The sequence below is a fragment of the Sciurus carolinensis genome, chromosome 5 (assembly GCF_902686445.1).
Source record: "Sciurus carolinensis chromosome 5, mSciCar1.2, whole genome shotgun sequence".
Classification (NCBI taxonomy): Eukaryota; Metazoa; Chordata; class Mammalia; order Rodentia; family Sciuridae; genus Sciurus; species Sciurus carolinensis.
In genome coordinates this window covers 79,787,181-79,859,269 of record NC_062217.1, presented here as the reverse complement: position 1 = coordinate 79,859,269, position 72,089 = coordinate 79,787,181, and the positions used below count along the sequence as shown (strand labels likewise).

Genomic DNA, 72,089 nt, shown 5'->3' with positions numbered 1-72,089 from the left:
ATGTTGTTTCTTAGTGACTGCAGCTCTCTGCTTTCCTCTGCCATATCCTTCTATCATGGTGTTCTAAATCATTTTGGACCCTTAACAATGGATTCAGTCAACTTGTAGACTGAACCTCTGAAACATGAGTCAAAATAAATTTTGCCTCTTCTATATTGTTCTTGTCAGACATTTTAGGTCACAGCAACAAAAAGCTGAGTGTAACAGTTTCAGTGTTTCTGATCTAATTCTGGTTCTTTGATCCACTGGAGTTGTTTTTTGTGCACAGTGAGAGATAGGAGTCTAGTTTTGTTCTGTATATGGATATCCATTTTTCACAGCACCATTTATTAAAAAGCTATCTTTACACCAACATATATATTTGGCACCTTTGTCAGAAGCAGATAAGTTTATCTATGTGGATTTGTGTCAGTGTCTCTTATTCTATTCCACTAGTCTTCATGTCTGTTTTATGCCAATACCATACTGTGTTTACTTACTATAACTCTGTAGTATAATTTGAGATCAGCTATCCTGATATCTCTAGTATTTCTTTTATTGCTCAGGATTACTTTGGGTATTCTGAGTAGTTTATTCTCCATATGAATTTTAGTACATTATTTTCTGGTTCTTTGGAAGATGTCATTGGTATTTCAATGGGAATTTCTTTGAAGCTGTATATTGGTTTTGGTAGTATATCCATTTTTGGCACTAACATTTCTGCATATCCATGAACATGAGAGGTCTTTCAATATTCTAAGGTCTTTATTTTTTCTTCAGCATTCTATAAATTTCATTAAAAATTTCTTTCACCTCCTTAATTAAATTTATTACAAATTATTTTATATATTTTTTAGTTATTCTGAATGGAATTATTTTCTCTATTCTTTCTCTGAAAATTCATTATTGGATTATAGGCAAAGTATTGATATTTGTATGTTGATCTTATTTCTTGATAGTTGTCTTAATGTTTATCAGTTCTAGAGGATCTTCTTCTGGAGGTTTTTGGACAGTATAAACATAGAATCATAACTTCTGCAGAGATAGTTTGAATTCTTTTCATATTTGTATTCCTTTAATTTCTTCTTCTTGTGTGTTTTCTCTGATTAGAATTTAAAGAACTATCTTATAGAAGTGCTGAGAGAAGACATTGTTATATTCTTGATTTGAGAAGAAATGCTTTTAGTTTTTCTCCAGTCACTATGATGTTGACTTAGATGGCAAGGATATGGGTGAGGAAGTATACTTATACATTTTTTCTGGGAATACAAATTAGTTCAACCACTTTGGAAGGCAGTATGGAGATTCCTCAAAAGACTAGGAATGAAACCACCCTATGACCTAGCTATCCCACTCCTTGGTATTTATCCAAATGATCTAAAATCACCATGCTCTAGTGATACATGCATGCCAATGTTTATAGCAGTGCAGTTTACAATAGATGGGTTTTAAAACCAAGGTACCTCAACAGATGATTGGATAAATAGAATGTGGTACATATTTCCAATGGCGTTTTGCTCAGACATAAAGAAGAATGAAATCATGTCCTTTTTGGATAAATGCTTGGAACTGGAGAACATAAAATAAAATTAAGTCAAACCTGGAAAGTCAGGTGTCAAATGTTTTCTCTCTTATGTTGAAACTAGAGAGAGATGGGAAAAAATTAGTAAAAAAGGGGGAGTGTATTAGTCAGAATTCTCTAGAGGAACAGAACCAACAGGAGGTATGATTATAAAAAGGGGAGTTATGAGACTGATTTACACAACCAGAAGCTGGATAGTCCACAATGGTCACCTGCAGGCTAAAGAGCTGAAGGAACCAGAATCTGTGTACTCCAAGGTACAAAAGCCTCAGAACAAAAGGAATCAACAGCGATGCCCCATCCTATATGAAAGCAGAGTCCTCTTTGGAAAAGTAAAAGTTGGAGAGTTTAATATTCTCAGGTAGTCTCAGCAGCAATCAAAAACCCATTCAAGAGAATCAAGCTTGAATCTGCTGCAGCCTTACTGTTTCTTCTAATTTTTATTCCTATCCAAGCCTCCAACCTATTGGATGGTGCTGCCCATGCTTTGGGAGGGTATCCACTTCAATTTGCTATCCTACATGCCAGTCATTCCTTGACACACCCTCATCTAACACACCAGAAACGTCTTAATCTTTGGCATATCTTAACCCAATCAAGTTGACAATTCAAATTCACCATTACAGGGGGGTTTCATAAAACTAGAAATAAAATCTAGAGTAGAGAAAGATTAAGAGGCAGGGAGAAAGAGAGACCATGGGTATAGGGGAAATACTAGGGAATGAAATCTACCAAGTGGTGATATGTCCAAATATATGATATATGTACAAATATATCATAATTAATCATATATATAAATTTTAACTTTATATATAATTTTAATAGTAATAATAGTGATATCAGTAGAGTAGAACAAGCAGATCAGAGGAGAGGGGGAGTAGGAAAAGGAGCATTACAGGGGGATGAGTCTGATTAAATTATGTGGATATAGGAATATGGCATAATGAATCTTACTGCTGTATGATTATAATGCACCGAATAAAAATAAATGAGAAGATAAATTACAGCTTAATTTCATAAGGGAATTGTACAGCTATTTCTATGAATGGTGAATGTTGTCCCAGTTTAACATCTGCTTCCATTGTACCAACTTGGCTGCTGAAGATGGCACAGGAGAGCAGTGAGGATGACATAGGCTGCTCATTGTATAGTCAGCAATCCATTGTATTCTGCACCTCCACAATGGTATTTGACCATTCTGCAAATGGATGAGCTTGAAGGATAAATTGTGATCAGTGTTAAAACTGGCAAATCTTGATTATTCAATAAAACATAAATAATAAGATCATTCTGAGTGAGAATAGGACCATTCTGTGGCCCATCCCTAGGTTTATAATACCATAATTTCTTACCCCAGTGGTTACTTGATTTTGGTGTTACAGATCTTATTGAAGTGACAGATTGTCCCTCGATGATTAAAAGACAGGCCTTAGTAATATTTTTTTCTCAATTTCTATGTCTAGTTCTAATGTCTTTGCCCATGGGCCTAGGAAACCACAGCATCAAGGACCCTATTTGCCATTTCTATGGCAAGTGGACCATATGGGTCCCCTGTGGCAGGTCTGTGGCAGCAGTAGAGGTAAGCAGCAGCAGCAAGCGTGTTACCATTTGTGGAGTGAAGGTGTCCTTCTTAATTAAAATCATCATTTAATCTAGATGGATTTATCAGGTACTTATATCAATACCATGCATGTTCTGGTGGCAGTTCTATATTCAGAGATTAATGTCTTTTCCTGGAAGCCACCTCAGAAGTAAGAAAAACTGTGATGGAATTGGAGAATATCTTGCTAAGTGAAATAAGCCAAGCCCAAAAAACCAAAGGTCCAAATGTTTTCCCTGATAAATGGAGAATGATAATAATGGAGAAGGGGGTGGGGAGTGAGAGAATAGTGGGGGACTCTAGAATATGTAGAAGGAAATGAGAGGGAGGGAGTATGAAAAGTGGTGGGAATGAGACAGACATTATTACCCTATGTACATGTATGATTACACGAATGGTATGAATCTACATTGTACAACCATAGAAATGAAGTGATGTACCCCATTTGTGTACAATGAATCAAATTGTAGTCTGTAAAAAATTAAAAACTAAATAAAAAGAATTTTTTTTAAACTGTGATGTGTTACATTAGAGTTCTATTTCAACCTGCTTGCTATTTTCCTGTGTACCCTCTAATGATACCCCTGTCAGATCTCACACTGTATTCACCTATAAGTCAATGTCATTTCCTGGTATCTGACCAGACCTTGAATATGATTTTTCACCAACCTTGGTCAAATTCATAGAACGATAATCACAACTTTGGTCATCTGGCCTTTCTTATTGATTCCCACCCTTCATCTATGTTTTATTTCTGCCTTTGAGCTTTTATGACTGGCTTTTAAGTTAACAATGTACTTTTTATATGTTTTTCCTTGTAAAATTGTAGGTATTTTTACTTTGAAAATTCAAATGTGATATTTGTATTATTTATAGTTGGATAGATCCTGAAGATTTACTTTAATTTGGTAAGTCATCTTTATTGCCATGTTAGTTACTAATATTTTCTTTGGAATTCTTCAGAATGATTTCCTTCTTTTTTTTTTTTTTCTGAATCAACTTCTGCATCTGTATCCCCTGTTAGTTCATGGATAGACTCTAAACAGAGAATCAAAGTAGACTTCTTACACCCCATAATTTGCCCTCATTAAAAACCAATTTCTGTAGCTATGTAGATTCATGTACTTATTTCAATTTCTCACATTCTTTGCATTTCTGTGGGCAGTCTATTAGGTCAGATCCTTAGAATGCCTCACATACTTATTTCAGGGACTTTTATCTCACAACTTTCAACATTTCTTTTTCTCTTCCATCTAATCTCTTCTTTCCACTTAGTGGTTGACCAAAGATATAGGAGATGATCAAGTGATGTTTGGTAAACTGAACCAAACTTCCATTCTATTTAAAATCTTCATTTTATATCTATGATATGATATTTTAAGCTGTACTCTCCAGTATTTTGGTATATATTTTGTTTTGTGATAGTACGAGGATCATACTGATTTGAAATTCACTTACAGTTATAATATCCAAACCCATGCTTATCTATGTGGGTCAAAATTTTTGACTTCTAAAATCACAGCAGAAAGGGTCCCTCTTCACTTACACTCATGTAGCTTTGTATGGTTTTGATTTGTTTATTTTGTTATTTTTGTCCTCTTGAGATAATTGGAAAAAAAAAAGAAAAGAAAAATTTCTAATCATCTAAGAAATAAATCTCAGATTGGTCTCAAAGGGGAAAAGAGCAGATGTGTATAAGATGTGAACAAAAGAAAGTAAGAAAGGAAACCAGCAGGATAAATCAAGTTCATTTTAAAAAATACAAGTCCATATAATTGAGCAATAAGTCATTACACACAGGTGATTTACATAGCCTACAGAGATTCATTCAAGATAACTTATGACTTTTAAGTTGTTTAACATTGTTCATTAATGAGTAGATGGGGAAAATATACTAAAGCACAATGGGATATTTGGGAATTCCTAGAATATAGAAAAAGGTTTTCTTTTTACCTCTCTTCTAACAGTCATTGGAAGTGGTTTGCAACTGGGAAACCATCTACATGAGGACATTAGGCCAATCACATAATCACATCAGCAAGTGGACAGAACAATACATGTATTCTGAAAATGTGATACATATATTTGTATATGCATGCACATGTGCACCTTATAGACATATATTCCTTCCTACATTCATTTGTACACACACATCTATATTATAGGAAATTCAGCAAGTTCTCTAGAGTCTGTTTGATATCTTCCTAAGTTGTTTTTCAAGTTCTTGAAACAATGATATACTGAAGTAACAGTGTCAGTAAAATCTGTAAAATGACTAAGTCAATCTATTTGCCATCTGCTATAAGCATTTTTGTTACAAATATGGTAAAGAAAGTATCATAAGAATAAAATGAATTAATGATGCTTTTGTTGATGAATATAGGTAAGATTAATGTGGAAATTCATGACACACTGCACCCAAAATTTAGAATAGCACAGTTCATGCAGGTAGTTCATACAGTAATATTTGTAGTGATACTTTTTATATTTTGAAAAACCATAGAACAATAGCAAAGAAAAAATAGTTTCAGTAATATAGTTGTGTGGAATGATAACTACAGTACCAGATGAAATAAAGTTATGAATAAAATTACTACAAATATTATACTTGAAGTAACATTAATTATAAATGTCAAATAGAAATACATTAATTTACATTAATATAAAAGCATTAAATCATTCTACCTTAAAGATTTAGGGCTATTACATGTATATGATATTAAGAAATAAGAGTAATATAATAAATACTATTAATATGATGTTGATATTAGTCTAACAAATTAAATTATATTAAATATAATATATAATTAAATGATGCTTTCAAATTAATTTTTCATATTAATTAGCACATATTTATTTTTTATTTTAAGAAATATATAAGTAAAAACCACCATAAATTTTAAAAATATTAAGTGATATGATTGTAGAAATCCATACTTATAAAACCGAAAACCTTTTTCTTGTCAGTTTTCTCTGATGTTTCTTTGCTTAACAGCTTAAGATGGAATGACTTAAGGTTCATTCCTTGATGGTCTTCTCTCTGCCTTTTCTCTCCTCTTGTAGCTTAACTAGTTACATGGCATTAATATCATTTGTAGACACAAAAGTCGTATATCAAAGTCCTTAATCAATTAATCTCTTATGTGTTCCAGGTTGCTATATTTGACTTCATGCTGGAGAACTGGAGGAACCAATAGATGCTCAGTGCAAGAAGCTGGAGTCTTAAAATAAGAGGCACCAATGATCTAGCCCCAGTCTTGAGAGTTGGAATCCATAAAGTTCCTAGAGAACAGCCACACGGCTTCAGGTTGGAAGAGTGAAGAAGCTGGAATCCAGTGCATGAGTGATGGCCATAGTAATAGATTTACCCACTCAGGAAGAATCCTGCTGGCTCCACTGAAGCTTCTCCTCCTCCTTTTTGCTCCTTCTGGGCCCCAGCGTCTTGGACACTGCTGCCCACATTCAGGTCAGGTCTCCCGTCTCAGTTTGCTGTTCCACACACTGTTGTCTTTGGGTACACCCTCATAGACACATCAGAAGTCTCCTAGGCCTAGACTTCTCCCAAACCATTCTAGGTGACAATAATGATTAACCACCACATTTGACTCTTCACCGCACCTGGTATTTTTGTCCTCAGATATTCTTTCACCTTCTTCTATGTTTCAGTCCTGCTTACTACTCAATGATGCCAACTTGATTTTCCTTTAAAAACTGCAATTTCTATAAGTCCAGGGATTTAAAATGATGTCTGGCTGTGGTGGTGAGGTAGTAAAGTTATTAAATGAACGAAGGTTTCTCAAAAGAAAAGTAAGCCTTTTGAAAAGTACTAAAAATATAATGTTTCTTATTTTCTTGACAGAAACATTAGGGTAAATGTTTGTTTCAAGTAAGCCTAAAAGTGTTTTAAATTAAAAATATAGCCATAAATTTAAGTGAGATATATTGAGGTATGTAGTCATATAATTACACATAGTCTTAAGAATATGTAAATATGTATGCTTGAAATTATAAAGTAACACAAAACATCAAAAGCATAGAGTTACATAGAGTGTTCAATAGATACAAACATATAGGTATATATTTAACAAAAACTATGTAGTTACCCAAAATATCATATAGCAAGTTTATCTGGTGTTGTGGAATGTAAATACTTTAGGATTTTCTTCTCTAGTTGCATTAATTGCTACATGCTGCGAGCTCCTAAGTAAAGTAGCAACACAAAATGTTTTCTTCTGAACTGGGAATTTACTACTCACAAAGTTGGTTTCTTCCCCCAATGGATGCATTTAATATCATCTCCCACACCCCAAAAATAGTAACAATAGCAGTGTAATAGTAATGAAAATAACTGCTCATTCTTACCAATATGTCAAAAACAAAAATAGAATTCGGGTTTTAGATGAGCCTGTTGCAATGAATTACACTCTGTATTAACCAGGGTTCTCTAGAAGAACACTGGGGTGCTTTTCTCGCTGCCTTCTGAGCCAGTGGCTGTGTGGGAGGTGTGTGATGCTCCCTGGCAGCTGAGTGCCACAGACCCTGCATGAAATCTCAGCTGCAGAAAATCCCTGCCCTGCAGGCCCAGCAGGCTGTGGTGACCGAGCCCAGACTTCCCCTCACCTCCCTTCCCTCATTTAAGCAAATTCATTTCACTTTCCTCAGTTAAAACTCCAGAGCCCTTGTCGGGTGGTGGTGCATGTCTCTAATTCCAGTGGACTCGGCTCAAGAGGCTGAGCCAGGAGGATGGCAAATTTAATGTCAGCCTGGGCAATTTAGTGAAGCCCTAAGCAGTTTAGTGAGACCCTGTCTCAAAATTAAAGTAGATGCATAAATGAAAAGGGCTGAGGATGTGGGCCAGTGGTTAAACGTCCCCGGGTTCAATCCCCAGGACCAAAACCACACAACCACACAACCACACACACACACACCAATAAAATGGGTGGCTGTGGTGTCCCAACTGTCCCAACTGTCAACTTGTTTGGGGGCTTTCCCAGCATCAGACATTGCAGGCTTGTGCTGAATTATTTCTAGGAACTTACAACTTGAGTTATTACTAACTGACATTATTCAACTCCCTGCTTTACTCCTACCATCCCTTCCCCAGCTTTTGGACTCTTCAAAGAATTGCAAGAGGCCTGAAACCCCTGGAAATAAAAAGACTTGGAGACAGAATGGAAAAAAAAAAAACTGCTGTTTTTGCTTTGGAGCTTGACTATCTTTTCCCTTTTTGTATTTAATTTCCAAGTAGATAAGAGATACAACTTGAAAAATAAGTGAAGAATTGGATAATCCCTACTCTGTAACTCCTGCAGGTGAAAACTACAAAATTGAGTATGAAAGTGTTTTTTTTTTATCTGTTCCTTAATTGCATTTTTGAATGTGTTTATTATTTGATTCTTAAATGAGACATTCATTTACAATTCATATGCCACTTGAGTAATTTTTAATTTGTTTAAGTGTATGTAGCAATTAGCTTTAAAGCATATGAAGAAAAATAATTAGAACATGAATTTTAAAGTGTTTTCTGAATATAGTATGTAACTTCTTTGAATATAACATTGTATGCAAAGTCTAAATTTAAGTTTTCTTTTCTCCACAAAGGCAGACCTGACTTAGACAAAAGAAATTTAGTACGAGGGATGAATAGTCCACAAGACTGTAAGCAACTTTATTCCTCCATGAAATGGAAATAAAAATGGACCTCAGCTTTCTTAGGGATGTTATAAATGCTGAGAATAGCTGTTGTTTGGTATTTAGTTAGATACAATATAAATCCCAGGTAGTTCTGGAATGTAAAACTCCTCATACTTGCTTTCATAAATAACTCACTCTACACACAGCATCCTTGTCATAAAAATTTGGGGGCACTACTATTAAGATTTGGTACGTAAAAGAGTTTAGGGAATCTGTGGGTTCAGAGGTAAGGAGTGAAATGAAATTCAGGAATAGTAGGTTACATGATGCATAACCCTGATCTCTGGGGCACAAGCTTTTTCACTGAGAAAAATCAGACATTAAAGCATATGATTTTTTTTTTTTTATCAGAGAACTCAAAGATTCTTCTCCCCACTCCTTTTTATTGTTTTTGGTGCACTGTAGTTGTTCATGATGGTGACGTTTGTTGTGGCATGTTTGTGCATGCACACAGTGCAACAGCAGAATGTGGCCAATATCATTCCCCACTATTTCCTCTTCCCCTCCTCTCCCACCCCTCTGTGGTCCCTTTCCTCTGCTCCACTGGTCTTTCTTTAAGTTTCAAGGGAACCCAACCACATCTTTCTTTTTATTTTTCCTCTCTGGCTTCCATGTATAGAAAACATGCAGCTCTACATTCTGAGTTTGGTTGCTTCAAATTGACCTGATGGTTTCAAGTTCTGTCCTTTTCCTACAAATTACATGATTTCATATTTTTTGAATGGCTGCATAAAACTCTTTTGTGTGTACATACCACAATTTCCTTAACTGTTATCTGTTGATGGACACCCAGGCTGGTTCCATAGTTTGACAGTTGTGTATTTGCATGTGCCACTGTCATCTGATAACTTTAATTCTTTGGGATAGACACCAAAGAGTGGTAAAGCTGAGCCAGATGATGCTAAGGACTGTGATTATATAACTCGGTAAGTGCGGAACAAGTATTTTCCTGGGATATGTCTTTCCTCTCACTGAGAAAATTTCCATTTTGATTTTCTAGAGAATTTCTAAACTTCTGAAACTATATAAATGAAAATAGATTGACATTAACAAACTGTTAAAATGAACTACATCTAGGTAAATTACTATTGGTTATCCTCACCTAATTTAGAATGAATTGGTTTGAAATGTTTGCAATAAGAACATGAAATCTTTGATTTTTGGAAAGGTTGTAGATTCAAGCAATTTTATGGACTCAAATGAGTTTTGAAGAGTTAAAAGTGTTTTACATAGTTAAAGTCTTACTTAGATAAGATGCGGGGTAGAAACATGATCAAAGAGATGAGAGTACATAACGTTTGCTTACTTGAAATTTGGTTAGGGCTTACTTAGTCAATGAAGCTCACTATGGAAGACTACATTTATTTTAAAATGAATACTAGTTTTGTAGAAGGAACAAGCATTTCTTAGTGTAGGCTGATTGTTTTAAGGACCAAAAAAGTGACTGTGGGAAATGTTGTTTACCAGTGAGGCAATGGAAACAATAAATTCAATCTCTAAATCAGGTAACATGCAGGTGTTTGTCTATGGAAAATCAATGCCAGTGGATTTAAGACACAGCAGTTCTAGCAGGAAAAATAAAAAAAAAATTTTTTTAAGTGTTTCTAGTGTAAATTTAAGCCATAGGATGTACACACTAAAAAGGCAAATCAAATGCTAAACTTGGAATTTAGAAACCAGGAATGTCAGGAGATTCTCTTTGGTATACAAAAAAAGAGACTGGATTGGTCATAGTCAAACCAATTATATATATTCATAAATATATATATGTGTGTATATATATTGTGGACATGATAATATGAGGAAGTAACAAAGCATTCTTATAAAGTTTAATACCAAATAAAATATTTCAGGATTAAACACTGTACAGTTATAGTTTTCTACATGTTTTGATGAAACAAATTCTGGCATGTATTTCTTTCCATTTTTTTAAAGTAGAAATAGTGGTATTTGTTAATTTTTTTAAAACTATGAAAACCCTTACCCAGGGAATGTACCAAAAAAAAAAATAAGCATTTTTGTATTCTGAAATTGGTGTCCTAGTGCTGGGAAGGGATGTTAGGAGTACAGCAGGGACCTCAATAACAAGACCATTAGGATAGTACTCTTATGATCATGATCATACTTTAAGGGGAAGAAAATGTGATAATAGGACTGGGAAGTAAAAGAAAAGATCAACAGACTTTGAGAACAGTCATAAAGAACCTGAAAAAAGTCATATCATTTCTTGAGATTTAGAGCTAATAGATAAATTCTCAAACTAGTATTTGGGTGATTTGTTTGATTAATATTCCAGAAAGTAACCTCCAAGGTGATATCCTCTGCTGCATCCTGTTCCCAGACTTGAGTCACCAAATTCGTATTGCTGAGATACTAATTATATCTGGTAGAAAAAGAAGGAAAGGACATTGCAAGATATTTTGGTTAAATTCTCATTTGAAGAAAAGATAATATTTTCCTGCTGCTTACTCTCTACATCTAATTGAGCTGGTGGTAAAAGGATAAAATTGGCTCTCACATCCTGCAATAGATAGACCTTTTTAAGCTAAGGTTGCAATGAGTGTCTTTACATTTTATTGTCTCTTCAAAGTTATATCTATGTTTAGCTACTAATTTAAGAATACTACTCATTTAAAACGAGGTTTACAATTTCAAGAGAAAAAATAACAGAGATGAGGTATCAAATGGGACATCTTTTGAGAGTATAAATAAATGTAAGAACAATGTAGACTATTAAATAGTTTTGCTCTCTAAACTTTAAGGTTTTACAAGTAACTCTGATAAGAAATACTATTCATCTGTGTATTTTCCTGATATTCTTAATGTGTACTACAAAGATAAACTACTTCATAGATTTCTCTTACATTGACTCTAAGTAGTATCTATTAGTACCTTCAAAGATCTGCCACACCAGGATATTAGTAGTCATTTAGTGAAAGTGAGACAGTTCTCTAATATTCCTAATGCAATATTCAGTTTCAGACTCTCCTACACAAAAGTTGCTATTATCAGTTAATCATTAAATGTAGCCCTTCTGTTCTGTTTTAGTTATAAATGCCTTAGGAATAAAAATATTTAAAATTCTTTTTTGTTTCAAAATACAGTGAGTTCTGAAACACTCATAGATTTCAATGATTTTTGTCTCTAGTTTTAGCCCCTTATTTGGCATTTGGCCCTTCTTGTAGTCTTCCCTAACATCACTGTAGAGTCAGCCCATTTTACTAGTGTTAAAAAAAAAGTTGTGGAAGGCCATTGTTTTAGAATGAGCTCCTGGACTTGGCCCCAGTAGATAAGACAAAATTAAAATGGAGACAATCATGTTAAATGCTGAATCATCAGACTGAAGCATCAAGGAAGCAGAAAATCCCAAATAGACAAATTGTTCCCAGAAAGAAGTAATTCCAATTTGTTCGAGCCAGTGTAATAAGGAAATCTCCTATGGTTTAAACTTTATAACATGGCAATCTGAAACAACTTGTTCAAAAATCAATTAGGATCTTTTTTGTTTTTTTTTCATTCCTTCTTTTTATTTACCTTACAAACCCACTATTCTGCCATTACCTGTTGAGAGGTTTTGTTCTATTGGGTAGAATTGCAACTATCCTGATTCATGAAATGTTCATAAAAGTCAACTAAAAATTTAACCAAATTTATTTAGTACTATCTTTTTTTTTTATTATTGTAAACAAATGGGATGCATGTTGTTTCTCTGTTTGTACATGGCGTAAAGGCATCCATTTGTGTAATCATAAATTTACATAGGGTAATATTGTTTGATTCATTCTGTTATTTTTCCCCTTCCCCCCTACCCCTCCCGCCCCTCTTTTCCCTCTATACAGTCCTTCCTTCCTCCATTCTTGCCCCCCTCCCTAACCCTAACTCTAACCCTAACACTAACCCCTCCCACTCCCCATTATGTGTCATCATCCACTTATTAGCGATATCATTCGTCCATTGGTTTTTTGAGATTGGCTTATCTCACTTAGCATGATATTCACCAATTTCATCCATTTGCCTGCAAATGCCATAATTTTATCATTCTTTATGGCTGAGTAATATTCCATTGTATATATATACCACAGTTTCTTTATCCATTCATCAATTGAAGGACATCTAGGTTGGTTCCACAATCTGGCTATTGTGAACTGAGCAGCTATGAACATTGATGTGGCTGTATCTCTGTAATATGCTGATCTTAAGTCCTTTGGGTATAGGCCAAGGAGTGGGATAGCTGGGTCAAATGGTGGTTCCATTCCAAGTTTTCTAAGGAGTCTCCACACTGCTTTCCAGAGTGGCTGCACTAATTTGTAGCCCCACCAGCAATGTAAGAGTGTACCTTTCTCCCCACATCCTCGCCAACACCTGTTGTTGCTTGTATTCTTGATAATCGCCATTCTAATTGGGGTGAGATGGAATCTTAGGGTGGTTTTGATTTGCATTTCTCTTATTTCTAGAGATGTTGAACATTTTTCCATATGTTTGTTGATTGCTTGTAGATCTTCTTCTGTGAAGTGTCTATTCATTTCCTTAGCCCATTTGTCAATTGGATTATTTGAATTCTTGGTGTAGAGTTTTTTGAGTTCTTTATAGATTCTGGAGATTAGCGCTGTATCTGAAGTATGATTGGCAAAGATTTTCTCCCACTCTGTAGGCTCTTTCTTCGCATTGCTGATAGTTTCCTTTGCTGAGAGAAAGCTTTTTAGTTTGAATCTATCCCAGTTATTAATTCTTGCTTTTATTTCTTGTGCTATGGGAGTCCTGTTGAGGAAGTCTGGTCCTAAGCCGACATGTTGAAGCTCTGGACCTACTTTTTCTTCTATAAGATGCAAGCTCTCTGGTCTGATCCCGAGATCCTTAATCCATTTTGAGTTTAGTATCATGCATGGTGAGAGATATGGGTTTAGTTTCATTCTGTTGCATATGGATTTCCAATTCTCCCAGCACCATTTGTTGAAGAGGCTATCTTTTCTCCATTGCATATTTTTGGCCCCTTTGTCTAGTATGAGAAAATTGTATTTATTTGGGTTTGTGTCCGTGTCCTCTATTCTGTACCATTGATCCACCTTTCTATTTTGGTACCAATACCATGCCGTTTTTGTTACTATTGCTTTGTAGTAGAGTTGAAGATCTGGTATTGCGATACCCCCTGCTTCACTCTTTCTGCCAAGGATTGCTTTAGCTATTCTGGGTTTTTTATTCTTCCAGATGAATTTCATGATTGCTTGCTCTATTTCTGTAAGGTACATCATTGGGATTTTAATTGGAATTGCATTGAATCTGTATAGCACTTTAGGTAGTATGGCCATTTTGACAATATTAATTCTTCCTATCCAAGAACATGGGAGATCTTTCCATATTCTAAGGTTCTCTTTAATTTCTTTCTTTAGTGTTCTGTAGTTCTCATTGTAGAGGTCTTTCATCTCTTTTGTGAGATTGATTCCCAAGTATTTTATTTTTTTGAAGCTATTGTGAATGGGGTAGTTTTCCTGATTTCTCTTTCTGAAGATTCATCACTTATGTATAAAAATGCCTTAGATTTATGTGCATTGATCTTATATCCCGCTACTTTACTGAATTCACTTATGAGATCTAAAAGTTTTCTGGTGTAATTTCCTGGTTCCTCTAAGTATACAATCATATCATCAGCAAATAGGGATAGTTTGAGTTCTTCTTTTCCTATTCGTATCCCTTTAATTTCTTTGGTCTGTCTAATTGCTCTGGCTAGAGTTTCAAGGACGATATTGAATAGAAGTGGTGAAAGAGGGCATCCCTGCCTTGTTCCAGTTTTTAGAGGGAATGCTTTCAGTTTTTCACAATTTAGAATGATATTAGCCATGGGCTTATCATAGGTGACCTTTACAATGTTAAGGAATGTTCCCACTATCCCTATTTTTTCTAGTGTTTTGAGCATGAAGGGGTGCTGTATTTTATCAAATGCTTTTTCTGCATCTATCGAAATAATCATGTGATTCTGGACTATAAGTCTATTGATATGGTGAATGACATTTATTGATTTCCTGATGTTGAACCAAACTTGCATCCCTGGGATGAAACCCACTTGATCATGGGGCACTATCTTTTTAATATGTTTTTGTATGCGATTTGCTAAAATTTTGTTGAGAATTTTTGTGTCGATGTTCATTAAGGATATTGGTCTGAAATTTTCTTTCCTCGATGTGTCTCTGTCTGGTTTAGGTATCAGGGTAATATTGGCTTCATAGAATGGTTTGGGAGGGTTCCCTCCTCTTCTATTTTGTGGAATACTTTGAGAAGTATTGGAATGAGCTCTTCTTTAAAGGTTTTGTAGAACTCGGCTGAGAACCCATCTGGTCCTGGACTTTTCTTTGTTGGTAGGCTTTTGATGACTTCTTCTATTTCATTACTTGAAATTGGTCTATTTAAATTGTGTATGTCCTCCTCGGTTCAGTTTAGGCAATTCATATGTCTCTAGAAACCTGTTGATGTCTTCAAAATTTTCTATTTTGTTGGAGTATAGATTTTCAAAATAGCTTCTAATTATGTTTTGTAATTCAGTCGTGTCTGTTGTGATATTTCCTTGTTCATTCTGAATTTTAGTGATTTGGGTTTTCTCTCGTCTTCTCTTTGTTAGTGTGGCTAAAGATTTATCAATTTTGTTTATTTTTTCAAAGAACCAACTATTTATTTTGTCAATTTTTTGTATTGTTTCTTTTGTTTCAATTTCATTGATTTCAGCTCTGAGTTTAACTATTTCCTGTCTTCTACTACTTCTGGTGTTGGTCTATTCTTCTTTTTCTAGGGCTTTGAGCTGTAGTGTTAGGTCGTTTATTTTTTGAGTTTTACTTGTTTTATTAAATGCGCTCCATGGTCTATTTTAGAGAAGGATCCATGTGCTGCTGAGAAGAAAGTGTATTCGCTCTTGGTTGGATGGTATATTCTATAAATGTCTGTTAAGTCTAAATTATTGATTGTGTTATTGGGATCTATGGTTTCTTTGTTCAATTTTTGTTTGGAAGATCTGTCCAGTGGTGAGAGAGGCATGTTAAAATCACCTAGTATTATTGTATTATGCTCTATTTGGTTTCTAAAATTGAGAAGGATTTGTTTAACATACATGGATGATCCACTGTTTGGGGCATAGATGTTTATGATTGTTATATCTTGCTGATTTATGCTTCCCTTAAGCAGTATGAAATGTCCTTCTTTATCCCTTCTGACTAACATTGGCTTGAAGTCCACATTATCTGAAATGAGGATGGATACTCCAGCTTTTTTGCTGAGTCCATGTGCATGGTATGTTTTTCCCCATCCTTTCACCTTTAGTCTATGGGTATCTCTTTCTATGAGGTGAGTCTCTTGCAGGCAACATATTGTTGGATCTTTCTTTTTAATCCAATCTGCCAGCCTATGTCTTTTGATTGATGAATTCAGGCCATTAACATTCAGGGTTATTATTGAGATATGATTTGTATTCCCAGTCATTTGGTTCATATTTAAAATTTTATTTATTTATTTATTTATTTATTTATTGACACATCTTGGTTCCTCCTTTATTTGACAGTTCCTTTAGGGTAATTCCTCCCTTTGCTGATATGCTTCTTTGTTTTTTATCTCTTCCTCACGAAATATTTTGCTGAGAATGTTCTATAATGCTGGCTTTCTTTTTGTAAATTCTTTTAGCTTTTGTTTATCATGGAATGATTTTATTTCATCGTCAAATTTGAAGGTAAGTTTTGCTGGGTATAAGATTCTTGGTTGGCATCCATTTTCTTTCAGAGCTTGAAAAATGTTGTTCCAGGCCCTTCTAGCTTTTAGGGTCTGGATTGAAAAATCTGCTGATATCTGTATTGGTTTCCCCCTGAATGTAATTTGGTTCTTTTCTCTCACAGCCTTTAAAATTCTGTCTTTATTTTGTATGTTAGGTATTTTCATTATAATGTGCCTTGGTGTGGGTCTGTTGTAATTTTGTGTATTTGGAGTCCTATAAGCCTCTTGGACTTGATTTTCCATTTCATTCTTCAGATTTGGGAAATTTTCTGATATTATTTCATTGAATAGATTATTCATTCCTTTGGTTTGTTTCTCTAAGCCTTCCTCAATCCCAATAATTCTCAAATTTGGCCTTTTCATGATATCCCATAGTTCTTGCAGATTCTGTTCATGATTTCTTACCATCTTCTCTGTTTGTTCAACTTTGCTTTCAAGGGTAATATTTTGTCTTCAATATCTGAAGTTCTGTCTTCCAGGTGTTCTATCTTATCGGTTATGCTTTCTATGGAGTTCTTAATTTGGTTTATTGTTTCCTTCTTTTCAAGGATTTCTGTTTGGTTTTTTTTCAATATCTCTAACTCTTTATTGAAATGATCTTTTGCTTCCTGTATTTGCTCTTTTAACTGTCGATTGGTGCTATCATTCAATGCCTGCATTTGCTCTTTCATCTCATCATTCAATGCCTGCATTTGCTCTTTCATCTCATCGTTTGCTTCCCTAATCATTTTAATTATGTACATTCTGAACTCCCTTTCTGTCATTTCTTCTACCATGCTGTCGTTGTATTTTATTGATGTAACATCTAGATTTGTTTGGGGCATTTTCTTCCCTTGTTTTCTCATATTGTTCAGGAATCAGTGGGTCATTAAGATATTGCAAATTTCCTCTATCGACTTATAATGTCCCTGAAGATTGCTAGTATATCCCCTCTTATCCTTCAGTAGCCTGAAGTCTTGGAGGAAGTTGATAATGCGGAGCTCCACGAAGAAGCTGCCTCTCTAGGGGTGGTGACCCTCAGGTGGCGTATATTCCCTGCTAGTGGGCAGAGGTGCCTCCACTTGTTGACCAATGGTCCTCCAACGGGGAACTAGGCTGCGGGCTGAGGCAAGTCCTGTTTGTGCCTGTGTCTCTGGTTTTACCGTCCTTGTGGGAAAACCTCACTTGGCAGGGAAGACTCACTTGGTGGGGATGTCTTACTGATCAGTTCCCCTCCTAGAGGTTCCCCTCAATCTACAACTACCGCCTGGGCTGGGCTGTCTTCCTCTGCAACGTTCCCAGGGGTCCGGACCTACCTCCTGGGCCTGGGAGCCTCACCCTTCGCAGGCGAGTCTCCTTAGGCTGCCTCTCCCAGAGACTCTGCCCACAGTCCTGGAAACTTCGCTCCGCCCCTAGGCTTGTCTCTGTGTGGCTCTTCCAGCAAGAAGCCCCCTAGCTCCTGGGACCCTGCTGTGCACCTAATCGCCTGGCTATGCAGCCCCTCCTCTGAGCCGCCACCTGGAGCCCCATACAATAGCTCTGAGACCCAGTGACCCGCCACACACCTCCTCCTCTGGACAGCGGCCGGGTTTCCGACGCAGTCACTAGGAGCCCAAGCAATTCACTTCGTGTCTCCTCCTCCCGCCAACCGCCCGTAGCCCTAGGCAGTCACTCCGAGTCCAAGTGACCCGCCCTGTTCCTCCTCCTCCTCCTCGGGGTAGTCCCCCGGGTGTTCAGGTGCGGTGGCTCCGAGACCAAGTGACCCACAATGCTCCTCCTCCAGGCAGGCCACCGGTGTTCAGGAGCGGTCGCTTTTAGTCCAATCAACTCACCACTCGCCTCCTCCTCTGGTAACCCCCTGTGGCTCTGATGCAGTCACTCCCAGACCAAGCGACCCGCTGCGCTCCTCCTCTTCCTCCGGGCAACCTCCCGATGTTCAGGAGCGGTCGCTCTGAGTCCAAACAGCTCACCACGCAGCTCCTCCTCTGGCAACCGCCTGTGGTTCTGATGCAGTCACTCCTAGACCAAGCGACCCTCCTCTTCCTCCGGGCAACCCCCTGGTGTTCAGAAGTGGTCGTTCTGGGTCTAAACTTCTCTCCACGCAGCTCCTCCTCAGGCAGCCACCCGGAGCCCCAGTGGTTGCTCCGAGTCCAAGCGCTGTGCTGAGCCACCTCCTCTACAATGATCCCAGTTGTCCGTGTTTACCGCTCCAGTGGGGGGAGGGGTGTCTCGCCGAGTAACTCTACTTCACAAAGTTCCCTGCATTCCGGGGCTACCGCCCCATCTGGGACGCCTCCCCAATGGGAGAGACTCACCCAGCGGCTTTGAGTTGGTCCCAAGTCTCTCACTATCTCCTCTTTTGAATCTTGTGTCCTGGAGCAACGTGAAATGCAGCCGCCCCCTAGTCCGCCATCTTGAAACTCCCCCTAGTACTATCTTTTGACTGAATAAGTTTTGGTGTATTTTTATTGGAGTGAAATGTTTGAAAATCAAGATTTGCCTGATAAGTATACTCATGGATACTAAGATTTCATTTTTTCTGGGCACTAGCTGTCAAAGAACTAGGAAATATGTGTATGAGCAAAAACCCATATGTATAATCATTTCGTATGTATCCATATTTAGATAACCACAGTTCATACTTTTATGTGTGAATTTTTAAGGCATTGGGTATGCAGATTAAATGTTATTTCTGTGAGGATATTTTCTGATGATGTTAGCATGTGAATCAATGGATTCAGGAAAGTAGACTTCTTTTCCTAGTATTGTTGTTCATTATCCAATCCACAGAGGGCCTGAAAAGAGTAAACAAGTAAGGGTAAAATTATTCTCCTCCTTCCCTTCTTCCACTTCTTCCTTCTTCCTTCTTTCTCCTCCTTCCTCCTTCCTCCTTCCTTCTTCCTTTTCCTGTTTTACTGCTTAACTGGGACATTTCAAATCATTGTCTCTTGCTTTAGAAATGTACATTGGATCCCCAGTGGTACACATTTAAATAATAAGAATGAGTTGTGCTAGAGTATTTCATGGGTTACAAACTTCCAGAAAATTCAGATGATCATGGTACTTCTTAGACCCCATAATTACATGAGCAAATTCTCATGTAAATTTAGACAGATGATAAATAGATACATAGTACAGTTATTGATACAGATATATAGATACGTATGTATGTCTCTGTGTGTACACACATATTTATGTGTTAGCAAGTGTTCTGTCACTATGACCATATATTTGGGTAAAATAACTTAGAGGAATGCTTTATGTATTTTGGTTCTCAGTTTCAGAGGTTTCAAATCATGGTCATTTGGACCCATTATTTGGGCCTATGGCAAGGTATAAATCATGGTACAGCAAAGAAGCTCCCTCATGGCAATCAGGGAGAGAGAGAGATAAAGACAGAGATAGAGATAGAGACAGAGATAGAGACAGAGACAGAGATAGAGATAGAGATTTTTGAGAAAAGTAGAATGTGGGGAGGAATACTGAGATTGAGAGGAGAGGAGCTGGGCAGAAGATATAGGCTTCAAAATCTTACCATCCAGATCTTTGCCCACCAACTAGGCCCCAACTCGAAGGTTCTACCTCCTTCCAATAGCCCTTAAATTGTGCATACTTCAGTAGACTAATCCACCTATAAAGTTAGAGCCCTCATGACACATTCACCTTCCAAATAACCCTCCTTTTCTGAACACTGCTGCCTTGAGAAACAAGTCTTGAACACATGAGATTTGGGGGGAATATTTAAGAATTAAAGAATAACAAAACAACACACACACTCACACACATACACACACACACACACACACACACACACGCGCGCACAAATGCACACACACTGATTCTTGAGAGTTGCAGCCTGTTTCTTCTTTATTTCATAGGTCAGGAGCACCTCTTCCACCCTGCCATTGGGGACACTTATATCATGTACCACTTTCAAATCTCAGGAAGGAACTATATTCTAGAATTGTGAATCAGCAGGACTTTGCTTTATCCCTATGACTGCTCTGTGTTTATGCTCAATTTGCATCCTATTAATATTTTGGTCTTTCTTTGAACACTTGTATGACTTTAAAGAGTCCATGTTGAAGGGCAAAATGGAAAGTTGTATTCATAACAACTTCTTGATTGGAGGTTCATGTATGTTTCATATTCAAATATATCACTCCATCCATTAGTAATTTTTATCTTGTTTATAGTAGCCTGTTTTTTCAGCATTCTCTTTAGAAAGCAGCTTTGGTTTTTATTACAGGGTGAAAACAGTTATTGAATGGTGCTTTGCTTAAAAAAGGAAGTTCAAATTCCTAACTGACCCAACTGATATAAACAGAGTTTTGCCAATTAATAGGAATAAATTTGCCAAGGAACACTTTTTTATTATATTTGATATTTTAGTATCTACAATTTTGCTTTTCTTTGTACCCCTTAAAAAGTGTGATTGTTTTGTATGTTGTTTTGCCAACTTAACTGTATCATTCAGTAACTCTCAGCTATGAGATTCTGGTTTTAAGATATTTTTGTCATCTACTTATCTGTGATGGAAGAAGAAATGAATATTTTTATAAACTAACTTACACATCCAAAATATTGTGTTTCTGTGCATGCACACATTCCTGTCATCACAAACATAAATTTCTACAAAATCAGTCAAATTGATAAAATTGGTGAAGAATGTTCACTGCAGACTATGACATCTAAAGCCAGGTCCTCCTCTATCATTTGTTAGGCTTAGGTCTCACAATCATTGAGGCCCACAGACTATATGTTCAAATGTTTTTAACTTGCAGTCAGGCACAGTGCCTCATGCCTGTTATCCCAGAAACTTAGGAGGCTGAGGCAGGAGGATCAGGAGTTCAAAGCTAGCCTCAGCACTTTACTGAGGCCCTAATTAACTCAATAAGACCCTGTCTCAAGAGAAAATAAAAAGGGCTCGGGATGTGCCTCAGTGGTTAAACACTCTTGGTTCTATCCCTAGTGCTAAATAAATAAATAAATAAAACAATACTTTTAAATTGAAAATTAAATTCAACAAATGCTTGTAAGACATAAATTTTAAGAAACTACATTCTGTTTTCCTGATTTTCAAATAAGCTTTCCTGACACTCAGAGAGCCACACTCCAGATTTGCATTCATTTAACTTTTGAGGGTTTCAAATTTTACCCGGTATTTAGGGTACAGAAGGTAAGAAAGAAAATGGCATCCAGCTTATACATTCTTCTTTTCCAACAATAACTATTTTCTACTGATACTTTAATGAACATTTCGGGCCCTTTTACATAAGCAAATGGTCACATCCCTTGGCTATCTCTTGACTGCCAAAGGTGTTGGCCACCCTCACAATTCCCTAACTGGCAAAAGCTTAGCAATTTGTAGTTCTTCTCATGTAAAGAATTCAAAATAGCAACATCATTCAAGTAGACATGTCTATCAAGCCTGCCTTGCATGGAATCTGATCAGTCCAGTTAAAGCTCCAAACATCAATCTTTCGTAAGTGTTAAGCTGGAGATACCTTTTCTTTTGTACCTGGAACCACAGGTGTGGGAATAGAACAGCTGAGAACAAGAAGAGCAAAGTAGATTCCCTTCTGAGATTGCTTATATCCTGCTGGTGTGATGGGCTGACAGATCTGACTCCATGAAATTTTATAGGCCAGACTCTATGGGAAATGACTAAACAGACTCCATTTTGCTCTGAGACTCCATGTTATGTAGGAAATAAGCTTCTCCCATGGGAACATCCCACCTCTGTGCCCATCATAAGTTACTTGGTGTGACATGTTTAATAATATACAATGGCAACTCCTATGTAGTAAAGAAGCTCTCTTTTGATTCCTATTGCTCCTAAACAATGTACCATGTGAACAGTGATTGTGTTGGTGTTAGCAACCATTCTTTAGTTTGTACCTAGGTAAGGGTCATTTTGACCCACTTCCCCCTCTGTCAATGATCTCATGATGTTAATGTGTAATTTTGAATCATAGCAACAGACACTTATGATTAATGTGATTTTTGGTATAAGAACCCCTACAAACCTGTGGTCGGGGCTGTTCTCCCAATAGCCATTTTTTGGGGCATTGTGTGAGACAGTCAGCTGACCGGCTTAATAAAGACTCTCAAATTTGGACTTCTCAGTGGTGATTGGTCTGTTCTTAAGTTGTGCCCTTATGGGTTACTTAGGAATATCAGTGCTACCATTCTCAACAGCAGAGATATCCAATTTCTCACCAACATTTCATGCAAATCCTCAGTCTTACTGATACAAAGTACAAAATTAGTGCAAACGGCAACACTGTTCTTTACAACACTAGTCACAAAACAGCACATTGATCAGCATGTTTTATGCCTACCAGAGGTCAAAGTCATGCAGGTTCATTGCTTATTTCAGCAAAACTGCTGAAGCCAATTCCAGACATGGCGGAAGCAACCACAGCACTTTGCATTTTTATTTCTCTATGCAAGTGGCACATCACATGTATTTCTCTAATTACTGCACTATTTGATAAGATTCATCACATTGTCTCTCACAGTTCACTGGTTAGTCTCCACATCTTTCCCCTTTTTAGTCAATTTTAAATTAGATAGGTAAGTTGTATCACCTCAAAATGTAAAGTAAGCACAAAAAAAGTAAAACAAATACATTTGGGGTTTAAGGGAAGAAAGATTGAAATTATGGCTTAATTTTGGGAGACTGGATTTTTTTCAATATTAAAAAAGTTTTTTCACATTTGTCTAAATCTTTCTTAATTCATTCATTAATAACTATACACTTCTGCAAAAAAGGGCAAAAAAAATCTTCCATTGGTTTATTCTTAGGTGCTTCATGTTTCTGTTGCAATTAGTATTATTTTGGAACACAGTTTAAAAACAATATTACTAAAATATACAAATATGACTGATGAATATTACATTACAAGTCAATTCTATAAACTTGCCAAACTTTCTTAGGAATTCTAGTATTGTATCCTGGGATTTCTACATAAGCATTGACATTATATGAATAGCATGAGGTTTTTTTTGTTTTCTTTTTCTCCTTTTGAAAATGATCATTTTAGTTGACTCTCTGGGGAGAATTCCTTCCTTGGGTAAAAGATTATAACATACATAGGCTGATGCCATGAATTTCCCTGTACCCCTGCACAGTTACTCATTTAGATGTTTCAGAACACTGGAGAAAAATCTTGAAGTTTTTCCAGCAGGGGAAACAAATGTCACACATAAAATTTCTGGAATCACAAGTATTTTCTTATTTTCAAAAGCAAGATTAGAATCTTGACTAATATTGGAAAAGTTTGAAGGAAGTGACATTGCATGTAAGTCTATTCACATGAAAGTTACTAATCACATATAAATGTATGTTCATTCATAAGTGACTTCAAGATAATATTCAGTAGGTCTTTGTATACAGTTAATGGATATGTTTAGTAAAATGTAGGAATAAACTAAGAAAGGAAAAACATGAAATAAAGAAAATTTAAGAATCATTAAGATAATCTAAATATTTGCAAGATGATAAGCAAAGACCATACTTAATCTTTGCCTACATTAGAACTCATTAAACAGAGATTGTGGTAGAAGAATGCAAACATAAAGGAAAGAAGGCCATAAAATTAAAATGAAAAAAAAAAAGTGTTAACTAAAGCAAGCATTTTGAGTATACTACAAAAAGTCTTACACTGGGAAAATTTTGGAAATAGAATTGTAACATATAATTTGGTCATAATAGGAGGTGGAAATACACAGGGGACAGCAAGGAAGTCGGTCTGATGCTATGAAAAAAGTTATTGAACATAAAAAATAAAAATGGAATTTCTCTTATTTGAGTAGTATAAAATAAGTTTAATGTAAATATTTTTAAATTGAAATGTGATACTTTATTATTAGTAAATATGAGAATAGGGAAAGCTTACTGGTGTTTGATTATGGGTTCCTCCAATGTTGAGGAACCAGGGAAAGGATGGATGGAGAGCTGAGTCATAATACAAATCTAACTAATAATTCAAATAAATGCTTAAGAGTAAAATTAATGAAGAAGGAAGCACAAGTATTCACATGTTATTTATAAACATAGAGGTATATAAAAGAAGAAATTACTGCAGGAAATGAAACTGTGTTTTGTATGCAAGTATTAGAAGTAGAAGTGGTAGAGGGTGAAACTATTGTTTTATGTTAGAACTTTGCAGCATTTTGGGGGTGGGGACAATTCCTGGGGATTGAACTCAGGGGCATGGGACCTCTGAACCACAACCCCAGCCCTATCTTATTTAGAGACAGGGTCTCACTGAGTTGCTTATCACCTGGCTTTTACCAAGACTTTGGCTTTACCAAAGTCTTTGAACTCTCCCGATCCTCCTGGCTCAGCTTCCTGAGTGGCTAGGATTACAGGCAGTGTGCCATCAGGTACTGGTTTGCATTTTTAACTTGGATGAATTTAATTTGGATAGAATTGACCTGTTAGGAAGATGCAGCAATTATGTGTATTCATTATAAGACTTTGAAAACATCCATATATCTACATTTAAGTCTCATTTTATGTTTAGACATTGTCTTTCTCAAGATGACTAGTAAAAGAAAAATTACCTTGTATTGTTTTTATTCATTTATTTAATAAAAATAGAGAATAATTAATGTATCAATTGTAATTTAATGTGAACTATCTGTTCCTACTCTTTTCATATTTCCTGTTGGATTATTGTTCTCAAAGTAGTTATTAGGTTCTTTAAATATTAAATAATATCATCATTTCATCATATACTTTTTTCCAAAAGCAAAGTTGAATTCATTATTTTATAAAAACATTATGTAAGTCAAAATAAAGAGAATAATCAAGTTGTTTCATGGACTAGATGGTTACTTTTTAATTCCCTTTCATTTCCAAACCTCATCAAGCAGTCACTGAATTTATGAGGTAATTCAACCCATTGCTTGACATATAGATAAATTTTAAGATCTTTGATCTGTACCATTGAATATCCCCAATATTGACATAAATAAATCACTCCAAATAAATGTGAATTTAAATGCTTGCAATATTCCAGCATACTTGAAAAGCCCTTCCCAAAGTCATCAGAAACATGAGGAAATATTTTATTATGTTCAGTAGCAACATACTGTTAATCATTTGTATGATCCCACTCCAAACAACACAGATGTGACATGCGAAGAAGTTCTTCCATTTGTTAGAAGTAATTTTGCTTTAGAGACTGTACTGTCCATGTTCTACATTGCTCATTACTATACTTATTGCTTAATTCTATTAATTTACATGCGTGCTCATTTACCACAGGGCTATGCAAGCCTTCTGGATCATTTGTTCTATGTTCATAGAACTGACACAGTACTGTTCATCATAGCCTTGCTCCTGAAAATGTAGGTAGAGTTCACTATTTGAAGAGAACTGCACATCACACTGCTCACACCAACAGGTGATGGCTAAAGTGGGTGTCTGCAATGTGCTGGTTGTATTTCTTAAAAATTACTGTACTGTATTTGGAGTATTTACAAATGGAGAGATCTTCTTCATGTAGTTTGGCCTGTTTGATTAGAAGCATGTTGATAAAGAAGCTTTCCTTGCACACTTGACACACATTTGAATCAGTGTGCTTATGCTTCAAGGACCATATACTATTTTAAATCAGAAAAATACTGACTATAGAATTCACAAAGTTTATATTTATGGAGGTCACTGCTATTAGATTTCAGTAAAAGCCATTTCTGCTAGGCAGTCCCATTCAAAGCTTTGCTTTTGTCACAAATTTTACAAAGTTTAGCTGGTGGCTTTCCTCAGTTTGGTCTTGGAGGATCACAATCCTCAGAAATCACATGCATGGGAACATCTTTGGTTGTGTGAACTTCTATAGGACTCTCCTCTTGTGTTTGCTGGTTGATTGATTCCAATAAGTAACATTCTTCTCAGATTTCTACATTAGCAGATTTTTCTGTAGAAAAGGCAGTGTGGTCTATGATTCTATGTACAGGAGTGGGAACCAGATAGTTTTGATTTCTATTTCTGGCTTTGATTCCATCTGAAAATTGTTGTCAAAGTATTTTAAATCTGACTGTTTCAGAACAGAAACTGTTAACAATGATCAGGGGGAAAAAATTTAACCCATCTGCATTTCTTCTACTTCCTGAGGAATCTGAATAATGAGAAGGGTATAAAGTTGTCCCTTTTCCTTTTTTAGGATACTCATTCAATTTGGTATAATTCTTAATATTGCAGAGAGAGAAAAATGAATTCCAAAGTTACACAGATGGGTTAAAAAAAAAAACTCAATGTTACTGATGAAGAAACAGTGAAAGTCAAGTAAACTAAGAAATGACAAAACCAGAGCTATCACTACATATCTTCTGATTCCTGGGCATTGAATAACTAAATATGGGGTATGTGGGTACATTCAACTTCATGACTAAGGACTGCCACCATCAAGTTATATCTTGTTTCCAGTTCTTAGTCAGCAATTGTAAGAAGGGGAAGATAGTCACTGTTATCCAGGGACCCCTGCCAGCCCATGCACAGCTGAGGGCCCAGGGCTGCTGGCAATGCTACCCAGGCCCTGGTGCTCCCAGGCTCTCTGCTGGACTGGCCCTTTACCTCCTGCATGCCCCAAGTCCAGCCCCACAGGCCCCAGGCCCAGTTTGAGCTTCCACACTCACTCCCTGTCTTGTCACCTGCAACCATTATGTCCTTTTTATATATCATTTAGCAGAAATTCAGCTTCCCTAACATGTGAGATGTATACATTTAATATATTCTATTTGTGGCTAATAATCCATCCTAAAACCATAACTATGTTACTTTGTGTTCTTTAAGATTGGTCCAAATACAGATTTCAATTTGGGGAATGACAATATTCAATTAAAGTCTCTATTGACAGAGTGAGAAAGAATAAGAATACAGGGGAATAAAAAATGGCATTAAAATAGATGTTCAGATTTTTATTTTGAGTATAGCTAATAAAATGATTATTAAAATGTTCAATGAACTCAAAGAAGTTCTAAGGAATTAAGAAAGCAAATACAAATTGTGCAGGACCAAAAAGAAATATAGATATTGAACAAAAAATAATAATAACTCCTTGGAATAAAATGATGAATCAGATTTAAAAATTCACTGTAAAATATCACCCACAAAATAGATTGCATATTCACAATAGCCAAATTATATAATCAATCAAGGTACTCTTCAACAGATGAATGGATAACAAATGTGACATATATACACAATGGAATATTATTCAGTTATTAAGAATGAAATTATGGCATTTTCCAGTAGATGGATGAAATTGGAGAATATCATGCTAAGTGAAGTAAGTCATTCCCCCCAAAACAACTGTTGAATGTTCTCTCTCATATGTGGATGCTAACTCAAAACAAGGGAGAGTAGGGAGGGGAAGTATAGAAATTTTTTGGAATAGACAAAGGGAAATGAAGGACAGTGAGGAGGATGGGATAGGAAAGACAGGAAAATGAATTTGATATAACTCCCATATGCTCATATATCAATACACAACCAGTGTTACTTCACTTCATGTTCAATCACAAGAGTGGGATTAAAATCATAATGGGATGCACCCTGTATATGTATAATCTATCAAATTATACCATACTGTCATGTATATCTAAAAACAACAATAAAAATGATGAAAAAAGAAACTATATTGTATAGAAAAGAGAACCTCAAGTCTCAAAGAGAATTTCAGGCTCTGCAGATGGTATATAAACTTGAATACTCAGTATACAATAAAGGAATAAAAAATAAAAGATTATGAACAGATTACACAAGAACTCTGGAACAACATCAAGAAACAAAACTTGAGAGTCATTCTGATAGAAGAGAATATGGAGATACAGGTGAAATGTATTAAGAACCTCTTCAGTGAGATAGCATAAAAATTTCCCCACCTTAAAAATGAGATAGACATGTGCATTTAGGTTGCATATAGAGTCCCCCATAGGCAAGACTGGGAAATGTCCTCTTTAAGGACATTTTAGTCAAAATGCCAGAAGTACAGAATAGTGAAACAATATAACTGCAAGAGAAAAAAAATCACCTCACATTTAGAGACAAACCAATCAGGTTCACTTCTGGCTTCTCAACTCAGACCCTAAAAATCAAGAAGAACCTAGAATGAGATATTCCAGCCAATAAAATAAAACAATTGCCAATCAAGTTTGCTATATCCAGAAAAGCTAACTTTCAGAATTGATGAAAAATAAAAACTTGATAAGGATAAACTAAAAAAATTTATGACCACTAAGCCAGCACTACAAAGAATATTTAAAGATACACTGCATAAGGATGAACCTGCTGCCAAAGAAAAACCCCAATACCCTAAACATATGAGGCTCACCCAGAGAACAACTAACTAAATGAAAAGCAAGGTGGAATTAAGTACATCAAACTAACTAAAATGGCATTAAATAACAAGAGTCTATCCACAATCCCTCTGAACATATATGGATGCAACTCCTCAATTAAAAGTCATAGATGGGCAAAATGGATTAAAAACAATATCCAAGTATATGCTGTTTATAAGGACTCATATTGTAGTCAAAGACATTCACTGAATGAAAGTGATAGGAAAAAATATCCCATGCAAAAAGAATCTGAAAAGAAGCAGAGGGAGTTCATTTTACATCTGAAAAAGCAGATTTCAAACAAAAATTAATGAGAAAAGACAAATAGGCTATGTACTGTGAAAGGGAACAATCCTACAAGAAGATATAACAGTAAATATTAATGCCCTAAATGTCAATGAACTTAAGTACAGTGAAAAGAGAAAACAAAAGAAGACAAAACAACAACAACAAAAACACTTCTTCACATTAAATCTCAGACCCCAATGCAATAATACTGGTTAATTTCAACACACCACCATTACCAACAGACATATCATCCAAACATAAAATTCATAAAGCTATTTATGATTTGAATAATAATATAAATCAATTGGATCTAGTAGACATTTGGAGAATATTTCATTCAAAAACAGCTGAATTCACTTTCTTCTTAACAACTTATAGAACCTTTTTTGAAAATAGACCATATTCTACATCACAATGTCTTAGCAAATTCCGAATGTGGATACAATTCCATACATCTCATTAGATCATATTATGTTTTGGATGTAAGGTGTCCCTCAAAAACTCACATATGTGGAAGAAAGTTTGAGGGAAAAATAATTGGGATATAGCCTTAACCTAATCAGTGAATTGATCCCTGATTGGATTAACTGTGTTTTGACTGGAGGCAGGAAGAGTGTGACTAGAGGAAGTGGTTTATTGGGGGATGGTTATGGGGTATATATTTGTGTCTGGAAAGTGATGACCTTTCTCTCTGCTTTCTGATCATCCTGTAAGCTGTTTCTCTCCACCACACTCTTCTGCCATGATGTTCTGCCTCACCTTGAGTCCTGAGGAATAGAACCATTTTTCTATGAATTGAGATCTCTGAAACCATGAGCCTAAATAAACTTTCCTCCTCTATACTTTTTCTAGTTGGATCGTTTAGTCACAGCAGTGAAGAAGCTGACTAAAACAGATCATAAGAGAATGAAATTAGAAACTAAAAGCCAGAAAACTCATAGAAGTGATGAACACACAGAGAGTAAATAATGTTCTTTTAAGTGAGAAATGGATCAAAGAAGAAATCAGGAGAGGGATAAAAATTTCTTAGAAATAAAAGATGAGAGATATACCATATCAAAATCTCTGGGACAGCATGAAGTCAGTTGTAAGAGAAAGGTTTATTGCATTGAGTACCTACATTGAACACATAGAGAAATTCCAAGTGAATAAGTTAATGCTCCACCTCAATGGCTAGGAAAGAAAGAACAAATTAATTCCCAAATCAGTAGAATACAGGAAATTATTAAGATCAATGTTTAAATCAATAAAACTGAGAATAAAAAACATAGATCAATGCAATTAAGAATTGGTTCTTTGAAAAGAGAAATAATATTGTTGAACCCTTAGCCAAACTAATCAAAAGAAAGAGAGAGGGAGGACAAAACTAAAATTAGAGATGAAAAAGGAGATGTCAACACACATACTTCTGAAATCCAGAGAATCATTAAAAATTATTTTAAAAATTCATATCAAATAAACTGGAACATCTAGAAGATACTGACAAATTTCTAGATACCTATGACCTGTCCAAATTGAATCAAGAGGAATATAAAGAATCTAAACAGACCAATAACTAGCAATGTAATAGAAACAGTAATTAAAAGCCTTCCAACAGACAAGCTCAGTACCAAATAGATTATCACCTGAATTTTCTCAGAACATTAAAGAAGAACTAATGCTAATGATTCTCAAATTAATCTGTGAAACAGAATGGAATGGAATATATGAAAATTCACTCATAAAATCAGTATTATTCTCATACCTTAACCAAATAAGTACAAATTAAGAAAACTACAGATTGACCTTCCCTGATTAACACAGATGTAAAATTATTAACAAAATATTAACAAACCACATCAAAACACATTAAGAAGATGGTATATCATGATTAAGTAGGTTTTATTTCAGAGATCTAAAGTTGGTTGTACATACACAAATCAATAAATATAATTCACCACATGAATAGAATTAAGATACAAGAATTATATGATCATCTCAATTAATGCATAAAAGACCTTTGATAAAAAATAGCACTCATTCATGTGAAAAATGCTGAAGAAACTGGGAATAAAATTAAATTACCTCAACATTATAAAGGCTAAATATGACAAACCCAAACCTAACGATATACTGAAATGGAGAAAAAGAATGAAAGCATTTCTTCTAAATTCAGGAACAAAACAAGGATGTTCATTATTGCCACTTCTTTCAATAGAAATTTTGAAAGTCTTGTCAGATAAGTCCAACAAGATAAGGAAACCAACGGGATACAAATAGGCAAGGAAGAAGTCAAATTATCTCTGTTTGATGATGACATGATCCTATAACTAAAAGACACCCCTCCCTGCTAAAAAATCCAACAGAAGAATTCAATAGCTGATAAATTAATTCAGCAAAGTAGCAGAATGTGAGATCAACATTCATAAATAAATAGATTCCCTAGAATATAACAGTGATTCTACTGAAAAAAAATAATCAAGAAGACCATTCCACTTTGAAAAACCTGAAAGCAAAAGAAAAAAAAATACCCATAAATCTAAACAAGCAGGTAAAATATTTCTATAATGAAAAATGTAGATCACTGAACAAATAAAGATGACCTGAGAATATGGAATGACCTCATATCTTCTTGAATAAGACAAATTAATATTGTCAAATTGGCCTTCGTACCAAAAGGAATATAAATCCCTATTAAGATACCAATAACATTCTTCAAAGAACTAGAATAAATCATTCTTAAATTTATTTGGAAGAATAAGAGATTCAGAATATGTAAAGCAATTATGAGTAAGAGAAGTGATGCAAGTGGCATCAAAATACCTGATCTTAAGTTATACTACAGAGCCATAGTATCAAAAATTGCATGGTGTTGCCATCAATATAGAAGTGAAGACCAATGGAATAGAATAGGATACAGAAAGACCAATCCACATAGACACAGTCATCTGATATTTGACAAAGTTGTAAATAGTATGTGTTGGAGAAAAGATACCCCTTTAAACAAACAGGATTAGGAAAACTGAATGTAGATATATAGAAGAATTAACTAGATCCCTCTCTATCACCCTGCACGAAGCTCAAATGAAAGTGGATCAATGACTTAGGAAATAGACCAGAAACTTAACAAATGCTAGAAGAAAACAGATTCAACACTCAACATATGGTGCAGGCATCAACCTCCTTATCAAGAACCCTAAAACTCAAGAAATAAAACCAAGAATCAATAAGTGGGATGCCATCAAATTAAAATCTTTTTTCTGCAAAGCAAAGAAATTATTAAGAGCACAAAGAGAGAGGCCAAGTAATGGGAGGAAATCTTTACCAGATAATCTTCTGACAGGGGCTTAATATCAAGACTATATAAAGAATACAAAAAGTTTTACACCAAATAATAATAATAATAATAATAATATTGCAAAAAAACAAAACAGAAACTTCTCATAAGATCTAACAAAAATAGCCAAGAAATACACAAAAATACAAACCAAAAAGCACTAAGTTTTCTTCTCACTAGTTAGAATAGAATTCATCAAGAATACAAATATTAATAAATGCTGACAATGATGTGAACGAAAGGGTACACTCATACATAGTTGGTGGGAGTACAAATTAGCAAAACCACTCTGGAAAGCAGTGTGGAGATTCCTCAAAAAAGTAAGGATAGAACCACCAAATGATCCATCAATCTACATTTTGATATTTATCTAAATGAACTAAAATCAGCATACCATAGCAATAAAGTCATATCAATGTTTATAACAGCACAATTCACTATAACCAAACTATGGAACCTGCCCAGATGCCTGTCAATAGATGAATGGACAAAGACAATTTGATATATGTACAGAGTAGAGCTTTACTCAACCATAAAGAAGAATGGAAATAAGCCATTTTACAGTATGTGGATGGAACTGAAGACTATCATGGTAAGTGAAATAAACCAGACTCAGAAAATCAAGGGTCAAGGGTTTTTTCTCTTATGTGAAATAAGGAGGGGAGGTGGAAATTGGATATCATAAAGATGTGGGGAAGATCAGTAGTTTAAAAGGAGGATATTGAGAGAAAGGGAGGAGTGAGAGGAAGGGGAGGAAATGTGGAATAAATTAAACAAAATCATTCTATGTGCACATACAAATATACCATAGGGAATTTCACATTTATGAGTATGTGAAAAGCACCAACAAGAAATAAATAAACCAGCCCAGCTTGGCAAGCACACGCATGTAATTCCAGTGGATCAAGAAGCTGAAACAGGAGAATTGAGACTTCAAAGCCAGTCTCAGCAAAGATGAGGCACTAAGTGACTCAATGAGACTCTGTCTCTAACTAAAATACAAAATAGGACTGGGGATGCAACTCAGCGGTTGACTGCCCCTGAGTTCAATCTCAGGTATCAAAACAAAACAAACAAATTGGTAAAAGGATGACAGAGTAGAGAAAGGGGAATAGGGAGAAGGAAGAGAGTGAAATGTGGGAAACAGGAACCCAAATGGAATAAATCAAATTTCATGCATGTATGATATTTTCAAAATGAACTGAATTACTATGTATGATCATAAGGTTCTAATATAAAAAGTCTGTTATTCTTCTGAAAGGTTTATCTGTATAAGTGATTTGGACATTCTCACTTGCAGCTTACAATATACTTCCCTATTTTGCAATTTTGGCAATTTTTTTAATAATGCTTGGAGAGTTTCTTCTCTGGATCTGTCCTTTGGAGTTCTAATCCTTTCTGTACTTGATGTCCACATTTTCCCCAAAGATATGGAAAATTTCCTGCTATTATCCCAAACCCCAGTTCCTTTCTATGTACATATGATTCATTTACTAAATTAATCATGCCCATAGTCCATGTGTATTCTGATAATTCTAGTTTTTTGCTTTTCTTCTTTTTTGTTGTTGTTGTTGTGACAATTCATCAATATTGCCTTCCAACTCTGATATTCTTTCAAACACTTGATCTAGTCTACTGGTGCAACTTCAACTCACTTTTTTGGGTGACTGAGCTCTTCACATCCAAGGTTGCTTTTTGATTCTTTTTCAAAAACTCTATCAAATTTCTTTTTAATATCCTGCCTTATCTTCTTTAATATATCCAGTCATTTATTTGTATCTACTTTGAATTAATTGACCATCTGTAACCTCAGTTTTGGAAATTTCACTCTAGCTTTTTATCTACTGCATTATCTTTGGAATTAGTTACTAGAGAGTTATGAACTTTTTGAGGAGTTATATAGCCTTTTCCCCCCATATGTCTGCTGCATGTATGTTGAGGTTTGTTCATCTGTGGGAATGTTTATTTCTTCCACTTTTTTGTAAGAAATCTCTTACATGATGTTTCATAAGATATTTGTTTTTTGTGTACTATAGCATTCAATTCCAAATGGAGTTTGTAGTGTAGTTTCCCTATAGCCTCTCTAACTGTGAATTGAGTTTCATACAGTATGTATTCTGTCAGAGCCTTCAAAATGAATGTTCTTTGTAGGTTTTGCCAAAGAGGAGTCACTTTAGTGGTACTAGTGTTGTGGAGATTGGAGTGTGTGGAATGCATCCTCTGTAGGCACTCCTCCAAACCTGAAATGGTCAGGCATGCCTCAGGCTCAGGATACTCGTGGATTCAGTTTCCACAAAAACTGTTTTTCTAGGAGATGTGTATCCAGAAATGGGGTTTTTGTGCCCATATTTCCCTACCTACAGTTGACCATGCCAGCTGGGAGCTTTATCTCCCCTGTCTAACAAGTCAAAACATATGCAAAGGTTTCAGGGGAACTAGAACTTGACTAAGCTACAATTTAAACACTAGATCTCAAAACTTGCTGTGTGGTATTGTTTAGTTTTAGCAATGATGATCAAAATGACGTACTCTAATTATGAAGAAGGTCAGTCAAGGTAGAAGACACAAAAGATTTTTGACAAGTTACTAGGTGACCTCAGGCAGCAAGACAATGAGATCAAGCTGACTTTAAGGTACAGTAGAGGCAGATCACCCAGTAATTGTTGAGATGGGTGAAGATGAAAAAAATATAAAGAAGGCATAAGACATGTGAATAATTCACCCTTCTTTGTCATTGCCGTAGGTTAACACTTGGTGCTTGATTTATGACACCCTTACCTATATTTTACACTTAGATACTAACAAATTTCTAGACACACGTAACCTGCCAAAATTGAATCAAGGAGACATAAAAAGTCTAAACACACCAATAACTAGGAATGTTATATAAGCAGTAATAAAAAGCTTCCCAACAAAGCAAAGCCTAGTACCAAATGGACTCACAAATGAGTTCTATCAGGTTTTTAAGGGAACACTCCCAAATCCATTCTATGGAGTCACTATAATCCTGATATGAAAACCAAAGACATATCCAGGAAAGAAAACAACAGACCAATATTCCTTATGAACATAGGTGCAAAAATCTTCAATGAAATTTTAGCAAACTGCATTCAAAAATACATCAAGGAGTTAACATACCATGAACAAGTTGGTTTCATCCCAGCAATGGCAAGGTTATTTCAACACAGGTGAACCAATAAATGCACTTCACCACATAAATAGAATTAAGGACAAGAATCATAGGATCATCTCAACAGATGCAGATAAGGTTTTGATGGTAATTTAGCACCCATTCATATTAAAAATGATAGATAAACTAGGCATCCAGGGACTTACCTCAACATTATAAAGGCTACATATCACAAAAGCAAATACAACATCATACTGGGGGGAAAAAGGAAAGCTTTTCCTCTAAAATTGGGTACAAAATAAAGATGTCTAAGTTTACCATTCCTATTCAGTATAGTTCCTGAAACTCAAGGCAGAGCAATCAGGCAGAAGGACATCACAGAGTTATTAATAGGAAAATAAGAATTCAAATGATCTCTGTTTGCTATTGACATCAACCTATATCTAGAAAACCCCAAAATCTCCACCAGAGAACTTCTAGATCTGAAAATGAATTCAGCAAAGCAGCTGGTAAGAATATCAACTTTCATTAATCAATAGCTTTCTTGTACACCAAAAGTAATCTGCTAAGAAAGAAATCAGGAAAATTATCTCATTAAAAATAGCATCCAAATTTAAAGTGCTTTGGAATTGTTTTATTTAGCTTTCCTCACTGTGACAAAAAGATATGGCAAGAACAATGTAGATAAGGGAAAGTTAATTTGGGGCTCAACTTTCAGAAGTCTCAGTCCACAGACTGCTGACTCTATAGGTCTGGGCCCAAGGTGAGGTAGAACATCATGTCAGAAAGACATGGCAAAGGAAAGCAGCTCAGGACATGAACACCCACTAGGAAGCAGTGAGAGCTCCACTCAACATGCAGTCCCCAAGTGACCTACCTTCTGCACACCCTATCTGACTATGATTATCACCCAGTTAATCCATGCTGATGAGCATGGAAAATGGTACAAATATTTTGAAAAATAATTTGTCAGTTTCTTACTAAGGGGATATAAAGGAACATGTAGAGACTTTTATAAATTTCTTAACTATCTTGAGTATGGTGATTAAACATGCTTAATATACATGTTGAAACTTGTCAAGTTGCACACTTTTTAAATGTGCAGTTTACCTTATGCCAATAATATCTCATTAAATCTTTTGAAAACAAAAGCAGTATTGTAAGAAGAAACACCTTAGCCAGTGATTAGGATAGAGACACAGGAAAAATCTAGAGGCTTGAGGTGTTTAATTCTATAGCAAAGAAAAGTAATACTTGGGTTTTTAGGAATGGATAAGCACTAATAGAAATGAATTTTTAAAAAATATATCATTATGGTTGCAGAAAAGAGCATATTTTTAGGGGGTAGCTGGGAAAACAGGTGTAAGGTTATTACAGAATTCTGGTAGAGAAAATGTTAACCTGACATGATAATCCTCAAGGCACAAGGAAGAAAACTGAGCCAAGAAAAGGAGTGAGGGTGCCATTCACAAAGAAAAGTACAGTGGGAATGATCCAGGTGTAACCACAGTTCTCATTATATTTTAATGCAAAAACATTTCTGAAATGGAGAGTATTGAAACACATCGGTGTCGTATGGTGCAGTGCCAAGCAATGTGTGCAACTACTACTATAGGATACATCAGAAGGCCTCATTTTTATGCAAGGTCCTACCTTTACATGACATGCTTGGTAGTTTATCTAGTATCCAAATACCTTTATAATTAGGATAAGCCACTTTAGAAGCCTATGAGGCTGTTACAGAAGACTGTGATTCATCAAGGTCTTCCATAGCATTTATTTGTTTTTTGACCTATAAAACAATAATGCAATATCAAAATGTACTCCAAATATATATACCATATACTAAATACATGGAGGTGACAATTATTCACCTTTTTATATTAGCAAAAGCACAGGTATTTTCAAAGAACTAATTTCTTTCAAAAGGAAAACTTTATCAATGGTTATTCTTACCTCTTTTGAGATGCAAAACATTTATTTTCTCTTTTGACCAGTTACAGCTAGACAGCTTCACTTGATGTCATCAGCAATTAAATTCACACAACATGATTGTCTTTCATGTGAGGTGGGTTTATCCAGTTATATCTGACAATGGTCCTGTGTGAAGTGCTGCTTTTAAAACTTACTCTCTTTCCAATTTCACTCTCATTCTCTCAAGCTATCATTCTCAAAAATTCATTTTTCTTCTCTATTGTGTTCTACATTTTAAAACTCTACTTTCAAAATAAGACCCAAGGTGGATCCAGAGTCTTTCAGGTATGGGCATGGACAAAATGGTTAGCAACAGAGCCCTTGGTTAAGAACAATATTTTGAATAACAAGAATCTCAAAACACGTATTTAAACTCTAACAGTCATAACTTCACAGTAATATTTTTTCTAAAGCTTTACATCAGTAAAGGTTTCAGCTCATATAAATATACTCTAAGGATTCTTCTTTTGTTTACAGGCAACATTATCCTTGCTGAGCTTTCTCATCACATCTGCATGGCTGATCCTGGCTGTCCCTTGAAACACCACTGGATAATTCTCCTGCAGGTATTTGGCAAATGGTCTCACATGGAGCTCAATGAGATTTCCATTTTATGAGTTAATGGCAACATGACCAGAGGCCCTCTGCATCTGGCACAGATAAAGTGTTCAATGTTCAACAAGTTGGTGTAGCAGCCAACCCTGGTTTTGACTGAGTATATTCATAATTAATCCTGTAACTAATCATATACTATGGCAACAAGTGGTTCTGGGCAGCTCAGTGTGTCCTGAATTGAATTTTCTCACATAATACTTCCACGCATCACCATGAGAATCTTTGACACTGACCAAGAGCTAGAGGCTGCATGGCATATTTCATGGATCAAAATATCAAAGAGGAAGTCTGCAAAGTCACAGACTCAGAGAAATCTCAATCTTGGCATAATGTTCCCTTTTGGGGTGTTGTTTCTCACTAGTTGTGCATAAACCAGCAGTTCTCAGCATCTTTTATTCCAGGTGATCTCTCTTTTATCCAGCAGTTTTTGATCAAAGATGGTGCTATTAAACAGTTGGTAGATTTTCTGAACCAACTCATCTTTATTTTGCTTGAAATTCTTTCCAGAAAATTGCTTTGACTTTTCAAGGTCAGGCAAGAAACATCCAGGTATTTTGCACATGGATTTCCCAGTCTCCCATTTTTCAACTTTTACTGCACTGGATTTCTTCTTCACAGGTCCATGATTTTTCTCCCACTACCAGCAGGTATTGCATATATATTTTTGGTTTTGTATTTCCTTTTCTTTGGTTGTTCCACCAGAGTTGTGGGTTCTTCACTTGGTAACTTTGTATCTATAATTTCTAGATTAGCTTCAGGATCATTTGGTGGTTGGTCAACATTTTTACAAAAATTCTGCATCTCGTCAATATTATTAGTTGTGTTGCTCTGAGAGATAGCAAACTAATCAACCTCTTCTTTATTATAATAAATTTGGCCCTGATCACAGCAATCATCTTCAATTATCTTAGAACCCTTCAGTTTGTTATTGATGCCATCATCATCATCATCATCACCATCATCATAATCAATAGTAATTGGAGGCTCCTGGGTGACTTCTGCTCCTCAGTGTCAGAAAACTCTTTCAACATCTCATCTTTACTGCTTATTTTGCCTATGATACCTTTCTTTTCCTTATGGGCATACCCATCATCAGACTCTGATTCAATCACTACACAGCTGACCTGCTTTTTCTGTGCTTTTGTATTGGCCTTAAGGGACTAATTTTTATCATTGTGCTTGAATCCATAGAAAGAGCACATCAATCATTATCCTGGATGTTCCACTGGCCAGGTTGGCCAAGTCTTTTTTCCAGACTGGACATGTCTGATTTTTCAGCCAGGCATGGATGATTGGAGCTCACTTCTAAACACTTAGAGGTGCACGAGACCCAGAACAACTGCCTGTTTCTTAATTATTTTCCAAGCTAAAGTCTGTAGGTAGAAAATCTTCTCTGTTCTTTACCTTTTACTATATATCTTAATATGTATTCTTGTGTTGTATTACTTTGTCTTTCATAATGTACTTTATTAATAAAATATTATCTTGTATTATTTCTAAAGATACCTTGCTCTTTTCATTAGATGTTTTTTGGTGGACCTACAACAGAAAAAAAGGAATAAAGGAGAAAGAAAGAAAAAAAAGAAAGAAAGAAAGAAAGTTTATTTTTCAGATAGATGCCAAGTATTTAAAATGCATTGACTATTCTCTTTTATATATAAATTCTCTATATTTTTAATTTAATGTAACCATAAGTTTTACAATCTTTTTCCACAAGGGGGATTCAAGTGAAAACAGAAACAATAGCATTATGAAACCAAGAATAATACTACTAATAGAATCAAAACAAAGAATTAAATTCAGATCACACTTTCTGACAGTCAAAGCAAAACATATAACACAATGTTACTTGCAATATTTGATATACATGTGATAATGTTAGTTTGTTACCATTTGCAAAAAATAAAACTCATACAAAGTTACTAAAACCCATTTGTAAAATATTTAAATCCTTATATGAGGGAAATCCTTTTGCAATAACACTAGGGTTCTTGTTTCAGGACCTGCAATGCGATGACTGTACACAATTCTAAGCAGTGCACACATGCCAAACTTGTGTTAAGTCTCATTCTCCCAACAATTCTGTTAGGTAACATTAAGTAAGGCCAAATAACATGCCAAAACCTATGCATCTGATTAGTGGCAAACCCCAAACTTAAACCTAGTTTTTCAGTCCCATAACATGTGTTTCACAATGCTCTGTGATAGTAATATTTCTCATCAAGTTTCTGAATGAAATGCAATAGAAGGTCAATCTATATTATCACTCTGTATTGGGATACAATTGTAAATAATAATTTCTTCAGCTTGCCATTATTTAAAAAATAAAGTGACTTCATACATAGGCAATTTTGGAAACCTATTTTCAATTAATTAAAGGTTCATTCTTTTTCTCAACAAATTCATCATCAGGCATCATTTATATATTCAATAATTTACTCAGGCACTCAACAAAAGGAGTACACAATGCATATTCAATTATGTTGCTGGAACAGGGAAAGAAGGTTCTGATACTTTAAAACTTCATAATCCAAAAGGAATAATCTCGACTGTATTGTCAATACTTTACTTTTGTATTGCACACAAACACAGCACTCCATTTTCCCCCAGATTCTAAGTACCTATTCTAAGTACCTATTATATTGATACTTCTCATAATTTAGAGTACTATACAAAATCAGAACAACTGATGATGATACTGTCAAGACAGAAGGCATGATTATGTTCTCTTGAGTACGAACTGTGTGGATGTGTATTTACTACTACATATTTTTTTTAAAACATCTATCTACCATAGTTGAAAATTTGGGTCATCATTTTCATGTTAAATTATATTAGGATATCCAGTAGCTGAATCAAAACACAATGAACTACAAGCCTCACCACAGAAAATTTACAAGTAAATAGAAATTCTAAGAACCATTAGAATTTATAATTTTATAAATGAATTATGTAGATGATTCACAACATTTGTATAGGCAGTTTACTACAAATCCTAAAAGGTACCTTATGAAGTTTTCTAATATTGGATATGCAAACCAAAGTAATTGAATAAGCCTGTCATTCTCTTAGAGATAATTTCTAAGGGCATGTGAAATATACTAAACACTTGCATTTTTTTAATGCTTTAATTCCACATTCTTTTGTAGTCATTGTTCACTTTTCCATTGCCCTTCCCTGGAAAAATTCTCTAAGGAGTTTCCTACAATTATCCATTAAAGTCAGGCTTTCATGGTGACAACATATGGAAACTATTCCTTGTCAAATTCACTGGTCTTTAACTTTGTCAACTTATCAGCTGCATTGATATTACTGAATATTACCTTCCTCTGCCCTAAACTACATTATTCTGTCTTATTTCCATGGAAAGGATTGACTCTTAGTTTTGGCAGAGAGCATTGATGAGAAATGGAGCCTGGCCTGCTTACCCAGACTTCTGGGCCCTCAGGCACCATGCCAGCAGATGAGCTGGGATGCCCTGTGACAAGCCTCAGCCTCTTCCCTGCAGACACCTGGAGCTCCTGCTGTGACTGCCTACTAGCTGACCCAGGCCATCAAGGACCAAACACTGGTTTCTCTTTTCCCCAAGTCTGGAAGATTTGATGGTGGTGGTTACCAGTCCTGGCCCAATCCTCTCTGTCCCAGCCAAAGTCACCATTGAGGACCTGGTGCCTTTGGGTGGCAGTGGGTGTGGTGTGCCAAGAATAATGTCAAATGTGGTTCATCTTAGGAAGAGTTCTTACATGGACTTAGAGTGAAATGGGGCCACTAGCATGCTGTGAGCAGAGAGATAACATCACCTGTCTTGATCAAATTGGTCAACTGTGAAAAGAATGGATGGAAAGAGGATTTAAAAAGAGACAAGGAAACCAATTTGCTATTTACACTTATCTAGACAGGAGATTCTAGTAACTTGGAGATAGAAGATATTACTGACTTTGAAGGCAGATCTGACAAGATTTACAGACACATTCAAGGCTAGGCATCAGAAAGACTCCAAGGTATAGGGTTATTAACTCAAGTAGGAATAAGGTGTGGTATGTAGAAATATTTAAGATCAACTTTGGACCTGCTGAGTTGACACTCAACAGCTAAGAAGGCAATTTATTATACAGATCTAGAATTGATTAGTAAGATCATGGCTTCAGAGGGACATTTGGAAATAACTGGTATATAAAAAGTATAAGAAAAAAATGATAGGGTGTGAAGAGAAACAAATAAAACAGACTAAACTGGAGGGACTCAAAAGGTGGGAGGAAATTCAAGGGGATGAGTGACAGCCTGAAAACCAGTTGAAGAAATTATGCTGGAGGAGTTTTCCAGGGGGTTCAATACTGCTGAGAGGTTAAGTAAGGTGATATGGAAGAAATGATTTCTAGATTTATTCAAGTGAAAACTGAAAGTAAAATTGGGAAAACCAATTTCAGAGGAAAGGCTGGAGTGAAAATTACTGGTGTGATTTCAAACACAAATGGAGGGCTGGGGATGTCCACAATGGTAGAGGGCTTGCTAGTATTCTCAAGGTCCTGGGCTTGATTCCTGAGATTACAATGAACAAAAGTTTTAAAAAAGGGAAAGGGAATGTATCTCAGTGGGTACAGATCTTTCTTTCAATAGCCTTCCAGCTAAGTTGGCTATGAGCTGATTTTTTTTTCTAGTTTAACTGCATTTTTCAATCCTCAAATGATGATTTGGTAGTATATTTGTGACCCTTTAATTTTTTAAAATTATATATGTCCCATCACAACACACTAAATGAAGTTATGAAATCATTTGTTCATAAAACTATAAACTAAAATAAAATAACCTTTAAACTATCTTAGATATATATTATATAAACTGGTTTTCATTTGCTCATATTGATAGATAATTATCACTGAAAGCAAAATATTTCAAGGGAGGTAATTCTTATTTCAAGCAAATCTTCTATTTTTAGGATACTTTATAGTATGCAAGTACAAAGTTATTGGTCATACTAAATGAATTCTATAATAGTAATAAAAATATAGCAATTTCAAACATAATCAAATTTATAAATACAATCATGTGTTGTACATTAAGTCACTATAGAAAAATATAGTGTGATGCGTGCTCCCATATATTACCTTTAAAACAGATGATTGCATACATGCAATCCACCTTTACAAGGAAGATTCACTTCACTATCTAACCTTGGATTTAGCAGGAAAGTCAATAAATTAGTGCCTTTGAGCCAAATCCATCATTTATTTGCATACTTTTCTACAGAAAGTTCTATTGTTTTGTTTTTATTTTTGTGGAGCTGGGAATAGAAGTCATGTTCATGTTAAACAAATACAAACCCATAGGTATATTTCAACCCCTTTAAACAAATGCACCCCACGCTCATCCACTGGTGACTATAATGTGTTTCAGACTACAATCACAAAGACCCTGTGGGGCTGGGATATAGCTCAGTTGGTAGAGTGCTTGCCCTGGGCTCAATCCTCAGTACCTAAAAAAAAATAAAATAAAATAAAAAAAAGACCCTCTGGTTCGCAAAGGCTAAAATATTTATTGTCTGACTGCAGAAAAAGTTTGCCAATGCTTACTTCTGTATATTGAAGATTTGATGGAAGTTTTAATAGATTGTACCCAATAAAACTATTGATGAAACACTGACCCCCATGTGCAATGTATTCACAATATTCAGATTAATCTGAGGATTCATTTTTTGAGCAGTCAGACATTGTGAACAAGTACCCCAAATCTACTGATGAGTAGTCCAACTTTAACAAGGCAGAGTGCCAGTGTGGCAGGCAGTTTCTTTTGTAACTCAAAGTAAGTTTTAAAACAAAATTGTGCTTAAAATATATCATTAAAATAAGTGCCTTAAATATATTGACTTAAATAAACCAAATACTAGAGAGCTGATTTCATTTTAAGTGGTGGTATACTTCATTTTATAATTTGAAAATTTAAAGCTTCTCATATTTATGAGTATTTAAACTAACTAAAAATTGATATGACAATGCCATGCTAAATGCCCTTAACATGCACATTTAATATGGAATATGTTTATATAAATGTGCTCAGCAAATGCATTGCATGACTTCAATGTATGATGCATATATGGGATATACTCACCTTTATACATTTTGGATAATATAGAATACATGTCCTTAACAAATATGTATATGTACAAGTCCATCATGTTTTCCTGTTTCAGAAAGATACAGTAACAGAAGCAAAGCTATTAGATTTATGGAATAATATTTTGAAAGTCTGGTGCATGTTACTAAATCATTCTTCCAAAATTACTGACAAATTTCATCTATCAATAGGACATGAGAATGTCTTTATCCCCATAATTGCCAACCTTGGTTATTATTTATAATTAAACATGTATCAATATATAGGAAAATGTCATCTCATGGTTTATTTACATTTTTTTCTGATGAGCCTGAGGATGAATATCTTCAGTAAAAGCATAAATATGTTAATCTTGAATATTAGTCAAAAGTTATTTTTATGGGATAATAACAGCTATCTATTGGGAGTACTGCCTTTGTCATAGCCATCATGTGCTTCATTTTTCTTAAGAAAGCAACCATCAGTGATCAATAATTCTGTTCATTCTTTGTTGAATGAATTCATCAACATTATCATCAGTGTCCTCATCACTATGATGCAGGATTTGCGACACTTCCATCTTGTCAATTTTGTTCTTCTTCCTTTTTATTTCCACCTTTCATGAAAGTTCAAAGCCAAGAATAGTAGTTATGTTTAAGTAAGAAGAATTAATTTTGTTCTCATCACTGATTTCATCAACTGACTTAGTTTGATTGTCATGACATTAGTCGACAATAATACCCTTGGTTTTTAATTTTATACAGTCATTGAATTTTTGTCATTTCTTTTTGAGTCGAACAAACAACTTTCGTCAAAAGTGCAAAAAGAACAATTCTTCATTCTGTGTTTTTGTTTTTCTCCACTCTTTGCTACCTAACATTGCATACCATATGACTGGAAGAAGTAAAAAGATGACCCAAGATGTGCCCTGGATTTTACAATGAACCTCTAGGATTAGGGAATGTGGCATTGTGGACTTTGATAGCAGAAGGAAGATTCCCCCTTGCTGCGCTGAGCTCTTTTCCTCCCACTGTCATTTGGTGTTCTTTTCTCATTTGGATCCTGGTATATCAAGAGTGAAGATGCTCATTCAAATACATAAACCAAGTTTTACCACAACAGAAGAAGCAAAATAAAACTACTGCATTGCTAGAATGGATTCTGGAAACTGAGCTGCTTCCCAGATTTCACTTTCCATAACCATAGCAGGATCTATAAGCAATTAGCCCCATTATCTACATGAGAGTAAACCCAATGTATCCATGGGAAATAGGAAAACCTCTTCTATTTTGATTTTTTCACACTTTTTATTTGGTGCACTGTAGTTGTACATAATGATGGGATTTGTTGCACATTCATACATGAGCAAAATATAAAAATATAATTTGACCCATATTGCTCCCCAGTCCTTCTCTCCTTTCTCCTAACCTTTCTCCTTTCCTCTATGGATCTCTCTTTAATTTCCATGAGATTTTCCCCCATAATTCTTTTCCTTTTTTCTCTCTAGCTTTCACATATGAGAGAAAAAATATGCCCCTTGACTTCTGAGAGTGACTTAATTCACTTAATATATAACATCAATTTTCCTGCAAATGACATAATTTCATTTTTCTTTATGGCTGAATAAAACTCCATTGTGTATATACACCATGTTTACTTCACCCATTCATCGATTGATGGAAACCTTGGCTTGTTCCATCATTTGGTTATTGCCAATTGTGTTGCTATAAACATGGCATGCATATTTCACTGTAGTGTGATGACTTCAATTCTTCAGGAAAAATACCAATGAATGGCATAGTTGAGTCATATGGTGGGTCCAGGCCTAATCTTTTGAAAAGCCTCCATACTAATTTCCATTATATATCTATCTATCTATATCTATATCTATATCTATATATGGAATCCTATTTTCTTTACCCATTTATCCATTGGCAGCTATCTATGCTGATTCCATAGTGTGACTATTGTGAATTATGATGATCATGGGTATGCATGCACCATTATAGTATGATGTCTTTATTTTTTTGGAAAGATACAAAGGAGTTGTAAGCTTTGTTATGTGGTCATTCTATACCTAGTCTTTTGAGGAGCCTCCATGCTGATTTTATAAAGGTTGTATAATTTACAACTCCCCAAAATGGATAGAATGTTCCTTTACCTTCCCATCCTCTCCAGTATTTATTATTATTATTTATATTCTTGATGACTGCCATTCTGATGGCATGAAATTAAATCTCAGTGTAGTTTTGATTTGCATTTCCTGAATTGCTATAATGTAGGGTATTTTTTCATATATTTTTTGGCCAGTTTTATTTCTTCTTTTGAGAAGAGTTTTTTTAGTTCATTTGCCTATTTATTAATTGGGTTATTATATTTTGTGGTATAAAATTTTTTGAGTTCTTTCTATATTAATCCTGTCAGAAGAGTAGATAACAAAGTTTTTCTCCCATTCTGTAGGTTCTCTTTCACATTCCTCTTTGTTTCCTTTCTGTGCAGAAGCTTTTGAATTTGATGCCATCCCATTGACTGATTAACTCTTGGCATCATTCCCTGAGCTTTAGTGGTTCTAGAGAGAAAGCAGTTGCCTCTACCTAAATGTTGGAGTGTCGACCTGATGTTTTCTTCTAGGAGTTGTATAGGTTCTGTTCTACTTCCTAAATCTTTGATCCATTCTGAGTTGATTTTTGACCAGGGTATGAGACAAGATACTAATTAATTCTTCTGCACATGGAAAACCAGTTTTCCCAGCTCCTGTTGCTTAAAAGGATGACTTTTCTCTATTATGTTTTTGACACCTGGGGCAAGGATCAGATGTCTGCATGGGTATGTGTATGTCTCTGTCTTCTTTTCTGTACCACTGGTCTGTGTGTCATTTTTTAATGCCAGTACCATCTGATCTATTGGTCTATGTGTCTTTTTTATACCAGTTTTGTTACAATAGCTCTGTAGTATAATTTAAAGTCAGGTATTGTGATGCCTCCAACATTGTTTTTTTTTGCCTTGGAATTGCATTGGTTGTTCTAGGTACATTTTTGTTCCACATGAATTTTAGAATTGATTTTTCTGGTTCTGTGAAAGATGTGATTGGTGCTTTGTTGGGAATTGAATTGAATTGTAATCAATTGCATTTGCTCACATAAAATTGCATAAAATTGTTTTTAAAACTATGGCCACTTTAACAATCATTTTCTTTCTTCAATATTCTAGCTTTCATTGCAGAAGTCTTTCACCACCTTGGGTAGATATATTCCTAGGTTTTGGTTTGTGTGTTTCTCTTTTGCAGTGATTGTGAATGGAATTGTTTCCCCTAATTTCTTTCTCAGCAGATTCATTGTCATTATGTAGAAAAAAAAATATTGTTTTTATGTTGATTTTGTAACCCGTTACTTTGCCAAATTTTTTTATTAGTTTTAACCATCTTTTGTTGGAGCTATTTGGATCTTCTAGTCAAGGATCATAACATCTGAAAATAATGATAAACTGATTTCCTCCTTTTCTATTTTTATGGCTTTTATTTCCTTTTCTTGTCTAATTTCTCTGGCTAGAATTTCTAGCACTTCGTTAAATAGGAGTAGTGAAAATGCATATCCTTGTCTTGTCCTGGACTATAAAGGAAAATTTAAAAAATTTTTCCCCATTATTTATGAGGTTGGCTTTGGGTTTTTATACTTAGCCTTTATGATGTTGAGACAGGTTCCTTCTATCAATACTTTCTTCAGTATTTTTATCATGAATGGGTGCTGAATTTTATCAAAGGATTTCTCTGCATTTATTGAAATGACTAAGGGACTTTTGTCTTTGAATCTATCTATGTAGTGAATTGCCTTTATTGATTTATGCTATTAAACCTTTCTTACATTTCTGGAATACAATCCAATTGGTCGTGGTGTGTAATCTTCATAATCTGTTTGTTAAACATAATTTGATAAAATTTCCTAAGGCCTTTTGCATTTAAATGCATCAGGGATATTGGTCTGCAGTTTTCTTTAGTGTGTCCTTATCTGGTTTGAGAGTGAGTGTGGCACTGGCTTGATAGAATAAATTTGCAAATGTTTCGTCCATTTCTATTTCAAGAAATAATTTGAGAAGCATTGGCATTAGTTATTCTTTATAGGTCTGGTAGAAATCATCTGAGAATTCAACTGGTAAAGGGAACAACCCAAGAAAAAGATAAAACAACGGTAAGTACTTGCCCCAAACTTGCATGTGGATGCAATGAATTACATAAAAGAAATATTACTCAAGTTAAAGGATCAGGTATACCCCGATACAATATACTGGGTGATTTCAACATACCTCTCTCACCATTACATAGATCATCCGGACATAAACTCAGTAAAGACTCTTAGAACCTAAAATATATTACAAATCAAGTGAAAAAAGACATTAATAAAATACTTCACCTATTATCAGCTTTGTTCTCATCAGTTTATGGAATCCTCTCCAAACTAGACCATATTTTAGGCCACAAAGCAACTCTTAGCCAATATGAAAAACAATTTAATATCTTACATCTTACCAGATCATAAGGGAATGAAACTAATAATCAACATGACACAATCTTATAGAAATTATGTAAAACCATGGAGACGAAACAATATGCCTTTCAATAATGAATGGGTGGTAGAAGAAATCAAGGGTTAGAATAAAAATGCAACCAATATGGAGATTCCTCAGAAAATTTGGGATGGAGCCACCTTTGATCCAGCTATCCCACTCCTCAGTTTATACCCAAAGGACTTAAAATCAGCATACTACAGTGACACAGCCACATCAATGTTTATAGCAGCTTAATTCACCATAGCTAACCAACCTAGATGCCCTTCGACAGATGAGTGGATAAAGAAAATGTGGTGTATATATATATGTATGTATATATATATATATATATATATATATGATGCAATATTACTCAGCTTTAAAAAAGAATGAAATCATGGTATTTGTTGGTAAATGGAGGGAGTTAGAGAATATCATGCTAAGTGAAATGAGCCAAACCCAAAAAACCAAAGGCTGATTGCTTTGTCTGATATGCAACTGCTAATTCACAATAAGGGAGGGTAGGAAAGAATAGAGTTACTTTATATTAGATAGAGGGGAGTGAAGGGAGGGAAAGGGGTTTGGGGGTAGAAATGATAGTATATGACTGCCCGACTGATATGATCCTACAATGTGTATAATCAGAAAAATGAGAGATTATACTCCACTTATATATGATCTATCAAAATGTATAAATGCATTCTACTATAAAATACAGCAAAATAGAATAAATTAAAAAAATTAAAAAGTAGAAAACTTAAGTAAAATAAATTTGAAGTGGCTGTTAATTCTCACAAACTACAGTTGCTAACTAACCTCTTTGCAAATGATTTTATTCTCTATCCTAATCAGGTCTGTTTTTGTTTGAATATAAAGTGTTCTCCAAGACTAATGTGTTGAAATCTTGCATAAATATTCCAACATGGAGATTTGGGGTAGTGATTGGATCACGAGGCCTCTGACTTCATCAATGGATTAATCCACTGAGAGAATTATACCTGATGGCATTATTGGGAAATGGAGGAAACTGTAAGTGGTGGAACCTCGTTGGATGGAGTGGGTTCTTGGAGGCATGCACTTGAAGATTATATCATCTCCCTGTCCACTTCCTGACTCTTTTTCTCTTTTCTTTCTGGCTGCAATGAAGTGAGCAGCTTCCCTCGACCAGGCTGTGTCATGGTGTTTTGCCTTCCCTCAGGTCCTTAGGTCCCAATCAATGGAGCCAGTTAACCATGAACTGAAACCTCTGAAACCATGAACCACAATAAATATTTCCTTTATTCAAAGTGAACGTTAAGTTATTTTTATCAGGCATTTTTCACAGTTTCCCTAAATTTAAATGTACCAAAATCAACATTTACATTGCCAAAGTCTAAAATATTTCTGTTTCTATCTTCATTCCCCAAGGTATATATCACACTTGAATGACTATTTTACCTTCTTCAGATTTCTTCTTTTTAAGATTTTTTTTCTTTTAAGATGTATTCAACTTTTTTTTTATTCCTCTCATTTTCAGAGTTCTTCTCATTCATTAATGATATTCTTCCAATTGACCACAAAATTTTAGGAATACTACAGAAATCAGAGCTGGCAACCCCGATTGTCTTCAGTATGTCCTCAACAACCTAAATTTTAATAGAAAGACAGAGAGAGATTCTCCAGTGAATAATTATATTCCTTTGAAATAGCAGATTATTACAATGGGACTACCAGGGCATTTCAATGGGAATACACATGGATAGTAAACTATGAGTAGAGTCAAATAGGTTGAAGCACAGGGGAGTTTTAAAGACAAAATTTCAGAGAATTAAATCAGATATTTTGAAATAATAATCTTTTGACACTGTGTTTTAATAAGAGTATTTTTTAATTGGCAGTTGTCCTCACAGAAGTACTGTTTATGAGTGTAGTGGCCTCTGTGCAAGTTTGTATTTCCAACAGAGTATTTTGTAATACTTAGTGTCAGCAATCATGCACATGAACCCTTCCGACATAAAGTCTCAGTTTTACTTACTTTTTTGGTAGGGTTGAAAAAACCACACTCTTTGATTCTGACAACTTCCACATGTTCACATCTTTTAGCACTCTTAAATAATTTCTTCTGGAATGGGAGCTGCAGAAGACATTGCTAACCTGATAATACTAAACAAATAATATGAACTCTGGTTTTTCCTAAGAATTCTAGGTTGGTAAATCTACAGTCTTCTTAAAATCTCAATTTAAATGTCAGGAAGATAAATAAAAAAATAAAAAATCATAAGACAAATTCTCAATACTACTGAATTTTTTTCTTTTCACACTGTTCCACATTTATTAAATTGCATTACCGCCCACTGAATGGTTCAATAAAATTCCACATGATCATTTTTCCTCACTCCAACATCAAGTACACTAGCAAGTGCTACAAGTTTGCTTCTATCCCCAAGATATGTTTATTTTTTAAAAATTCCTCATCTTTAACAATATACTGAATCCAACTACAATCATTTTGTCAATGAATTGTTAGCCTTCAACTCTGTATTATCTTGAAATAATTCATGATTTCAAATTTAAATATCTATTTCACCTTCCTACATAAAATCACTCAATTTCTTTCTTTCTTTCTTTCTTTCTTTCTTTTTTCTTTTTTTTTATTGTAAACAAATGGGGTACATGTTGTTTCTCTGTTTGTAATTGGCGTAAAGGCATACCATTTGTGTAATCATAAATTTTCATAGGGCAATGATGTTTGATTCATTATTTTTTCCCTTCCCCCCCGACCCCTCCCACCTCTCTTTTCCCTCTATACAGTCCTTCTTACCTCCATTCTTACCAACCTCCTTATCCCTAACCCTAAACTTAACCCTAACCCTAACGCTAACCCCTCCCACCCCCCATTATATGTCCTCATCCACTTATCAGCAAGATTATTCGTCCTTTAGTTTTTGAGATTGGCTTATCTCACTTAGCATGATATTCTCCAATTTCATCCATTTGCCTGCAAATGCCATATTTTATCATTCTTCGTGGCGGAGTAATATTCCATTGTATATATATATACCACAGTTTCTTTCTCTATTCATCAACTGAAGGGCATCTAGGTTGGTTCCACAATCTGGCTATGGTGAATTGAGCAGCAATGAACATTGATGTGGCTGTATCTCTGTAGTATGCTGATTTTAAGACCTTTGGGTATAGGCCAAGGAGTGGGATAGCTGGGTCAAATGGTGGTTCCATTCCAAGCTTTCTGAGGAATCTCCATACTGCTTTCCAGAGTGGCTGCACTAATTTGCAGCCCCACCAGCAATGTATGAGTGTACCTTTCTCCCCACATCCTCGCCAACACCTATTGTTGCTTGTGTTCTTGATAATCGCCATTCTAATTGGGGTGAGATGAAATCTTAGGGTGGTTTTGATTTGCATTTCTCTTATTACTACAGATGTTGAACATTTTTTCATATATCTGTTGATTACTTGTACATCTTCTTCTGTGAAGTGTCTGTTCATTTCCTTAGCCCATTTGTTGATTGGATTATTTGTATTCTTGGTGTAGAGTTTTTTGAGTTCTTTATAGATTCTGGAGATTAGTGCTCTATCTGAAGTATGAGTGGAAAAGATTTTCTCCCACTCTGTAGGCTCTCTCTTCACATTACTGAGAGTCCCTTTGCTGAGAGAAAGCTTTTTAGTTTGAATCTATCCCAGTTGTTGATTCTTGCTTTTATTTCTTGTGCTATGGGAGTCCTGTTAAGGAAGTCTGATCCTAAGCCAACAAGTTGCAGGTTTGGACATACTTTTTCTTCTATAAGATGCAGGGTCTCTGGTCTGATTCCGAGGTCTTTGATCCATCTTGAGTTGAGTTTTGTGCACGGTGAGAGATAGGGGTTTAATTTCATTCTGTTGCATATGGTTTTCCAGTTTTCCCAGCACCATTTGTTGAAGAGGCTATCTTTTCTCCATTGCATATTTTTGGCCCCTTTGTCTAGTATGAGAAAATTGTATTTATTTGGGTTTGTGTCCATGTCCTCTATTCTGTACCATTGATCTGCCTGTCTATTTTGGTACCAATACCATGCCATTTTTGTTACTATTGCTTTGTAGTAGAGTTGAAGATCTGGTATTGCAATACCCCCTGCTTCGCTCTTGCTACTGAGGATTGCTTTAGCTATTTTGGGTTTTTTATTCTTCCAGATGAATTTCATAATTGCTTGCTCTATTTCTGTAAGGTACATCATTGGGATTTTAATTGGAATTGCATTGAATCTGTATAGCACTTTAGGTAGTATGGCCATTTTGACAATATTAATTCTGCCTATCCAAGAACATGGGAGATCTTTCCATCTTCTAAGGTTTTCTTTAATTTCTTTCTTTAGTGTTCTGTAGTTCTCATTGTAGAGGTCTTTCACCTCTTTTGTGAGGTTGATTCCCAAGTATTTTATTTTTTTCGATGCTATTGTGAATGGGGTAGTTTTCCTAATTTCTCTTTCTGAAGATTCATCACTTATGTATAAAATTGCATTGGATTTATGAGCATTGATCTTATAACCTGCTACTTTACTGAATTCACTTATGAGTTCTAAAAGTTTTCTGGTGGAATTTCCAGGTTCCTCTAAATATATAATCATGTCATCAGCGAACAGGGATAGTTTGAGTTCTTCTTTTCTAATTCGTATCCCTTTAATTTCTTTGGTTTGTCTACTTGCTCTGGCTAGAGTCTCTAGGACAATGTTGAATAGAAGTGGTGAAAGAGGGCATCCCTGCCTTGTTCCAGTTTTTAGGGGAATGCTTTCAGTTTTTCACCATTTAGAATGATATTGGCCATGGGCTTAGCATACATGGCCTTTATAATGTTAAGTAATGTTCCCACTACCCCAATTTTTTCTAGTGTTTTGAGCATGAAGGAATGCTGTATTTTATCGAATGCTTTTTCTGCATCTATTGAAATAATCATGTGATTCTTAACTTTAAGTCTGTTGATATGGTGAATGACATTTATTGATTTCCGGATGTTGAACCAACTTTGCATCCCTGGGATAAAACACACTTGATCGTGATGCACTATCTTTTTAATATATTTTTGTATGCGATTTGCTAAAATTTTGTTGAGAATTTTTGCATCGATGTTCATTAAGGATATTGGCCTGAAATTTTCTTTCCTCGATGTGTCTCTGTCTGGTTTAGGTATCAGGGTGATATTGGCTTCATAGAACGAGTTTGGGAGGGTTCCCTCCTCTTCTATTTCATGGAATACTTTGAGGAGTATTGGAATGAGCTCTTCTTTAAAGGTTTTGTAGAACTCGGCTGAGAACCCATCTGGTCCCAGACTTTTCTTTGTTGGTAGGCTTTTGATGACCTCTTCTATTTCATTGCTTGAAATTGATTTATTTAAGTTGTGTATGTCCTCCTCATTCAGTTTAGGTAATTCATATGTCTCTGGAAACCTGTTGGTGTCTTCAAGGTTTTCTATTTTGTTGGAGTATAGATTTTCAAAATAGCTTCTAATTATGTTTTGTATTTCAGTCGTGTCTGTTGTGGTATTTCCTTGTTCATTCCGAATTTTAGTAATTTGAGTTTTCTCCCTCTTTCTCTTTGTTAGTGTGGCTAAGGGTTTATCAATTTTGTTTATTTTTTTCAAAGAACCAACTATTTATTTTGTTAATTTTTCCGATTGTTTCTTTTTTTTCAATTTCATTGATTTCGGCTCTGATTTTAACTATTTCCTGTCTTCTACTACTTTTGGTATTGGTCTGCTCTTCTTTTTCTAGGGCTTTGAGCTGTAGTGTTAAGTCATTTATTTGTTGATTTCTACTTCTTTTGTTGAATGTGCCCCATGAAATAAATCTTCCTCTAAGTACTGCTTTCATAGTGTCCCAGAGATTTTGATATGATGTGTCTTTGTTCTCGTTTACTTCTAAGAATTTTTTTATTTCCCTCCTGGTGTCTTCTGTTATCCATTCATCATTTAATAGTGTATTATGTAATCTCCAGGTATTGGAGAAGTTTCTGTTTTTTATTCTGTCATTTATTTCTAATTTCAAACCATTATGATCTGATAGAGTACAAGGTAGTATCTCTATCTTCTTGTATTTGCTAACAGTAGCTTTGTGGCATAAAATATGGTCTATTTTACAGAAGGATCCATGTGCTGCTGAGAAGAAAGTGTATTCGTTCTTTGTTGGATGGTATATTCTATATATGTCGGTTAAGTCTAAATTGTTGATTGTGTTATTGAGATCTATGGTTTCCTTATTCAATTTTTGTTTGGAAGATCTGTCCAGTGGTGAGAGAGGCGTGTTAAAGTTGCCTAGTATTATTGTGTTGTGGTCTATTTGATTTCTGGAATTGAGAAGGATTTGTTTGACGTACGTGGATGAGCCAATGTTCGGGGCATAGATATTTATGATTGTTATGTCTTGCTGATTTATGCTTCCCTTAAGCAGCATGTAATGTCCTTCTTTATCCCTTCTGACTAGTTTTGGCTTGAAGTCCACCTTATCTGAAATGAGGATGGATACTCCAGCTTTTTTGCTGTGTCCGTGTGCATGGTATGTTTTTTCCCAATCTTTCACCTTTAGTCTATGGGTATCTCTTTCTATGATATGAGTCTCTTGCAGGCAGCATATTGTTGGATTTTTCTTTTTAATCCAATCTGCCAGTCTATGTCTTTTGATTGATGAGTTCAGGCCATTAACATTCAGGGTTATTATTGTGATATGATTTGTATTCCCAGTCATTTGACTCATTTTTGTTTTTTGACATGATTTGTTTTCTCCTTTATTTGCTATTCCTTTAGGCTAGTTCTCCCGTTGCTGATTTCCATCATTGTTTTCCATCTCTTCCTCATGGAATATTTTGCTGAGAATGTTCTTTAAGGCCGGCTTTCTTTTTGTGAATTCCTTTAGCTTTTGTTTATCATGGAAGGATCTCATTTCATCATCAAATCTGAAAGTAAGTTTTGCTGGGTATAAGATTCTTGGTTGGCATCCATTTTCTTTCAGGGCTTGGTAAATGTTGTTCCAGGCCCTTCTAGCTTTTAGGGTCTGGATTGAAAAATTTGCTGATATTCTTATTGGTTTCCCCCTGAATGTAATTTGGTTCTTTTCTCTCGCGGCCTTTAAAATTCTGTCTTTATTTTGTATGTATGTTAGGTATTTTCATAATAACGTGCCTTGGTGTGGGTCTGTTGTAATTTTGTACATTTGGAGTCCTACAAGCCTCTTGTACTTGGTTTTCCATTTCGTTCTTCAGATTTGGGAAATTTTCTGATATTATTTCATTGAATAGATTGTTCATTCCTTTGGTTTGTTTCTCTAAACCTTCCTTAATCCCAATAATTCTTAAATTTGTCCTTTTCATGATATCCCATAATTCTTGTAGATTCTGTTCATGATTTCTTACCATCTTCTCTGTTTGGCCAACTTTGTTTTCAAGATTAAATATTTTGTCTTCAATGTCTGAGGTTCTGTCTTCCAGGTGTTCTATCCTATTAGTTATGCTTTCTATGGAGTTTTTAACTTGGTTTATTGTTTCCTTCATTTCAAGGATTTGTTTTTTTTTTTTTCAGTATCTCTAATTCTTTATTGAAATGATCTCTTGCTTCCCGTATTTGGTCTTTTAACTGTTGATTGGTGTGATCATTTAATGCCTGCATTTGCTCTTTCATCTCCTCCTTCAATACCTGCATTTGCTTTTTCATCTCCTCATTTGCTTCTCTGATCATTTTAATTATGTACATTCTGAACTCCCTTTCTGACATTTCTTCTGCTGTGCCATCATTGGGTTTTATTGATATAGTATCTAGGTTTGTTTGGGACATTTTCTTCCCTTGTTTTCTCATATTTGTCAGATGTCAGTGGGACCCTGAGATATTGCAGATTTCCTCTATTGGCTTATAGTGTCATTGTAGATTTTCAGTGTATCACCTCCCAGTCTTCAGTAGCCTGAAGTCTTGGAGAAACTTGATAATGCAGTGCTTCCGAAGAAAGCTTCCCCTAGCCTCCTATTGGTTCCAGGGCTTGGAGCTGACTCTGAGCGGAAAGGCTCTCACTGGCGGGCCTGCACTGCACAGCTGGCTGTGTGGGAGGAGTCCACCGCCGCAGCGTGCAAGGCTACCTGGGGAAGACTCTAGCTGTCCTGCCCTGCTCTGATAAACCGCCCCTACCCATTTTGCCACCCAGGCCGAGCTTCAACCAGTGGGGGAGACTCACCCCGTGACTCTATTTTAGTCCAAGTCTCTCAATGCCTCCCCTTCTTGAGTCCTGGGTTCTGGAGCAACTGGAGATGCAGTCACCCTCTAGTCCGCCATCTTAGATCACCCCATGGAAAGAATCTGCGGTTGGAGGGGGCAGGGCCGCCTGGAGAGTCTCTGGCTGCGCTGCCCTGATCCCAGAGGCTGCTTGCGGGTCGAAGCTCTCCTTTGGCTCGGGGATTTGTGGCTGGCTCTGTGTAGAAAGGCTCTCACTGGGTGATCTACTCCAAGAAGCTAGCCTTGAAAGGTGCCTCCCACCCCAGGGTGCTGGCCTGCTTGGGGAAGTCCCTGGCTGCCCTGTCCTGGTCCCTGAAGCCACTTGCAGGCCAGAGCACGCTGCGCTGGCTCCGGGACTTGGAGCTGGTTCTGATCAGAAAGGCTCTCACTGGGGGGCCTGCTCTGAGAAGCTGGAGAAGCTGGCCGTGTGGGAAGGGCCCACCACCAGAGTGCGCAGGGTTACCTGGGGAAGACTCTAGCTGCCCTGCCCTGCTCCAATAAGCCACCTCTATCCGGCCCTGCTGCCCAGGCCAAGCTTTACCTGGTGGGCGAGACTCACCTGTGGCTCTATTTTAGTCCGAGTCTCTCAAAGCCTCCCCTTCTTGAGTCCTGGGTTCTGGAGCCACTGGAGATGCAGTCACCCTCTAGTCCACCATCTTGGATCGCCACTCAATTTATTTCTATTACTTAAATTTACACTGATAATTTTCATTATGGACTTATCTTTCTGTGAAAAATGGATGACTTCTTCATGGGTAATCCAATACCAACAGAAAATATAACATGTTCACACATTAAATGTAGTGAAAGAATGATAAAATTATTCAAGCAATAACTGTCAATACTATAAATATTTTAAATCAAATATTTTCTAGAGAAACTAATTCATAGGCACTTCAACCAAATGATTAACCAGACCCAATTGACCAGTATTGAAGGGTGAGGCACATGTGGGCATTCACTTTTTGCACGTTACTAAGCACAAACTCAACATACAATTGCCTAATTAAATTCATTCACACAAACACACAGAAAGAGAGAAAAAGATGTTTTACTGTTTTGCAAGAATCTCATGACTGATTTGATCTAATATTTATATTATATTCCTAATTCATAATTTATCTCCACCTCCTCAGAATTTTTTGTCCCCACCTACCCACATAATTATGCTTGCAAAACAAACAAGCTGATGTGTGTGTGTGTGTGTGTGTGTGTGTGTGTGTGTGTGTCTAGGTCAAGAACAATGGATATCAAGAAAATGCAATAAAGTTGTTTACACTTTAGCTTGTTTTCTTTAACTTACAGGGTATATGTATTATGAATCTGGGAATTGGTCAGATTATAAAATGTGTACTCAAAATTGTGATTCTTTATTACTTTATGTGAATTTAAAGAATAAACATTGAAATTAAAATATTACACAAATAAATATTGCTTTTCTGTAAAAGATTAGGAGGAACATCATTAAGACTATGAATTTTTCTACACACAGTATTTAGGTGGCTTAAAACCTAATTTTTCTCTACTATGTAATTGCTCTATTTTAAATCTTCTATTTTATAATTTGTATTTAATGTTCTGTTTCTAAATTAAACTGAATTACAGAAATGTTTAAATAATACCTGTCCTTGTATTACTTTTAAAATGAGCACTCTAAACTGAGTTTAATAGCATTTTATGCTGTTGTTTTTTTGGCCTGTCAATAAATATTTTAATTTTTGTTTCATTTTTATGAAGACAAATCATTTTTAAGTTTCCTTTTTTTATTTGTCTGCTTAAATACAAAGCTAAAACCATAAATAGATATGACTAAAACATTTTATCTCACATTTAAATACTCCTGTTGGATCCTTCTCTAATTTGCTGACCACTGATCAGTCTAGTGTGGGAGGGGAGACACTCTTAGGTAGCACCATTGTGAGACCCAGGGTAGGGATAAAGATGAGGACAGGCTCTCACTACTGTCTCCATTCACATTTCCCTGAGACCAGTGTGGACAGAAGGCCCAGAACCATGACTGAAGGTGAACAGTGAGTGATAATCAGACCCCCTGGGGAGGGAAGAGGAAGCCACCCACTTCTCCTACTATCACACTCAAGGTGAGAACTGGAGATTTGTCCTTGCTCCCAGGTAATGGGCCCTGCCTGTACCCTGTATTCCTGATAATTTTCTTTGAGGCTGGGGGCTGCGTGGGGTCCTGAACTCTAGGCTCACAATTCAGGTTATGGCTGCTCTTCACAGGAAGGACACCAGGTGGTCTGACAAATGGAAGACCTCCATAGCAGGTCTGGAACTTTCAAACCAGCAGAATTGAGTGAGTAGTTAGGGGAGATCCAGCAAATAATTTCTGGTTCTGCTACAAAATTTTATTTTTAATTTTTATTTTATTTTTAATTTTTAAAAAATTCTTTAGTTGTAGATGAACACAATACTTTTATTTCATTTATTTATTTTCATGTGGTGCTGAGGATTGAATCCAGTGCCTCACACATGCTAAGCAAGTTCTTTACCACTGAGCTAGAATTCCAACCCCACAATTTTATTTTTGAATAGAATATCATCCTCAAATCTCTTCTACAAAAACAAAACAAAACAAAACAAACAAAAAAGGTCATAGCCAGTACACACACTTCCAAGACCTATATAAATATAAGTTGTTTTCCATGTTTTTTCTTTTTCCTTTTCTTGAATTTTTAAAATTTTGATTATTTTTTAAAAATAAATTCAGTGTACACATTGTTATAAAGAATTATCCCAGTTTCAGGAAGCCCTGCCCTAGCAGGTGCAGGGAGCAGTGCTTGCTCCTGCCAGCTGCTGGAGTGACTACCACCCTGACATTTTGAGGTGCCAGGAAAAGCCACAGCCTGTGGAAGACAAACTCTGTGCCCTGCAGTGTCCTGCTTTCAAGAAAGCACAGGGGAAGACTAGCTTACTGCAAAGTCTTTTAAAAAATATTCATATAATTCGGTGTGAGTCTGTTAAGACATGAGTTGAGAAAGAGCTTGGAGGCATCATGTCCAGGCCGAGGGAGGTGGCATTGCCCTCCTGCCCACCTGACCTCAGATGTCAGGGTGTGGGGGCAGTCCTGGCTCTTCAACTGGTGGCAGGAGACTCACCCAGCTTCATAAGTCATGTTTGAGTCTTTCCTCTAACGCCTGTGCCAAGGTTTGCATGCAGCAAAGCACAAAGTTTGACTTGTATGCAAAATAGTACCAAAATAACAGGAATAAAAAAAAGTATGAGTAATGTAAGTCCATCTGTTGAAGTCCACCTTGAAGGGAAGTTGGGGCTGGGAGGGCAACTGCACTGGTCAATGCTTAAGCCATGGGTAGATCTCCACGGGGACCCTGTTGTGGTTCCCATAATTGCACCGCAGCTCCTCCCTGGTTGCGATGCCATGGGAGGTGATGGCAGGTGGAGAACTTGAGATATCCAAGTTCTGAGACTCCAACCAAAGGCCAGTCTTGCAAGTCAACCTTTCTAAAGTTAGTAGTTTGCAACTGCTCTGTTAATTCTTTCCTCCACAGTAGTTTGAGGGACACTCAGGCTTTGCCTGCGACCCCAGTACCTACTCACCTGGACATTCTCAGTGATATAAAAAATAACTAGCAGCTTTCAGGGGGAAGTTTTGGGGAAATCAAAGAAGCAGGATGGGCTCTATGTTTAGGTCATTGGGAGCCTGGCAGTAAGATGAATGTGGGGAAGATTAAGACATGGTTACAAAACTCAACAAGCTTAATTTACCAAGAGAACTTAAGACCCAGAGAATCTTTATAAGTCTTGTCATTGGATGACCCTGTGATATGGGGTATAGGATCAGATCTGGGCATCTCACACAATGTATGGCATTTACACATCCCACAGGGTGACCTGTGGGATGAGCTTCAATATTCCTCTCTGTGACCTAAAGTCTGCTAGACTCCAAAGTCACTATGTGTCCCTGAGTCCACACCAAACTCTGGGCATTGGGAACCCTCTCCCTGATAGCTGCCTTTCAGTGACTTAACCAGCTGTTACTAGTCTCCTGTTACTTTTCTATCTCCCCTCCTTATTCTTCCTTACCTCCCAGAAAACTTCCCTTGTCCCCTTCCTGGAGCACACGGTTTTTTTACTTCTTCAAAGTAACAAACTCTTTTGTTCCTCCTGCCTCAGCACAAGTTTCCCTGACTTGGGTTTCTTCCATCTTATTTCTCAGGGCTTCTTTCCCCAGTTACAGAGCACATATACCTCTGAGCAATTGACAATTTGTGAATAATTTGTGCTCCCCACCAGTTTAAGCTCTTGATGACTGGCAACTACACTATAGTTTTTCAAATTTCAACCTATGATGGCAATAGATGAAAATCTATTACCAAAAAAGTGGTTGCTGTTCTAGATAAGGGAAACCCCATGATTAGGAATTACATTGCACCATGGTCAGCTATGGCTTACAGCAAGAGACTGCTTGAACCAAGAAAAATCAGTATTTGATGCTGAAAGAAAGATATAGCATTTGGAAGAAGGAACCAGATCCAAGACCTAAGACAAATGCACTTATAAACTCCTACAGAAACTGAATAAATTCTCACAATCTCCATCGAGGTGTCCAAGACTCATGTGATGAGTAAGATCAAGAATCTAAAGAGTGGTTAGCTCAAAATCAATGAACTAGCAACTTTACTGGGAGAGGAGAACAGGGGCAATAACATCCAATCAGGGAATGGAGATCTTGTCAATGACAAGGCAAAGAAATCCAGGAGGGAACTAGGGCACACCCAAAATAGAGGTAAAATTAATTCTATACCAATAATGCTGAAGAGGAGGAGTGGGAAACAGATGAATCAATAAGTCATCTGACAGAGATGAGGGCTGAAGAAATCTCAGTTGAAAGGGCTGTTAGACATCTTAAGAAGAGTAAAGGAAAAGAGTGAATTTTTCAGTAGAAATCAAAGGAGGTCTTAAGTTATTGACTGTCGAGGCAAGAGTCACAGCAAGTTGTAGCAAGTTCAGAAGCCTATGACCTGATGAATCATGAAGATATGGAGCTGGGAAAGTACAAAAGTGATTCAAGATACTGGAAAAAAAAAACCTGGAAATAACTGTCTTTTTCTCAGGGGTCCATTCTGTCCCTGGAACTAAAAGATCATGATTGGCTCAGAATCCAGGAGACTGAATGAAAAGTCATTATCACTAGGCAGGAGGCTGCAGATCTGAGACCCAGAAATAAGGAAAGAGAAATTAAGCTCTGGAAGTGGATCCTCAGATGTCTGATGGTCTCTGTGGAGCAAGTGTCAGGGAGCATTTTCTCCCTGGCACCTTGGCACTGGGTACTGTTTCCTCTGGGACAGGACAGCTCCACTCCCTTCTGCTCAGCTTCTAGGCTGTCCCTGCCTCCACTTCATCTTTCACAGAGGAAACACATTTGTCTCAAATGCACTGTCAACTTTCTTGACCAACTCAGGTTACCAGAACAGAAAACCACAGAGTGGGTAGGTTAAACAACAGAATATTTTTCTGACAGTTTTGGGAGCTGAGAAGTCCAAGACCAAGATGCTGGCAGATCTGGTATCTGGTGAGGACCTGCTTTCTGGTTTTCAGGTGGTTATTTTTTAGTGTTCTTACATGGAAGAGAGAGAGGGACAGGCAAAGAAGGGGTGAAGGGAAAGGAAAGGCAGAATCATCTCTCTCATATCTCTTCTTAACATGGCACTAATTCCATTCATGAGGGCTCCCTCCTCCTTACCTAATTACATCCCAAAGTTTCCAGTTACAAACAATATCACATTGGGGATTTAGTCTTCAGCATGTGATTTTGTAGTGGACACATCCTGTTGATGGCAATGGCTAAGGTTTCAGGATTCAGTAGCCAGCATGTGTGTGTGAGGACTCTAGCAGGGTCCCAGAAGTCTGGATCCACTGCTCATTTCTGCTTCATTCAGTCCAACTGCTGGCACAGAGCAGGCACTAGGGAAAGGCTAGCAGTGGCAGAAAAATTAAGGTGACACCCACAAGTAACCTAGGGTATCTCCCAGTTCTTGGAACTCAGGATTAAGTTATAGCCATAGAGAGAAAAATTATGAACAGGCTTTTACTTTGTACAAACCCTAGGTCCTTTATGACCTCAGATTTGTGGAGTATCATGATATCTCCACTCAGCCCCTCAGGCATGGGACCCAGTACTATAGTTATTCTAACAGGGAACAAGGACTTAAATAATAGGAAGGGTGTGGGTGAGGAATAATTAATGGGAACCACTGGATTATCATCTGCTCAGCAGACTTGTAGGCAACATCAGTGTGTGTTGTCTCCTTAGCTGAATGACTCCACCTCACCCAGGACAGTGTTGTTCTTTCCTAACTGATCCTCAGATGTCAGTTCACATCACTGAGGTTAATTTTGTCATCTAAAGCATGGGTATTTAAAGAGCACTCTATGGATGGAATTTACATATGTAGTCTTGAGATGACATGTAAAAATTTGCTTTGGATATAAATAATAAAAATATTCTGGAAGAAGGATTTAAAAACTAAGATACCAGACTGAGGATGTAACTCAGCAGTGAGGTCTTACCTAGCAAGCTTGTGGCATTGGATTGAATCTCCAGGACCATGAAATGACAATAACAAAAACACCAAGATACCTTCAATTAGAAGCTAAGATATCTATTTAAATGGAAATTAAATCACCTTTCTGCTTCCAGAAATCCTCTTTCAGTTTTTCTGTAGAGTTAGTAGCCTCTTTTTTCATGGAAAATATAAACATTTTCTGGAAATCAACTCTGTAGTTTTCTCATAAAATAAAAACTTTCTTAAGAAAGGAGAGGGTGCAGGATCTCATGGAAATCAAAGGGAGATTATAAAGTAGAGTAGAGCAATCAGGGGGAGGGAGGAGGGGAGGGAAAGGGGAAATAATAGGAAATTTTCCTGGTCAGATTATATTGCTATATTGTTTGCATGTATGAATGTGAACCAACCTAAATGCCCTTCAACAGATGAATGGATAAAGAAACTGTGATATATATATATATATTTCAGTCATAAAGAGGAATAATATTATGACATTTGCAAATAAATGGATGGAATTGGAGAATATCATACTAAGTGAAATAAGCCAATCCCAAAAAACCAAAGGCCAAATGTTTTCCCTGATAAGTGGAGAATGATATATTGGGAATGAGAGAAGAATGCAGAAACTTTAGATGATGTAGAAAGAAATGGGAAGGAGGGGGTATGAAAAATGATGGAATGAGACAGACATCATTACTCTAAGCACATGTATGGTATGAATCTATATGAATCTATATCATGTACAAACATAGAAACGAAATGATGTACCCCATTTGTGTACAAGGAATCAAAATGCAGTCTGTAAAAAATTTTTTAAATAATTAAAAAAATATATCACATAGGTAGACATGCCAAAAGAAAAAAAAGTAACAATGAACCAGTAAAAATGTGGGAATAATACATCTTCATTGAAGATCTTTTATATTCTTTTAAAAAAGAAATAAATTAATTAAAAAGAAGAATTCCTTATTTTCTCTTGGTAAATGCAATACAAACTAGCAGTCAGCAAGGTACAATATTCCCTCGATCTTCTTAGTTTCATACAATAGTAACTCTCCAATATTTATTGGAAATGGTAAGAAACTCATAGATTAAACAACTAGAGAGAGGTTTCAAGATGGCAGACTAGAGGGAGGCTGCATTTCACATTGCTCCAGGACGCAAGAATCAAAAGAGGAGATAGTGAGAGACTTGGGACAAACTCAAAGCCGCCATGTGAGTCTCTCCCGTTGGGGAGGTGTCCCGGATGGGGCGGTAGCCCCAGAACGCAGGGAACTTTGTGAAGTAGAGTTGCTCAGCGAGACACCCCTCCCCCCGCTGGAGCGGTAAACACAAACAACTGGGATCATCGTAGAGGAGGCGGCTCAGCACAGCGCTTGGACTCGGAGCAACCACTGGGGCTCCGGGCGGCTGCCTGAGGAGGAGCTGCGTGGCGAACTGTTTGGACTCAGAACGACCGCTTCTGAACACCGGGGGTTGCCCGGGGGAAGAGGAGAAGCGCGGCGGGTCGCTTGGTCTAGGAGCGACTGCATCAGAGCCACAGGCGGTTGCCAGGGGAGGAGGGAGTGGTGAGTTGTTTGGACTCAAAGCGACCACTCCAGAACACCCAAGGGGCTACCCTGAGGAGGAGGAGGAACAGGGTGGGTCACTTGGACTCGGAGTGACTACCTAGGGCTACGGGCGGTTGGCGGGAGGAGGAGACACGAAGTGAGTTGCTTGGACTCCTAGTGACTGCATTGGAAACCAGGCGGCTGTCTGGAGGAGAAGGTGTGTGGTGGGTCTCTGGGTCTCAGAGCTATTGTACGGGGCTCCAGGTGGTGGCTCAGAGGAGGGCCGCATAGCCAGGCGAGTAGGTGCAGAGCAGGGTCCCAGGACCGGCTTCTTGCTGGAAGAGCCGCACAGAGACACGCCTAGGGGTGGAGCGAAGTTTCCAGGACTGCGGGCAGATTCTTTGAGGAGAAGCAGCCTAAGGAGACTCGTCTGCGAAGGGAGAGGCTCCCAGGCCCAGGAGGTAGGTCCGGGCCCCTGGGAACGTTGCAGAGGAAGACAGCCCAGCCCAGGCGGTAGTTGTAGATTGAGGGGAACCTCTAGGAGGGGAACTGACCAGCGAGACCTCCCCACTGGGTGAGACTTCCCTGCCGGGTGAGGTTTTCCCACAAGGATGGTAAAACCAGAGACACAGGCACAAACAGGCCTTGCCTCCGCCTGCAGCCTAGTTCCCCTTTGGATGACCATTGGTCAACAAGTGGAGGCACCTCTGCCCACTATCAGGGAATATACCCCACCTGAGGGTCACCATCCCTAGAGAGGCAGCTTCCATGTGGAGCACCACATTATCAACTTCCTCCAAGTCTGCAGGCTACTGAAGGATAAGAGGGGATATACTAGCAATCTTCAGGGACATTATAAGTCGATAGAGGAAATCTGCAATATCTAAAGGACCCACTGATTTCTGAACAATATGAGAAAACAAGGGAAGAAAATGCCCCAAACAAATCTAGATGTTACATCAATAAAATTCAACGACAGGATGGCAGAAGAAATGACAGAAAGGGAGTTCAGAATGTACATAATTAAAATGATCAGGGAAGCAAACGATGAGATGAAAGAGCAAATGCAGGCATTGAATTATGAGATGAAAGAGCAAATGCAGGCATTGAATGATAGCACCAATTGACAGTTAAAAGAGCAAATTCAGGAAGCAAAAGATCATTTCAATAAAGTGTTAGAGATATTGAAAAAAAAACAAACAGAAATCCTTGAAATGAAGGAAACAATAAACCAAATTAGGAACTCCATAGAAAGCACAACCAATAGGATAGAACACCTGGAAGACAGAACCTCAGACATTGAAGACAAAATATTTAACCTTGAAAGCAAAGTTGAACAAACAGAGAAGATGGTAAGAAATCATGAACAGAATCTCCAAGAACTATGGGATATCATGAAAAGGCCAAATTTGAGAATTATTGGGATAGAGGAAGGCTTAGAGAAACAAACCAAAGGAATGAACAATCTATTCAATGAAATAATATCAGAAAATTTCCCAAATCTGAAGAATGAAATGGAAAATCAAGTTCAAGAGGCTTATAGGACTCCAAATACACAAAATTACAACAGACCCACACCAAGGCACATTATAATGAACATACCGAACATACAAAATAAAGACAGAATTTTAAAGGCTGTGAGATCAAAGAACCAAATTACATTCAGGGGGAAACCAATACGGATATCAGCAGATTTTTCAATCCAGACCCTAAAAGCTAGAAGGGCCTGGAACAACATTTTTCAAGCTCTGAAAGAAAATGGATGCCAACCAAGAATCTTATACCCAGCAAAACTTACCTTCAAATTTGATGATGAAACAAAATCATTCCATGATAAACAAAAGCTAAAAGAATTTACAAAAAGAAAGCCCGCATTACAGAACATTCTCAGCAAAATATTCCATGAGGAAGAGATAAAACACAAAGATGCAAATCAGCAAAGGGAGGAATTATCCTAAAGGAACTGTCAAATAAAGGAGGAATCAAGTTGTGTCAAAATAATAAATAAATAAATAAAATTTAAAAAATGAACCAAATGACCGGGAATATAAATTATATCTCAATAATAACCCTGAATGTTAATGGCCTGAATTCATCAATCAAAAGACATAGACTGGCAGATTGGATTAAAAAGAATGATCCAACAATATGTTGCCCGCAAGAGACCCATCTCATACAAAGAGATACCCATAGACTAAAGAAAAAAGGATGGGGAAAAATATACCATGCACATGGACTCAGCAAAAAAGCTGGGATATCCATCCTCATTTCAGATAATGTGGACTTCAAGCCAAAGTTAGTCAGAAGGATAAAGAAGGACATTTCATACTGCTTAAGGGAAGTATAAATCAGCAAGATATAACAATCATAAACATCTATGCACCAAACAGTGGCTCATCCATGTATGTTAAACAAATCCTTCTCAATTTTAGAAATCAAATAGAGCATAATACAATAATACTAGGTGATTTTAACACACCTCTCTCACCACTGGACAGATCTTCCAAACAAAAATTGAACAAAGAAACCATAGATCCCAATAACACAATCAATAATTTAGACTTAACAGACATTTATAGAATATACCATCCAACCAAGAGTGAATACACTTTCTTCTCAGCAGCACATGGATCCTTCTCTAAAATAGACCATATATTATGCCACAAAGCTAATGTCAGCAAATACAAGAAGATAGAGACACTACCTTGTTTTCTATCAGATCATAATGGATTGAAATTAGAAATAAATGAAAGAGTACAAAACAGAAACTACTGCAACAACTGGAGATTAAACAATATGCTATTATATGATGAATGGATAACAGAAGATATTAGGAAGGAAATTAAAAAATTCTTAGAGGCAAATGAACAAAGAAACATCATATCAAAATCTCTGGGACACTATGAAAGCAGTACTTAGAGGAAAATTTATTTGATGGAGCGCATTTAGTAAAAGAAGTAAAACTCAACAAATAAACAACCTAACGCTATAGCTCAAAGCCCAAGAAAAAGAAGAACAGATCAACACCAAAAGTAGTAGAAGACAGGAAATAGTTAAACTCAGAGCTGAAATCAATGAAATTGAAACAAAAGAAACATTACAAAAAATTGACAAAATAAATAGTTGGTTCTTTGAAAAAATAAACAAAATTGATAAACCTTTAGCCACACTAACAAAGAGAAGACGAGAGAAAACCCAAATTACTAAAATTCAGAATGAACAAGGAAATATCACAACAGACACGACTGAAATACAAAATATAATTAGGAGCTATTTTGAAAATCTATACTCCAACAAAATAGAAAATCTTGAAGACATCAACAGGTTTCTAGAGACATATGAATTGCCTATACTGAACGAGGACGACATACACAATTTAAGTAGACCAATTTCAAGTAATGAAATAGAAGAAGTCATCAATAGCCTACCAACAAAGAAAAGTCCAAGACCAGATGGGTTTTCAGCCGAGTCCTACAAAACCTTTAAAGAAGAGCTCATTCCAATACTTCTCAAAGTATTCCATAAAATAGAAGAGGAGGTAACCCTCCCAAACTCATTCTATGAAGCCAATATCACCCTGATAACTAAACCAGACAGAGACACATCAAGGAAAGAAAATTTCAGACCAATATCCTCAATGAACATCAGCGCAAAAATTCTGAAGAAAATTTTAGCAAATCACATACAAAAACATATATAAAAAGATAGTGCACCATGATCAAGTGGGTTTCATCCCAGGGATGCAAGGTTGGTTCAACATCAGGAAATCAATAAATGTCATTCACCATATCAATAGACTTAAAGTCAAGAATCACATGATTATTTCGATAGAGCAGAAAAAGCATTTGATAAAATACAGCACCCCTTCATGCTCAAAACACTAGAAAAAATAGGGATAGTGGGAACGTTCCTTAACATTGTAAAGGCCATCTACGCTAAGCCCATGGCTAATATCATTCTAAATGGTGAAAAACTGAAAGCATTACCCCTTAAAACTGGAACAAGGCAGGGATGCCCTCTTTCACCACTTCTATTCAATATCGTCCTTGAAACTCTAGCCAGAGCAATTAGACAGACCAAAGAAATTAAAGGGATACGAATAGGAAAAGAAGAACTCAAACTATCCCTATTTGCTGATGATATGATTATATACTTAGAGGAACCAGGAAATTCCACCAGAAAACTTTTAGATCTCATAAGTGAATTCAGTAAAGTAGCGGGATATAAGATCAATGCACATAAATCTAAGGCATTTTTATACATAAGTGATGAATCTTCAGAAAGAGAAATTAGGAAAACTACCCCATTCACAATAGCTTTGAAAAAAATAAAACACTTGGGAATCAATCTCACAAAAGAGGTGAAAGACCTCTACAGTGAGAACTACAGAACACTAAAGAAAGAAATTAAAGAAAACCTCAGAAGATGGAAAGATCTCCCATGTTCTTGGATAGGGAGAATTAATGTTGTCAAAATGGCCATACTACCAAAAGTGCTATACAGATTCAATGCAATTCCAATTAAAATCCCAATGATGTACCTTACAGAAATAGAGCAAGCAATTATGAAATTCATCTGGAAGAATAAAAAACCCAGAATATCTAAAGCAATCCTCAGTAGAAAAAGTGAAGCAGGGGGTTTCGCAATACCCGATCTTCAACTCTACTACAAAGCAATAGTAACAAAAATGGCATGGTATTGGTACCAAAATAGAAAGGTGGATCAATGGTACAGAATAGAGGACATGGACACAAACCCAAATAAATACAATTTTCTCATACTAGACAAAGGGTCCGAAAATATGCAATGGAGAAAAGATAGCCTCTTCAACAAATGGTGCTGGGAGAATTGGAAATCCATATGCAACAGAATGAAACTAAACCCATATCTCTCACCATGCACGAAACTAAACTCAAAATGGATTAAGGACCTCGGAATCAGACCAGAGACCTTGCATCTTATAGAAGAAAAAGTAGGTCCAGAGCTTCAACATGTCGGCTTAGGACCAGACTTCCTCAACAGGACTCCCATAGCACAAGAAATAAAAGCAAGAATCAACAACTGGGATAGATTCAAACTAAAAAGCTTTCTCTCAGCAAAGGAAACTATCAGCAATGCAAAGAAAGAGCCTACAGAGTGGGAGAAAATCTTTGCCAATCATACTTCAGATAGAGCACTAATCTCCAGAATCTATAAAGAACTCAAAAAACTCTACACCAAGAATACAAATAATCCAATCGACAAATGGGCTAAGGAAATGAATAGACACTTCACAGAAGAAGATCTACAAGCAATCAACAAACATATGGAAAAATGTTCAACATCTCCAGTAATAAGAGAAATGCAAATCAAAACTACCCTAAGATTCCATCTCACCCCAATTAGAATGGCGATTATCAAGAATACAAGCAACAACAGGTGTTGGCGAGGATGTGGGGAGAAAGGCACACTCATACATTGCTGGTGGGGTTGCAAATTAGTGCAGCCACTCTGGAAAGCAGTGTGGAGACTCCTTAGAAAACTTGGAATGGAACCACCATTTGACCCAGCTATCCCACTCCTTGGCCTATACCCAAAGGTCTTAAAATCAGCATACTACAGAGATACAGCCACATCAATGTTCATAGCTGCTCAGTTCACAATAGCCAGATTGTGGAACCAACCCAAATGTCTTTCAATTGATGAATGGATAAAGAAAATGTGGTATATATATACAATGGAATATTACTCAGCCATAAAGAATGATAAAATTATGGCATTTGCAGGCAAATGGATGAAATTGGTGAATATCATGCTAAGTGAGATAAGCCAATCTCAAAAACCCAATGGACGAATGATATCGCTAATAAGTGGATGATGACACATAATGGGGGGTGGGAGGGGTTAGTGTTAGGGTTAGAGTTAGGGTTAGGGAGGGGGGCAAGAATGGAGGAAGGAAGAACTGTATAGAGGGAAAAGAGGGGCGGGAGGGGTGGGGGGAGGGGGAAAAATAACTAAATGAATCAAACAGCATTACTCTATATAAATTTATGATTACACAAATGGTATGACTTTACACCATGTACAAACAGAGAAACAACATGTATCCCATTTGTTTACAATAAAATAAAAAAAAATAAAATAAAACTAGAATAATGTTCTGTCCTCTGCTACTGGACACATAGTTTTATATATATTTTGTAAATTAAAATTTTTGAATGCAATGAGGTACTGCATCTTTCTGTGGTTAGAAAACTTCCATAGAACTTTATTTCATTTAAGTCATTCAACAACTTGTTATCATCTGTCTGCTATTGGTATGTACTAGGAAGTCAACAGTTAATAGAAATAGAAAAGGAATCTTTTCTAGTGGTATTTGCCGCTTGCCGCGGACCAGCGGGACAAATGACACGTACTATTCAGAAGTTCATGAAGCAGCTTCCCTTTATTCAGATAACACCCTCAATATATAAGCTGTATCATGCATATGCAATTGTAACCAGATATGTCCATCCAATCCTATTAACGGTCAAGCGATCACAAGCTCAAGCATACATGTAAGATATATCTGTCCACGCGCTAGGTGGCTGAACTAATTATCATACAGCCAATGGTAAACACTTCCTGTTTTTCTCAAGGCTCATTCAGCAAGCCATTTGGCTCTCTGCCAGTCACCATCTTTGGATGCATGTGGTGTAACCCTGGGCCCTGGGTCTTGCCCGCCACATTTCCCCCTGTCTGTTTATAAAAGAGACCGTGCCTGTCTTAGGTTGTCCATAGCAGAGCAACATCCTTACCCGTCATTGGACAATGAGGCTCTAGCCCTCATTTCCTGTCTTAGGTTGGTATGAGCTCCCCATGAATCTTACCCGTCTTTGACTACCGGTCTAGCATATTTAACCAGA

General features: G+C 36.4%; 1 pseudogene; it reads right to left on the bottom strand.

Annotated features, from left to right (window-relative positions):
- Positions 1-25,399: 25,399 nt before the first annotated feature.
- On the bottom strand, positions 25,400-27,255 carry LOC124985620 (zinc finger protein 639-like; annotated as a pseudogene).
- Between the last annotated feature and the right edge of the window lie 44,834 nt (positions 27,256-72,089).